This window comes from Carlito syrichta, unplaced genomic scaffold (assembly GCF_000164805.1).
Source record: "Carlito syrichta isolate Samal-C Ts95f unplaced genomic scaffold, Tarsius_syrichta-2.0.1 Scaffold305213, whole genome shotgun sequence".
Taxonomy (NCBI): domain Eukaryota; kingdom Metazoa; phylum Chordata; class Mammalia; order Primates; family Tarsiidae; genus Carlito; species Carlito syrichta.
Genome location: NW_007249309.1, coordinates 141,166 through 197,972, shown reverse-complemented (window position 1 = coordinate 197,972; position 56,807 = coordinate 141,166). Strand labels below are relative to the sequence as shown.

Below are 56,807 nucleotides of genomic sequence, written 5' to 3'. Positions count from 1 at the left end.
AAAAGAAAAACAAGAAAAAGAAAAAAAGAAATCTTTTTTTCTTTATTTTTAGTGTATGTGTGTGTGTGTGTATGTATGTATGTATGTATGTGTGAATTTACCCATAATTGACAAAATTATATATATTTATGGTGTACAACATGATGCTTTGATATATCTATACTTTGTGGAATGGCCAAACTAAGCTAAATAGCATAAAAGTTACATCACATACATATCATTTTTTCATGATGAGAATCATTTAAAATCTACTCTATTAACAATTTTCAAGTACAGATGCTCTTCAGCTTACAATATGGTTATGTCCTGATGAATCCATTGTAAACTGAAAATATTGAAAGTCAAAACTGCATTTTCAAATATCAGTATTTCCAAATTACGATGAGTATCTGGATGTAACCCCATCATAAGTCCAGAATGTACTGAATATGTGTTGCTTTCACACCTCTATAAAGTAAAAAGAATCATAAGTTGAACCATTGTAAGTTAAAGGTTATCTGTATGTAATATATTGTTATTAACTATAGTCACCATGCGGTACAATAGATTCCTTGAACTTATTCTTCCTAACTGATTTTGTATCCTTTGACTAACATCTCCCCAATCGTCATACTCCACCAGCCCTTGGTAACCACCATTCTACTCTCTGCTTCTACGACCTCGATGTTTTTGGAGTCTACATGTAAATAAGATCATGTGACACTTGTCTTTCGATACCTGGGTTATTTTATTTGACACAATATCCCCAGGTTTATCCATGTTGTCATAAATGATGGAATTTCATTCTTCTTTTTAAAGATGGATAGTAGTATTCCATTGTGTATATGTATCATATTTTCTTCATTCATTCATTGATAGACACTTAGGTTGATTCTGTATCTTGTCTGTTGTGAATAATGCTGCAATGAGCATGAGAGTGCAGTATCTATTTGACTTCCTGCTTTCATTTCCTTTGGCAATATACCCAGTAGTGGAATTGTATCATACGGTAGTTCTATTTTTAGTTTTCTGAGGAGCTTCCATATTGTTTTCCATAATGTCTGTACTAACTTGCATTTCCAACAATAGTGCGCAAAGGTTGCCTTTTCTTCACATCCCTGCCAACACTTGTTATCTTCATCTTTTTGATAATAGCCATTTTAACAAGTGTGAGGTGATATCACAATGTGATTTTAATTTGCATTTTCCTGATGATTAGTGACGTTGAATATTTTAAAATATAACTATTGGCTGTTTACTTGCCTTCTTTGAGGAAATGTCTTCAGAATCTTTGCTCATTTTTTTAATTGAGTTATTTAGGGGTTTTGCTATTGAGCTGTTTGAATTCCTTATAGAATCTGGATATTATCCCTAACTAGATAAGTGGTTTATAGATATTTTCTCCCACTCCATTGGTTGTCTCTTCATTTTGTTGATTGCTTACTTTGCTTTGGAGAAGATTTTAGTTTGGTATTATCCCATTTGTTTATTTTTTATTTTGTTTCCTGTGTTTTTGGTGTCATGTCCAGAAAATTGTTGCCAAGACCAGTGAATGCCATGGAGTTTTCACCTGTTTGCTTCTAGTAGTTAGTAGCATTTCAAATCTCACGTTTAAGTCTTTAATCCATTTTCAGTTGATTGATGTATATGGTATGAGATAAGAATCCAATTTCATTTTTCATATATATGTATATATATATATATATATATCCCGATTCCCTAATGCTATTTATTGAAGAGATTCTCATTTTATCATTGTGTGTTCTTGGCATTTTTGTCAAAAATCAATTAACTGTAAATGCATGCATTTATTGCTGAGCTTCCTATTATGTTCTGTTGGTATATATGTCTGTTTATGTGAGTGCCATGCTGTCTTGATTACTATAGCTTTGTAGTATATTTTGATATCAGGTAGTAGGATGCCTCCAACTTTGTTCTTTTTGCTTAAGAACTCTGACTATTCAAAGTCTTTTGTGATTTCATGCACACTTCAAAATTGTCTTTTTTTTCCTATTTCTATGAAAAATACCATTGAAATTTTGAAAGAAGTTAAACTAAATCTGTATATTTGGATAGTATAGACATTTTAACACATTCATCATTGGCAAATTTTTCACTTCTCTAACACTGATTGCAGATGAAAATTAAAAAAAAGAATCTGAAACTGGTTGCCGCAAGCTTCTGTCATTAAGCACAAGTGAAATGGTCCTTTCTAAATTGTCACCTTTTTCACAATGCAGCTGAAAGTTGCAGACATATCCAGTAGTTGCCTCAGACAGCAATCTGACTAGCATTCTGTACTTTGTATTTTTAGTAGGATTATAAACTGAATGTATATTATACAGAAACAGAATTTGCAAAGACATAAATTCACATCAGTGGCAATCAGGAACAGAATTTAGATGACATAATTTAATGTCAGTGACTATAGATGAGTCAACATAGTAATTTTTTTCAATCCACAGTCATGGAACTTTTTCCATTTATTTGTATTTTCTTCATTTTCTTTTATCAATGGTTTATATTTTTCAGGGTACAAATCTTTTATTCTTAAATTTATTCCTAAGTATTAGTATTGCAATCTTTGTAGCTATTGTAAGTGAGGATTGCTTTCTTATTTCTTTTTCAGATAGTTTGTTGTTAGTGTATGGAAAGTCTGCTGATTTTTTGTATGTTGATATTGTATTCTGCAACTAAATCAAATTCATTTATTAGTTCTAATAGTTTTTTGGTGGCGTCTTTAGGATTTTCTATATATATGGTCATATTGTATTCAAACATAGACAATGTAACTTCTTCGTTTGTGTTTTGAATTCCTTTTATTTATTTCTCTTGCCTAATTTCTCTGGCTAGTACTTCAAGTTCTTTATAGAAGTGGCAAGGGTAGGTATCCTTGTCTTAATCATGATCTTACGGGCAAAGCTTTCAACTTTCCATGGTTGAGTATAATGTTAGCTTTGGGTTTATGCATATGGCCTCTATTTTGTTGTGGTACATTCCTTCTAAACCTAATTTGTTGAGAGTTGTTATCATGAAAGAATGTTGAATTTTGCCAAATGATTTTTTTTTACTCTTCTGATATTGTCATATGGTTTGTGTTCTTCACTCTGTTGATGTGGTGTATCATATTTATGGATTTGCATATGTTAAACTATCTTTGCATACCAGGGATAAAATCCAATAGATCATGGAGAATGATCCTTTTAAAATGTTTTATAGTTTCATAGTTACCATAGACCTATATAAAACATAGTGTAGTTATAATAGGCTATTTTAAGATAGTAAAACTTCTATCACATAAACAAACCCTAAACTTTTATTCACCTCCACATTTTATGATTTCAGTGTCACAATTTACATGTTTACATTGTGTATCTCTTAACAATTTGTTGTAGCTATAATTATTTTTGGTAGTTTTGTTTTATTAACTTTCATACTAAAGATGTAAGTGATTTATGTACTATATTATAGTTTAGAGTACTCTGAATTTCACTATGTTTTCACTTTTACCTGTAAGTTTTATACTTTCATATAGTCTTCCTGTTACTAATTAGCATTATTTTCTTTCAGGTTAAATAATTCACTTTAGCATTCCTGCAAGGCAGATCTCGTGGTGATGAACTCCCTCAGCTTTTATTTGTCTGGGAAAATCTTTATCTCTTTTTTTTTTTTTTTAATTTCTGAGGGACAGTTGTGTCAGGTAAAATATTCTTGGTTGGCAGTTTTTTTCTTTCAGCACTTTGAAAATATCATTCTACTCTCTCTTGGTCTACCTGGAAAGATTTTGCTGAGAAATCCTCTGGTAGCCTTATTGTAATTCCTGTGTATGTAGCATGTTTATCTTTTCTTGCTAATTTCAGGATTATTTCTTTGTCTTTAATTTTTGACAGTTTGATTATAATATGTCTTAGTGTAGTCTTGTTTCAAATCGACCTGCCCACTTTTTAAATTTTTCCTGAGGATTGTTTTGGTGATTTGTGGTCATTTATGTTTCCATATGAATTCCTGTATTGTCGTTTCCAGGTCTAAGAAGAATGCTGCTGGTAATTTAATGGGTATTGGGTTAAATCTGTAGATTGCCTTAAGTAGGATGAACATCTTAACAGTGTTGATTCTTCCAATCCATGAGCGTGGAATATTTTCCCATTTGCTTATGTCATCTTTGATTTCTTTGAGCAGTGTTTTGTACTTTTCATTGTAGAGATCTTTCATGTGTTTGGTTAGGAAGATGCCAAGGTATTTTATTTTTTTGTGGATATTGTGTATGGGATTGTGCTTTTTATTCAAGTTTTTGTTTGTTTATTGTTGGTGTATAGAAATGCAACTGTCTTTTGCACATTTATTTTTCACCCTGAGACTTTGCCAAAGTCCTTTATCGGTGCAAGGAGGTTTTTGATAGATTCTCTTGGATTTTCTAGGGATAGCATCATGTTGCCTGCAAAGAGGGATAACTTGACTCCCTTTTTTCCTATTTGGACATCCCTGATCTCCTTCTCTTGTCTGATTGTTCTAGCTAGGACTTCCAAAACTATGTTGAAAAGGAGGGGTGAGAGTGGGCATGCTTGTCTTGTTCCAGTTTTCCGGGGAAATGGTTCCAGTTTCTGTCTGTTTAGTAATATGTTGGCTGTGGGTTTCTCTTAGATGGCTCTTACTATTTTGTGGCATGGTCCATCTATGCCTGGATGTTCAAGGGATTTATCAGGAAGGAGTGCTGGATTTATCAAATGCTTTTTCCACGTCTAATGATGCAGTAATGTGGTTTTGTTTTGTTTTTTACAACTATTGATGTATTTACTTACGTTTATGGTCTTATGAATGTTGAACCAGCCAGGCATCCTGGGGATGAAGCTTACTTGGTCGTGGTGGATGATTTTCGTGTTGTTGTTTCAAATCAACCTGTTGTGTTGTTGAATCCAGTTTGCTAGGATCTTGTTGAGAACTTTAGAATCTATGTTCAGCCAAGGATATTGACCCGAGTTCTCTTTCTTTGTTGGTTCTTTACCTGGGTGGTTATCTATGTGATGTTAGCTTTGTAAAATGATTTGGGGAGTTCCATCTTTCTCAATTCCCTGAAATACTTGCAGTAGAACTGATATCAATTCTTCCTTGCATGTTTTGTAGAATTCTACTGCAAAGCCATCTGGTCCAGGACTTTTTTTTTTTGTAGGTAATTTTCTTATGACATAGTCAATTTCCTGGATTGCTATTGGTCTCTTTAGGGTTTTGACTTCTTCTTGTTTCAACCTGGGGAGGTTGTGTGATGTAAGAAAGTCCTCCTTTTCCTTTTGGTTTTCAAGTTTGTTTCCATACAAGTGTACATAGTGGTCTCTGATAATCTTTTGTATTTCTTTGGGAGTCAGTTGTGACTTGATCTTTTGCACTTCTGATTATGTTTATTTGGGTTTTTTCTCTTTTTTTCTTGGTCAGTCTAGCTAGGAGACTATAAATCTTGTTTATACTTTCAAAGAGCCAGCTTTTAATTTTCTTGATTTTTTGATATTTTTTGTCTTCTTTGTCGCAAATTTGGGCTTTTATTGGTCATCTGTATTCTTCTGCTGAAGTTACAGTTTTGGTAGTCTTGCTTTTCCAGCTTCCTTAGGTGATATTTTTAGGCTAATTACTTGTGATCTTTCCATTTTCTTCATATGTATTTGTAGAAATATGAATTCCCCTTTTAGTATTGCTTTCATGGCATTCCAGAGTTTTTGGTAAGATGTTTCTTCATTTTCATTTGTTTCCAGGTATCTTTAAATCTATGTTTTGATTTCCATGTTGAGCCAGGAGTTGTTTAGCATTATGATGTTTTTGTGGAGTTTGGGGGAACTTTGTTGGTGTTGTTATTTATTTTTATGCCACTGTGGTCTGAGAAGGTGCAATCTTATGAAATTTGTTTATGCTTGATTTATGGCCGAGGATGTGGTCGGTCTTAGAGTATGTTCCATGTGAGCACCTTTTATTTAAAGTGTAACATATCCAGGACATGTGACTGACAGCTGTCTTGTCCAAGGATTCATTATATTCTTTATTTCCAGAATTGGTTTTATTGTTTTTGTTGTTTGTTTGTGTTTTGGAGACAGGGTCTCACTCTGTCACCCAAGCTGGAGAGCAGTAGTGTAATTATAGCTCACTGCAACCTCTAACTCCTAGGTTCAAGTGAAAACTCCTAGGCTCAAGTGAACCTCACCACAGCTACTTGAGTACAGGCACACACCACCAAACCTAGCTAATTTTTTCTTTTTTGTACAGTTGAGGTTTTTTCTTATGTTGCCCAAACTGGTCTTGAACTCCTGGGTCCAAGTGACCCTCCCCACTCAGCCCTCTAAAATGTTGGAATTTACTGGTGTGAGCCACTATTCCTGGCCAGAATTTTCTTGTATTAAAATGATTTCAATCTCTCTGTTAAATTTCTTATTTTGTTTGTTTCTGATTTCATGGAATTGTTTCTCTGTTTTCTCTTCAAATTTGCTGTGATTTTTTAAATAATTATTTTTAATTTTTTTTCAGGCAGTTTGTGGTACTCTACTTCTTTTGATCAGCTACTGGGAAATTATTGTGTTTTTTGTTGGTACATGTTAACTTGTTTTTTTTTATTATAAAGATGTGGGGTACAATTTAGGGTTAGGTATACAAACATTGATTATGCAGGCACCCTCGTTGATGAGGTATACCCCTCTCTACCTTAGCAGTTTCCCTCAATTGCCAATCCCACCCCCATCCCCTTACAGTTTCCCACTCCTGCCAATCCCTTTCTCATAGTATTATAATTGTTCAAGGTCCGCTAATGAATGAGAACATATGGTACTCTGTTCTTTGTTTCTGTGATAGATCATTGAGTATGATCAACTTTGTCAAAGATGAGTTGGTTGAGGAATTGAAGCTTTGCTTCTGGAATCTCTATCCTGTTCCAGTGGTCTATGTGCCTGTTCTTGTACCAATACCAGGCTGTTTGATTACTGTAGTCTTAAGTAAAGTGTGAAGTCTGGAAGTGTGATACTTCCTGCTTTGTTTCTTTTCTAAGGATTGTTTTGGCTATTCATGGTCATTTATGCTTCCATATGAATTTCTGTATTGTCATTTCCAGGTCTGAGAAGAATGATGATGGCAATGTAATGGGTATTGTGTTGAATCTTTAGATTGCCTTTAGTAGGATGGGCATTTTAACAATGTTGATTCTTCCTATCCATGAGCATGGCATATTTTTTACATTTGTTTGTGTCTTCTTGGATTTCTTTGAACAGTGTTTTGTAGTTCTCATTGTAAAGATCTTTCACTTCTCTGGTTAGGAAGATGCCAAGATATTTCTCTTTTTTTGTTGTTGTGGCTATTGTGAATGGGATTGTGCTTTTAATTTGGGTCTCTGCCTGCTTGTTGTTGGTGTAAAGAAATGTAACTGTCTTTTGCACATTTATTTTGTATCCTGAGACTTTGCCAAAGTCCTTTATCAGTGCAAGCAGGTTTTTGGCAGATTCTCTTGGGTTTTCAAGGTATAGGATCATATCATCAGCAATGAGGGATAACTTCACTTCCTCTTTTCCTAATTGGATACCCCTGATTTCCTTCTCTTCTCTATTGCCCTAGCTAGGACTTATAGCAACAATGTTGAACAAGAGAGGTGAGAGTGGACAGCCTTTTCTTGTTACAGTTTTCAGGGGAAATGTTTTCAGTTTCTGTCCATTTAGAAATATGTTAGCTGTCAGTTTATGTTAGCTGTCAGTTTATTGTAGATGCCACTTACTATTTTGAGGTATGTTTCTTCTATACCTAGGTGTTTGAGGATTTATATCAAGAAAGGATGCTGAATTTTATCAAAAGCTTTTTCTGCATCTAATGAGATAATCATGTGGTTCTTGTTTTTACATCTGTTGATGTATTTAATTACATTTATGGTCTTGCAAATGCTGAACCAGCCCTGCATCCTGGGGATGAAGCCTATTGGGTCATGGCAGATGATTTTTGAGATGTGTTTTTGGATCGGATTGACTAGAATCTTGTTGAGGATTTTGCATCTATGTTCATAAGGGATATTGGCCTATAGTTCTCTTTTTTTGTTAGATCTTTACCTGGTTTGGGTATCAGTGTGATGTTAGCTTTGTAAAGTGATTTGGGGAGAAATCCATCTTTCTCAATTGCCTGAAATACTTTCAGTAGGATTGGTATCAGCTCCTCCTTGTTCATTTTGTAGAATTCTGCTGGAAAGCCATCCAGTTCAGGGCTTATTTTTGTAGATAATTTTCTTATGACAGAGTCAATTTCCTGTGTTGTTATTGGTCTATTTAGTACTTCGGTGTCTTCTTGTTTCAGCCTAGGGAGGTTGTGTGATATCAGAAAGTCCTCCATTTCATTTAGGCTGTCAAGTTTGCTTCCATACAGGTATACATAGTAATCTCTGATAATCTTTTGTATTTCTTCAGGGTCAGTTGTGATTTGATTTTTGTATTTCTGATTGTGTTTATTTGGACTTTTTCTTGGTCATTCTGGCTAGGGGCCATCAATCTTGCTAATTCTTTCAAAGAGTCAGCTTTTTGTTTTGTTGATGTTTTCTATGATATTTTTGTCTTCTGTGTCCCATATTTGAACTCTTATTTTGGTGATTTGTATTCTTCTGCTAAAGTTTGGATTTTGGTGGTCTTCTCTTTCCTGCTCCCTTAGGTGGTTTGTTAGGCTCTCAACTTCTGGTCTTTCCATTTTCTTGATGTGTGCTCATAGAGATAAAAATTCCCCTCTTAGAAATGATTTTATGGCATCCCAGAGGTTTTGGTAAGATGTTTCTTCATTTTCTTTTTTTTTTCAGGAATCTTTTCTTCTTTTTTTTTTTGAGTTGGAGTCTCACTCAGTTGCCCAGACTGGAGTGCAGTGGCCACTCCTGGCCACCGCAGCCTCGACCTGCTGGACTCCGGCAATCCTTCCGCCTCAGCCTTCCAAGTAGCTGGAACTACAGGCGTGCGCTATCACGCCCGGCTAGTTTTTTTGATTTATTGTAGAGATGAGGTCTCGCCAAGTTGCCCAGGCGGGTCTCGAACCCACGGGCTCAGGCAATCCACTCACCTCAGCCTCCCAAAGGCACGGGATTACAGGCTGAGCCACCGAGCCCGGCTTGTGCCTAATTTATGTAGGTGAATTACTATGTTTCTAGGGGTTGGTCTTCTCATTAGATGTCTTGTGGGGTTTCTCTGTATCTCTTGTGCTTGGCTGGTTACATCTCTGGTGAGATGGGGAAAAGTTTTCATGAATTACCTCCTGAAATACTTGCTCCAAGTTGTTCTCCATTTCTCTTTCTTCTTTTGGGATACCAATCAGGTGTAGGTTCAGCCTCTTGATATAATTGCACATCTCTTGTAGGCTTTGTTCTTTCTCAGTCTTCTTTCTATGTTTTTTACAGATCAGTTTAATTCCATGTTCTGGTCTTCAAGTTCTGAGATTCTTTCTTCAGCTAGATTAATTCTGCTTTCCATGCTTGTCATCTTGCTATTTATTTCCTGGATGAAATTTTCTATTGCTAAAATCTCTGTTAGAAGTTCTTTCAGTGTTATATCTTATCTTTCTTGAGTCTTATTTACTCTTTCTATCCACTTCCTAAGCCCTGTCATGTTCTGGAGATAGTTGCTGGTGATTTCCATTGTTTGGGCACCCAGGTCTGATTTTTCATGAGTTTTGTCTTTGGTACACTTGAAATTGACTGAGGCCTTCCCTTGGTTTTTCCTCATTTGTGACAATATCTCTTGTTCTTCTCTTTAATTCTGTTTTTCAATGTCAGTGGGAAAGGCTTTCCCTTCTGATGGTTTCTCAGTCCTCTATTCTTCCCTGATCCGCCTCTGGATTCATTCTATTTTGAAATAGGATGATGGATGGGAAACTTTGCTGTCTTTTGTAGTTTTTGAAATTCGAATCAAGTAGGGGATGGGGCACTAGGAATCAGAGTCTACTTTAAATTAAAATGTTCACTTATTGTAGTATGTGTTCCCTGAGACCCACTCCCCACCACCACTCTGTATGATGATGCAAAGCAGAAACCAATGCAAAAGCGATTGAACACGTGCATACACACCCCAAAACAAACTGGAATAACAACAAAGTGAAGCAAAACAAATAACAACAACAAAAAAAAAAAAACAAGAAAACTAAACACACACACACATGCCTAGCACAAAGTAAATAGAGAGTTAAAACAGAAAGATCAGAGGAAAATTTAAAAAGGAAAAAAAGGGATTCGGGTCAAACCCTCACACATATATTGACACACACCTTAAACTATAAAAAATGAATATAAAAAAACCCCCAGAAGAACAAAAGAGCAAAAACCAACAACAACAGCAAAATCAAAAGATGAACATTCAATCATCTACATACACATATAAACAGAAAATGACAAAAGAAGAAATAGAAAAGAAAAAAATTTTTTTGGGGGGGATGCAGATCAAATCCTCACATACACATTCATGCACAAGAAAAAATATTTTAAAAATAGATGAACTAATAAACAGTCCAAAAATTTTTTTAAAAATTAAAAAAATAATTGAAAATTGAAAAAAAAAAACCTGCCCTCTTGTGGCAGGCTCTGTAATTGTTCCTCTAATCAGGTTTCTCCTGCAGAGCCACCTCTTTCACTCTCTCCTCAGTATTTGAAGCAGGGAAGGAGGAGGAGTAGTGAAGGTGGGTGGGGCTGCAGGCCTCCCCTCCCACTCTTGTATGGTCAGGGAGCTCTCCTCTGGTGAGGAGGTACGGGATTGTCTCTTCCTCAGATATGTACTCTCACCAGGGTTGCCCCAGCCAACCCTATCCTGGAATGGAGTTCTCCTATTGTGACTGACATTCAGCTTTGCCTGGGTTTGTCCCTCTCAGTCCTGGCCCAGCTGTGTGGGTCTGATGTTCAGAGGACGGGTGGGGAGGAGGGGCTTTGGGTCGGCCTGGACTCACCACTGATCTCTTTGGAGTCCTTCCTCGTCCTTTTCCAGCCATACCCTTTGTTGGGTCACACTGGATTGGGATGGGGGCGGGGTACCTGGAACTCAGCATTCATCGGGTTCCTCTGAAGTTTGTGCTTTCAGGATATTCCCCCTGGGCCACAATCAATCCCTGAGTAGTTGATTCGCCAGTCACAGAGATCACGTCTGTTGCTCCGTGGTGAGCACATTGAAGCACTTTCCTGCTCCATCTTCAAGATTGTGGTAGAGTCCCTCTCTCATTCTCTTCCATGGGAACTTGCATCTGTACTCCCTCTGCAGCCCCTGCCAGAGCCCTGCCAGGTGCTGAAGCAGTGAGGCAAAGCCAGGAGCTGGCAGTCTCTCTCCTGCTTCAATGGTGAGGGAGAGACTGGGGCAATAGTTTCTCCCCACCGCTTTTTCAAAGGAAAACTTCTGTCCATTTTTAAAAAATGGTGCTCAGCTTCTGCAACCTGGGAAGAGCTATGGACGAAGTAGAGAAGTTGCAACACCAGCTGTTGCACCAGGGACCTGGCCACCCTCTCACGAGCCCCACTTAGACAGTCTCTCCCAGCATTTTCTTCCCAGGGAGAGTTTGTTGATTAAAAAAGAAAAGAAAAAGAAAATGGTGCTTGACTTCTGCATCCCAGGAATTGCTGGGGTCCAAGCCTAGCCACTGTGGCACCAGTCGCTGCACCAGGAAAGGCCCAACCGCCAGCTCCTTAGCTCTCACTCAGTCAGCCACTCACACACCCACTCGCTCACCAGCACATACACAAAATTTTTCATAATCACTCACTCACACGGGGACTTGCATAGTCCGAATGACTGGGCTGCCATCTTCCCCCTCCCCCAACTTGTTTTTATTATGTTTCCTTTTGCTTTGTACTGATGCCTGAGCATTTGGTGGATCAGCACCAATTCCAAACTTTATGGGCTTGTTTCTGTGGGAAAATACCTTCCTGTATGGGAGCGTGCAAAGGTGCTGATGGGAGGAAGCAGCAGTTCTAACCCTGGTGAGAGCACAGCTATGTAGTCTCCATGCAGATCTGTCAGATGGCATTGATTAAGACTGCAGGGGTCCTAAGAGGCCAAAGTATGGGTGTCGACCAGGGCAATGAGGCTGTTGAGGATTTTAGTCACGATGACTGCCAAGATACTCCAGGTCTCATCTTTTCCCACCTGGGAGGTCATGACAGAAATCATCCCTCCTGGCACTGGGTCTGCTTAAAAGTTTTCTCACGGTGGTGGTGGCATCAGTGTCTGATGATGAGTGCCATGGAGTGACCACAGAACCAAGACTTGAAGCACAGGCAAGTGGAGGAACTACAGTACTGGGTTCAGGAACAGCAACGGCATCAGTGCTCAGGGAACAGGCATCCCTACTGCCACACTGGTAATAGTGTTTAAGGTGCAGATGCTTGTGAAGTAACTGAGAAACCAGGGACTGGAACATGGGCATGTGCAGAGCTGCAAAGATGCTAGAGTCCAGGGTGTGAGGTAGCTTTTCTTGGTGACTGAGCTGATGACTGGAGCATGGACAGAGAGACCTAGACTCTGGGGCCCAGGGTGTGAACTGGTTCACCATTGTGGAGGTGCTCGAGTTTGAGTTGTGGGAATGTACAAGGCAGTCTCAAAGTCAGAGTCTGGAGTGCAGGTGTGCACATTACTACAGCAGCTCCGGGATCCAGGACATGGAATATTTCTCTACAGTGGCTGGACCGGTGTCTAGAGCATGAGCCCTCACAAAGCAACCTTGGTTCAGTGTCCCTGGGTGAGAACTAACTCACAATGGCTCCAGTGTCTGAGGCATGAGTGAGTAGGGTAGCCACAGAGCCAGGGTCTAGAGTGTGAACACTCTCAGAGTAGCCATAGTTCAGGAGTTAGGGGCACGTATGGGGTCATGAGACGTGGCAACTGCAGCCCCAGTACCAGAGCAATACAATAGCAGCTGCTTCTGTGTGTGCACTCATATCTCCCTCTCTAGGGTTCTGCTGTGGGAATGGCTTTTGGTTTCCTCAGTGGCAAAAGATGTCAGTGTCTCAGCAGAGCAGACCACTGAAGGCCATAGTAGAGTAGCTCCCACCGCATGACTGACTCTGACAGCCTCTGCCTTTCTTGTTTGTTCCTAGCTGTTTCCAGGCATCTCACATATGCCAATCTCACAAGTGATCCTTTCTGTGCAATATTCTCTGTTGTTTTTTGCTCCACTGTGGTGTTCCATATTCTTAAGTAAGCCTTTAGTTGATTTTGGCTTGTGGATAACTGCCTATATTGCTTTTTCTGTGGGGCGAATGAAGGGTGGTATCTCCTATGCCACCGTCTTGCTGATGTCACCTCCCTAGGAATCTTTTTCTTCTTTCCTCATGCTCACTAAAATTTAACATCATTGAACTTAAAAATACTTCTTATCAATCAAACATACTATTTTTGAACTTGCTATCAATAAGAAGCTTTTAGTCTACATAGCACCCTCCCTCATCTTCATCTGAGATTTTTTTTTTATGGGACAATGACAAAAAGGGGGACTGGGGAGTGAAAATAAAAACAGAGGTAAGTGAGAGCAATCTTATAAAAATAGTAGCTAACATTTCTACTGCACTTATAGCATGCCAAGTATTGATCCAAACACTTTAAATGCATTTAATTGTCTTAACACTTCTATGCATTTGGTGACTGTCACCCTTAATTATTCACATAGCTGAGGAAATTGAATCATAAGGAGGCTAATAACCTGCCCAAGTCACAGCTGGTAAGTGAGGGAGCCAAGCAGCCTGGCTCTTGGGTCTGAATTCTGCCTGCCTGCATCATGCTGCCTTGAAATTCCCCATTCTTCCCTCTCCCTCAACTTCCCTTATTTCCCTGAGATCATTCCTTGATCACCAACTCCTTCACCAGCCTTGTGACTTTTACTATATAAGTAATTCCTTCCCCTTGGTCCCAAATTCCAAAATACAAATGCAACCTCATGCTCCTTAATTCGTCTTCACCTGTAGACTTCCTTCTAAATCTTTCTATTTTATTCCATTTTCAATCTATCCATGAGATTGTTTACAAGCTGTCACAATTATGAAGTGAATGGAGAATAATGCCTACTACTGTACCGCTAGTATTCTAAGAGGATACATTCCTTATGGCTTTCTGACTTGATACCAAATGACTGATGCTTAATTTTTCTGAGACCAATCTGAAAAGTAAAAATAATAGCTAACATTTAAGTGCCAACTGTGTGACAGAAATTAGTTCAAGCACCCTCCATATATTAACTTATTCGATCCTACAACAACCCTGTGAGGTAAGTTCTGATTCACAGTTGAGAAAACAGAGGTATAGAGAGTTTGAATAATTTGCCCTATCGCTAGCCAGAGGGGGAACCAGGATGAGCCTTGGGCAGGTTTGACAGCACTGCCCACATCTTTACTGCTGTGCTAACAATTTTTCAGTCCTACACACTCCATGGGAAAAGGAAAACTAACGCTTCCATTTTTACATCTTTTTGTTTCTGATATAAGAAGCAGAGTTCCTTTCAAATGACCCGAGCATGTTTTATATGTCATTTCAAAACTGTTACCAACAGTCTTCCCCAAATGCCAGAAAACGTTCAGTGTCTTTTTCCTTTTTCAGTTAACTATTATTATTTTGCTTCTATTTTTTTCTCTTTTGCCTCAAAAGGCTGCTGGAATAGTAAACATTCACTGACATTTAATAATAACTAGAAAACTTACACCAGGACATTATGATTAATACAAAGCATATTTTCCAAATTTACGACCCTAAATTGGGGCTCATGTAATACTCAAAGGAAATCTGATCCCTGGGGTGGAGGTACTGTTCCTGCATTGCTCAGCCCGGGATGCCCATGAGTGATTCACACTTGTCCCTGTCTCCAGACTGTCTCCAGTGGAAGAAGGTGACCCCCTGACCCCTTGGCAATGGCTGTATCTAAGCTGCCAACATTGCTCCTGCATTATCAGCACACTAACTTAATGGGAAGGGCTGTGGTGAACTTCTGGAAAGTGAATAGGAAGTTGTTTTTCTACACAGCCTGACACTGAGGGAAAGTGGTAAGCTATAAGAAGCCTGGTTGGGCAGAAGGCAGAAAACCCGCAGACTCACAGAGGAGATGGTGAGTTCCTTTTTTTCCTTTTTCCTTTGCATGGGAAGTGGTTGGAGTTGAAGAGGTTTGGAACTGAATCAGGCAGGTAAAGGTTCAGAATGTGAAGGAAAATAGCCGTGAAGTTTTATGTTGAGTCGCCTGTTAAGAGTTTGCAAACCTTTCTTTTTTTTAATTATAAAGATGCAGGGTACAATTCAGGGTTAGGTATACAAACGTTGATGCAAACACTTTTAAACCTGCTGGCCACTTTAACCCCTCAACATCCTTGTGTGTTGATGCTGTTATTTCTGTTTTACAAATAAAGACTTTGTGGCTTACAGATGCTAGGTGTCTTATCTATGCTGCACTGTTAAGCTACTAAATGATGTCATGGTCTGGGTCCTGTCTTGTGGCTCCACAGCTGCTGTTCTTCTTACTGGAACTTACAGAAACCTTCTAAGAGTAGATCTTGGCAAACCTGCCTCTCACTTTTTCAGGGTTGCTCTTCTCTTATCACTGTTTTATCCAACATAAAAACTAAACTAAAAAAAAAAAAAAGGCTGGACTCAGTGGTTCAGCCTGTAATCCCAGCTCTTATCCCAGTATAAATAGAAGGCTGAATGAGTGCCCGGGGACATTTCTATAATCGAACAGTTTCTCATCCCCACCCCTCCTATTTCTCTTTGTGAACCCTGTAAGTCTTCTGAGACTGATCTGGAATATTCATGAAGTCTCAATTTCTGCCCTAAGTCTCAATCTTATTAGTGGCTTAGTTTCTTCTTCTAGAAAATGAATATAATAATAGTTCTCTACCTTATAGTGTCATTGTGAGAGCTAAATAAGACTATACTGAAAAGCAGTTAGACCTGAGCCTAGTACACAGTAAGTAATTAGTAAATGTTAGCTGTTATTGTCACAAGAAAGAGAAAATTCTTGGGGTATAATGGGGTTTGGGATCCAGGGAAAATTCAAGGATAACTAACCATTTTGAACTCAGTGTTATCCTAGATAAGATGCAAAGGAGCTGGTGGCTACAGGTGGCTCAGCCTGTAACCCCGCGCCTTTGGAAGGCTGAGGTGAGTGGATTGCCTGGGCAACTTGGCGGGTTCGAGACCCGCCTGGGCAACTTGGCGAACCCTCATCTCTACAATAAAAAACTCAAAAAATGAGCCGGGCATGGCAGCGCGCTTGTAGTTCCAGCTACTTGGAAGGCTGAGGCGGAAGGATCGCCGGAGCCCAGCAGGTCGAGGCTGCGGTGGCCAGGAGCAGCCACTGCACTCCAGTCTGGGTGACAGAGTGAGATTCCAACTCAAAACAAAAAACAAAACAACAAAAAAAAGGTGCACAAGGTTATGCTACTTCTAATTTTACTCCCAAGTTTTCAAGAGTATCCTATATAGTCCTAGAATCCCAAATCTTGCAGTCGGCTAGAGAGGAGCCAGACAGGTCTCTGCATTTGGGCACCTTTCTATGAGATTCCAGGAAAAAAAAAAGCTAGTGCTTATACCTGATCCATCCCACCTCTTTGCTTTACTACAGCACACTTTTCAAATATAATGAGATTTTTGGTTTTTTTGAGTTGGAGTCTCACTCTGTCTGTTGCCCAGGTGGCACACTCACAGCCACCGCAATGTCAACCTGTTGGACTTCAGCGATCCTTCCACCTCAACCTTCCAAGTAGCCAGAACTACAGACGCACACTACCACACCCAGCAATTTTTTTTTTTTTTAATTGTAGAGATGAAGTCTCGCCAAGTTGCCTGGGCTGATCTCAAAACTGCGGGCTCAGGCAATCCACTCGCCTTGGTCTCCCAAAGAGCTGGGATTACAGGCTGAACCACTGAGTCCAGCCTTTTTTTTTTTTTTAGTTTAGTTTTTATGTTGGATAAAACAGTGATAAGAGAATGATGAAGAAAACAGGAAGGAATAGAAGGCTGAACTAAATTTGAACCACAATGACATAAGAATGTGGTTACTTTTGTCTTATCTTTTGCATGCCATGCTTCTGAATTGGTCCACTTAGTTGAATGAGCAGTTGTTTCTCTCTTCCTTCTATTCTTTTTTGGTATCCTCCTCTGTTTCAAAGATATAAATATATTGGATCATGGAGTTCTCTAAAAATCTGATGAAAGCTACACCTCCTCTTTCCCAGATGAAAATGCAAACATCCCCATAAACACCAACCTTTATAGATAACCACTGGGGGTTCCCAGATCTTCATCTGGATCCCAGGGTAAGAACCCCACTCTATCGGCTCCTAGTCTCGCTTCACCTAGCACCTCGAAACCAGGCTGGAGCTCTACAGCAAAGTGCTAAGGACTCTAGCCCCAGAATAGTTTACACTATTTCACAGGCAGGACCTCCTCCTTTTCCTCTGAACACATTTCACCCTGAAGATTCAGAAACCTCAAACTGCCTGTGTTAAGTTCAGAAGATTCAGATACCTCAAACTGCCTGTGTTAAGTTCTGCTTCAAGTTCAGAGTGGCTTCAGTTAACTTCTAGGACCTAAGAAAATGAAGTTAAGATTTGGATGGTGAGGTGTTTCCAGTCAGACAGATCTCAGAGGAAGAGTTCTTGATTGGGAACTTCACCACACTGATGTCAGCAGGCTAAGAAGCAGGTCCAGATTCTCTTCCTTGTATACCTCTTAAACACCTTAGGTCTGTGGCTTCTAGTTTTACTGTTACTTCTATTACCTATTTTTTGAAATACACCTAAAAAATTCAGACCCTCCTGGGCTGACCACCAGCTCTTAGAATGGGCGTCTTCAGAGTTCTGTAAGCTGATACTTACTAACCAAATCCTCAAAAATCAAAATGGCTTACAACTTAACAGGTGGTACTAACCTTAGCGAGTGCATACCTGGCAGTTTCATAAATGACATTCATTACATTGTGTCCTAGATGTAATCCCTCTGATTGAAAAGCAAAGCAGAAAGTTTATGAAGTCCAATACAGAGCAAATCCTTTCATTTGTAGAGATCATTCAGCTATTGTCCAATGGACTAAAGCCCTTTTAAGCATGGTACTTTACTTTTAATGTTAATATTTCACCCTAAACAATGGAAATCAGTAATCTAATTTAAATACATGCTTGGATTCTAAATGTTGATGTCCAGGCCCCTTCCTGTCTTCTGTCTTTATTTGTAACTTGCTGTTTGTCTTAGAGACGATCTCTTTTTTCCCCACTCTGTTTCCTTTTCTACCTTTAAGCTGGGGCTACTATGTGCTGCGCCACCACCACCACCATCCAGAAACTTAAGGGAATGAATATTACATCAGTGGTAATGCCGTGTGACATCTGGGCTTTGCTACCAACAAGTTGTGTAGTCCTGCATCCTCAATAATTCTCAGGTCTATCTCTCTGCTTTGCATTCCCATTGACCCCTGGCCAAGCTAGGCCCTCTTTAACTCCCACTGGGACTATTGTAATAGCCTCCTCTTTTTGTAGTTCAACCTTCCTGCTCCTGATTCATCAAAAAACAAAAAATCACTGTTAAATGTATCTTTCTATGATGCTTTCTGTGCAGAACCCTGCAAATGGTTCGAGACCCGCCTGGGCAGGCGAGACCTCATCTCCACACTAAATCAAAAAATCAGCTGGGTGTGGTAGCGCGTGCCTGTAGTTCTGGCTACTTGGAAGACTGAGGCGGAAGGATCGCCGGAGCCCAGCAGGTCGAGGCTGCGGTGGCTGGGAGCGGCCCCTGCACTCCAGTCTGGGCGACAGAGTGAGACTTCAACTCAAAAAAAAAAAAAAAATTGTACTGCATATGGAATTTGTGTTAAATGAGTAGAGTTTAGCTGTTCTTGCCCCCCACACACAAGTAGGTAACTATGTGAGATGAAGGATATGTTAATTTGCTTCACTATAGTAACCTTATTACCATATATTCCATAACATCCTATTATGTATCTTAAATACCCATTTATTTTATTTTATTTTATTTTTGAGTTGGAGTCTCATTCTGTCGCCCAGATTGGAGTGCAGTGGCCGCTCCCTGCCACCGCAGCCTCGACCTGCTGGGCTCCGGTGATCCTTCCGCCTCAGCCTTCCGAGTAGCCAGAATTACAGGCATGCGCTACCACGCCCAGTTGATTTTTTGATTTATTGTAGAGATGAGGTCTCGCTGCCCAGGCGGGTCTCGAATCCGCGGGCTCAGGCAATCCACTCACCTCAGCCTCCCAAAGGCGCGGGATTACAGGCTGAGCCACTGAGCCTGGCTGCAGCACAATTTTATTACCTATATCCCTCATGGTATACATTAAGTTTGTAGACTGGTTCATCCTACATATCTGCTACCTTGTGTGGTGGCGGGGAGGAAATGGCAAGAATATGTTTCTTCACAGCTTTCTTATGGTCTTCACAGCATAATACACTTTTACTTAGATTCTGCTGCTGGTGTAGTAACTATGATATACTTAGTTATACTTATCATGTATCTGTCCAACACTTTCTTGTTAAGCACATTTCTCTCTAATTTTGAGTCTGTCCTCTGCCATTATTCATTTGTTCATTTATCTTCAAAATATTTGTTCAGCATTAAGCACCTGCTCTCCCGTGGCTGGGGATTCAGACCTGAGTAGTCCTTGCCCTTGAGCAGCCTGTCAGTAGCTCCCTCCAGCTATATGCTCACACGTTTGCTTTGCATTTACATTGTGGACCTCTGGCTCAGGAGAAAAGTTAGAAATGGAGAAACTGATTAGAGGCCACTGGCACACAGATGAGAAGGAAGCCCCAAGAAGGAGAAGCGAATAGGGTCATGAAGGCAGGAACCCAAAGAAACCCTCACCTCTGCAGGGAAGGCAGAGGGTTGAGGTAGATTCAGAGGGAGACTCAGAAAAATTGCTCAGAACATTAGAGAAGGTTCAAGAGAAGAGCCAAGGGAAGCATTTTAAGCAAAAGGAAGTAGTTAACGGTATTTATTGCTACAGAGAGGTCAAGGACAGGCGATAAGGGTGGAAAGTCTTCATTTGGTTTGGCTATTAGAATGTCCGTGGCTAAGTCAGCAGGAGCAGCTTGGTGGGATGGTGGGGAGTGGGCTGGATTGTAAAAGACAGGAAAGGAAGTGAAGAAAGCCTAGCAACAGATGAAGGGGAGAGGTCAGGCAGTATCTGGGCAGAAGGGCAAAGGGTCAAGGCGGGGACATTGTGCCTTTCTAGAAATGCAGAGCTGTGGTCTACAACATAGCAGGAGAACAGGAACTCCTTTCTGTGGCACTGTTCCTGCCAACTTGGTAAACCATGGGGGATGCTGGCCACCCACGGGACTCCTACTGGCGCCTGCCACCTCTCTCTATGAAAAGCAAGGTCCAGGGGAAACGCTTGCGCCTTCCACTTTCTCTGCTTCTCTCTTCACCCCGCAGTCACTTTTAGTTCTTTAGAAAAATAAAATCAAAGATAACCACCATGCTTAACAAAGGTTTACACAGGCGCAGGATGTTATTCTAATGACCCAGACCCGGACTCCCTCCCAGCAACTTCCAGTTGAACCAATCTGCCAGAGAATGTTAAAGATTTAGCAGAGCACGTGGCTGCTTCTCCTAGAGAGGAATTTCCTCTTGTTCCAACACTTGCTTAGTAATACAGGGCACAGTCCTTAACTCTTTAGCATCCTAGGTCCAGCACCGTCCTGAAGACTATAAGGTGGAGCAGGAGTAGGTGTGATATGGCCTGCCCACCTAAGCAAGTTTCAGAAGGAAAGTATGACTCAAGGAGGGTTTTTAATCCTCATCCATCCTCTGTATCTCCACACAAAGCCCTCATCAGTCACCGACGAGTCAAGGTGCTGCCTTACAATTAAAACAGTGATCTGAACTTGGGGTCCATTAAACATGCAGATGCAGTAGGTCCATGAAACACCTGAAATGGTCTAAAAAGTTTCAAGTGTGCATTTTTTGAAGTCTGACTATGGCTTCTGTCAAAGTTCATGAACCCTGAAAAAATAAGAATCTCCATGTTAACCAGATGTGCATTCAAGTGAACAAGCTTGAGCACATCACTTAAACTCATCGAGTCTCAGGGATGGGGAGTGGTGGTCGCCTATCCTTGAGTACTCATGGTCCAAGGGACCTGCTGCCAAATGCCAGAGAAATGCTGAATTGATTTAGCAGTCATCTTTATGGTCTCCTACAGCTCTGAAATAATCTGTAAGAGGCGACTCTTGGTATTTGGTGATTAAAAGAAACAGAAAAGTATGGTCAGGGTAAGCAGAAGATGTGCATTGGCTTGCATTTTCCTTTCTCAGATCGTGTCTTAATCAAAAGCCCCTACCAGTCTAAAACCTTAACATATTTGCAACTTCCTCTCCCCCCCACCCTGTCTCCCTCTTGGTGTGTTTTGTCTGGTGTGGTAGAGAGTTTGCTGAGAAATTTTTGCTTAAACCATATCTTATTTAAAAATTTAAACAAACAAGTTAAAATGGGAAACAGCTCTGTTTGGAAATTTTGTCAGAACCAAATCTTATTTAAAAGTTTAAACAAACAAACAAGTCGAAACGGGAAACAGTGGGTAGAGCCGGGCACTGTGATGGGGATCAGGAGCCTCCCCTGCTCACCCCCACACCCTCCTGAGCTGGCCCCAAAGCCAGAGAAACCCCTGAAACACTCTGTTCACGGAGCAAACCACTTCTCAGGGGCACAGGAAGAGCACTACTAAATGTAAAATGACAGCCTTCCTCCCCCAGCCTGCCTGAGTAGAAGGCCAGCACAGGCTCAGAAGTGAGCAGTGGTGTCCCTTCATGAAGGCTGCATTGCTGTACACTTCAGAAGCCGTAGCTTTGTTTCTGTTTCTCCAAAAGTATCCTAGAACACTATGTAACCTCTCATATCTTTTTAAGTGGTGATCGCAAATCTTTCATCATAAATTTTAAGAGAAAAGATTGGATTTCCAAGGTTGTAACTGTATTATAAAGGTTGGCCTTTTAAAAAGCTATTACATCATTTCTTAAAGCTTATCCAATGGAATTGAGTGCTAACTGGTGTGATCTGATCATCTTTAGGACTTAAAAAAAAAAGTTCTCAGTAAGAAATTTTACAATAATCATTGTCTCCTTTTTAATACTTTTTTCTGTTCTACTTTCCCTAAGAATTTTAACCTCATACACAACATTGTAGGCTTAAAGTATGTTTTAATTGTCTTTTCATACTTCTTTGCAAAAATAAATATAATACATCAAAATTTGAAAGATTTTAATGTTCTGAAACTGTAAGTCTCTGTGTTAAAATATTTTTTTGAGTTAACATGACAATTGTTTTCAGTACGCAAATAATCTATCATAAATATACTACAAGTTTTGATAAGTAACTTAAACATTTATATTTTTATTTTATTTTATTTTATTTTATTTGAGTTGGAGTCTCACTCTGTCGCCCAGACTGGAGTGCAGTGGCCGCTCCCGGCCACCGCAGCCTCAACCTGCTGGGCTCCAGCAATCCTTCCGCCTCAGCCTTTTGAATAGCCAGAATTACAGGCGCGCTACCACGCCCGGCTAATTTTTTGATTTATTGTAGAGATGAGGTCTCACCTGCCCAGGCGGGTCTTGAAGCCGCAGGCTCAGGCAACCCACTCACCTCAGCCTCCCAAAGGCGCGGGATTACAGGTTGAGCCACCGAGCCTGGCTAAACATTTAAATTTAAAATGCTATTGAAGAAACATCTCTAAATGCAATGAGGGGCTTTTCACCATTCATTTATATATCTATGAATGAATATTATTTATCAACAAAATTAGACAATTTCAACTTCAATCTTATTCCTATACTTTATTTTTTAAGTATTTAAACATTGAGAAACTTCATTCACATGAATAAGTAAATGAAAATACAAATTTCATTACAGCAATGTCTCTCAATTCTTTGAACTCCTTCCAAGTCATATGCCCCAAATTATATAGTGATTTATCATCAACATTTAGTCAAAGCTGACAACTTAGCTGACTCCTCCCTCAAAGTTCATGAAAGGACAGAAATGGAAACCACTAGAATTGAACAAGGATTTGCTACACTATTGAATTATGCTAAAGATGATTCAAAATATTGGTATAGTTATTCAGAATTCAAATTAAGGGGGAAGGCTCCATAGCAAATAAGAGTTAGATGAGTAAAAGTATGATTTTCTCTTGTATCGAGGGAGAAGGGTGTGTTTTTAGGCAGATTGGTTTTAGAAAAGTATACCTGTGAAAGTTGAGAACCTGAATATAGATGTAATTAACACTTTCCTTGCTGATAGAACCCTCAGAAAGCCAGGCTCATCCTGGTTTGAAGACTTCTGCTCCAGCCTTGGAATGGCACTTTTTGGGTATTGTGTAGAAATACAGTAGTAATAATATCTGGAGATACAACACAATGCAGAGAAAATGGTAGGATTATGTCCAAAATAAGGGATTGTCACCCTACTTCATGTGCAAAAAACAACACCATAAATCATAACATTATAATACTCTCAGTATTTAAGCATAGGTCCTGCAGAGGTCAGCTGATGAGTGTCATAGCTTACAAGAACATGAAATGTGCCTCCTTATCAAAGTCAATATTCAGAAGGTCCTAAGTAGAAGGGTGCTGGACTTCTTATACAAAGGTAACCTCCCTCTCTGGGAGACGTGCACTGGTTGAGTTGTGTCCTTCCTGGTATGTGGTCAGTAGAGTATACACACACACACACACACACACACACACACACACACACACTCACTCACTCCATACGGCAGCCTTCATCATCCATCACTGGGTAGCGACCTATGGCAATTCAGAATTTCTATAGAGGAGGAATTTTAGATAGTAATCTGTCTGAAAGAGTGGTAAAGCTACAACTGTATAGAAAATGCACTACTTGTATGTTGGTGGTCATGAAGGGGTGGCTTTGGAGGGGACCTGATGCAGCAGCTAGGCTTGGTCATGTTGCACATTCTATCATTCAGAACAGCAACACAGCGAGGATTGGGAAGCTTGGGGGTTTATAAAAGTAAAAAAGTAGAGTGGAAAGAGTGCTTATTCAAAGTCAGACTCTGCTTCTGTCACTTTGAATATGTTATTCAGATGTTCGAAGCTTTAGTATTTTCATGTGCAACATGAGGAAGTTGGACAAGGCTAGTATCACCAGAACTTAGTTACCTAAAAACATATTTTAAATGTTCATAGATTTAATGAAATCCCAGCAGAGGAAGCTCATGAGAAATACTAGTTGCCATAGACCCAAGGGAAATACGTCTGCTACATATGTTATGAAATAGTAAATATACACACACATATATATATTAAATATTGAATACAACTACAGAGATATGCTGAAATGAAAAAAGCAGAAATATTAACATAAAATAGACATTATTTGTGTGGTTCAAAGAATTCTCATGTGACTTTCTATTGTTCTTGGCTGTGATATGCCAGTTCTTAAAATGAGATAATTGCATAATAATAATGACAGCCATATTCACGTGTTCTGTATTTTTTTAGCATACATATTAAAATGTATCTTAAAATATTGCTGACACAAAGCACTCAATAAAGATTTATTGAATAAGAGAAGAAATGAACTCTGTCTTCAGCTTTGCTACATTGTCCATCTAGGGCAGGACTCAAGCAGGGCAATGAGAAGCAAGGATGAAGCAGAGGGCTGGAATTACCTTCCCAATGGAAATAGGCAGAATTATAACTCAACATAATGATTACTAACAAAATTTTTTGGACCATGTTGGTGGTATATGAATACTAAAAGGAAGTTTTCTTTTTTTGTTTTAGGCCAGCTGCCTAAAAGCCATCTGGAACCAGAGATTCCAGAGAGTGGTATTTGGAACTGCCCAACTCCTTTGCTTCAGTGCCCTGATCTCTGGTAAACTTTATACTAACCCTTCATTTAGCCCTGAGTAATTTGGGAAGAACCCAGAGTCCACTGGGAGAAGTTAAGGATTGTAACCAGTTGTTAGAAGGCATGGGAGAACTGACCAAGCCCAGACTGCTAAAGAAAAAGGGTACCTAACACCGTCATAGTAGTGGAAAAGGCTCCAGAAAGAACCAAGCCTGGAGCCTGCTTGTTGGCTCCACCTCACCGCCCGCCATGTTTGCTTTTGCTTCTGTAATATATATCTAGGACTCATGTATTCATTAGGCACAGGCTCACAATACTGTTAGGGACCCACAAAAATGTTTGAATTTCTTTAAAAATTATTTTCTTTGAGGTCTAAAAAGTTTTAATATATAGTAATACATTCATCTTTCTATCAGTGCAGTTGCAAAATACAATTTTTAGTATATTTTTATGGAGGAAGGAGCCTACAAAGGCAAACTTTCTAGAGTCTGTGAAAGTCTTAACGTAGCCCTGGCTGTATCAGAGTAAAGTCTTAAGGCAAAACTACCCTGAAAATGTCAGAGAGGGAGGTACAAACATGACCAACCTTCATGCAGGCAGCAGAGAAGAGGGTTGACTAGAAACAAGTCTTTATAAACAGGAAAGGAGCCGTTTCCAGGCCTGATTGCTAGCTTTGTACACCTCTTCATGTGGGAACTGGCCTCCTGCCCCAGGCGAGCTCCCACAGGCTATGATAACAATACTTTGCATCATAGAACCTTTATACTTTTGAAGGACACATTCTTTATTTCATTTGATATCACAAACACTTGTAAAGAAGGGCTATTTTGAGCTCTATCTTAATAAATGAGTAAGCAGATGGGGAGGAAGTAATTAATCAAAAAGAAACAACTAAGAGAAATGGAATGAGTATAGATTGCAAAGCAGAAGATCTGATTTCCAACCCTGGCTCTGCCACAAACTTGCTGTATTTCACCCATGCCACAAGTATTTGCTGTAGGCCAGTTAGTGCCAAACTCTATGCTTGGTGCTTAGGATCCAGAGCTCAAAAGAAATCACTATCAGAGATGTGCAGTCTAGCTGATTGGACCCTATTGTAGAAACAGACACTACAATACATTGCAATTAGGGCAATGCAGGCAGGACAGGACAAAGTGCAGGGGGAGCCTACCCCGGCAAGGCATGCAAAGTAGGAGGAACACAGATTGCCAGGCATAAGAGGGGAGGCGGACCAGATAGGAGGAGGAACACGTGCAAAGGCACAGAAGCGAAAGTAAACATGGCGGGCGATGAGGTGGGGCCAACAGGCAGGCTCCAGATCTCCAGGAATCTTATTTTCCACGTGAAGAGGTAGACAACATTTGATGTATCATTTAATTTTGGCTTGGACAAATTACTTACTATGTCTCCTTTTATAGAGGAAATGACCTCTAATCTCCCTTCCAACCCGATATTTTATGATTCCGAATCTTTTACATCCAGAAGCCTCAGAAGAGGACATTTTCCTATTCTGACTTCATGTACACTTTCAAGTGAAAGGTGGGAATCACTCTTTTTTTCTTCAAACAAACTACATTAGACATAAAATAGTCACGTTTGGGGTATTCACCTTTTTGTCATAAATTCATCTGGCTATGCGAAAGCACACTTAGGATCACAGCCTCCTTCTGGTGAGGGATGCTAACCTGGCACTTAATCTCCTTTACTCTAGAATTAACAAACCAGAAAGAAGTGGCAGCGTGGACCTATCATTACAGCACAAAAGCTTACACATGGAATTATTCCCGGGCTTTCTGCCAGAGACACTACACAGATTTAGTGGCCATCCAGAATAAAAATGAAATTGCTTACCTCAATGACGTCATACCCTACTACAGCTCTTATTACTGGATCGGGATCCGAAAGATCAATAATACGTGGACCTGGGTGGGAACCAAAAAGGCTCTCACCCCGGAAGCCGAGAACTGGGCTGAGAATGAGCCCAACAACAAGAGGAACAACCAGGACTGTGTGGAGATCTACGTCAAGAGTCCGCAGTCCCCCGGCAAGTGGAACGACGAGCCCTGCTTGAAAAGAAAGCGGGCACTGTGCTATACAGGTAGGACCTTCTCGATTTGAAACTTGACTGCTCAGCAAAACATAAAAAACACCTTCCTTTGTTGGCCAGTGTAACCTCTGAGTCGATAACATGGAGGCACAAAGACAGGGACATGAAATCAAGGAGTAAACTCAAGCAGCATTATTGAGCACCTGGAAGAATATGATACCAGAATTAGAGAGAATTGATTGTTTGAAACTACAGAGGTATTTTAATATCTCCTGGCCCATTTCTCATCTTATAACTGATAAAATGGACACTCAAGAAGTTTTAGTTTCTCATGGCCATAGAGCAGGACAGAAGTAAAGTTAGGACTAGAAACCAGTCTCCTAAATTTTAGGTCTAGGGCTTTTTATCACCACTACATCCTAGTATAACAGAGAGTATAAATTGAGAGGGAAGTTAACCCAGCCTCTAGAAGACACAGCTATAACTAGTATCTATTGAATGCCAGTATGTTCCAGGCATTGTATTGCTAGTTCATTTCGTTCACATGTCATTTGTTCATTTAGTATTAGTTGCATTCAGTCCTCATGACAACATCAATCAGGTTTTTCTATCACCCTTATATTGCTGAAGAGGGAAAGGCCTTCAGAGCTACTAAGTAATCTGCCCAAGGTTCTCGGCTAGTTGATGATGGAGCCAGTTTCAAACTCATGTTGACTCTAGAGTTGGTGTTTCTAGCCATGTATGCTCCACATTTTCATGAGACAATAGGAGGACATGACCAAGGATCACAAATGCTTTACAGATTATCTTCAACAGCAACATAACTTCAGGTTCATTGCACTTTGGTAGGAGAGTGGAGAACCAGGAAAGGAAAGAAGTAACTGAAAGTGAGATACTGTGAGTATATTTGATTCTCAGCTCTACCAGTCCCAGAGTAAGCAGACATGCATGAAAGTTTCCTGCAGTCATGAGCCCTGTGTCAGAGCCGACTTCTTCTTTCTGATGCTGCTTCCTGTCTAGCAGGGCCCCCTCTTGCCCTTCGTAGCACATGAAGATTGTGGCTAGGGACGGTAGGCCTTCCCCTAAGCAAGAAGGCCTTACGTACTCTGAAGTCTCTGAGAAATCATCTTACAGATGCCACACTCTGCTATACATATTCTGAAGTCTTTAGATTTTGACACCTCTCCTTCAGAAACCCTCAACAGTGCATGCATGGAACTAAGTACACAGCATAAAGTATTTCTTCTACAGTTTCTCTCTTCTCACTCAAGCCTCCTAACTGAGGAAAGCATATCCATGAATGCACTGTCAATGCAGTCAGATCTAGTTTACAAATAATGTATTTATATACAAACAAATAAACAGATTAATGACCATTTGCTCATGGACCAGGATGGATATAATGTAAATATTATCTCATACTACTGCTACCCTTTCTGAACTATGCCTCCCTAGAGCTTTTCCTTATCAGATTATCTTGACTACCTTTCCCTTATCAGACTACCACTGGCTGGTTCCATATGTCCCAGCTTCCCCTCCTCACCTAACCTTCAACATCCATTTCTGAAAGACAGTTTTTCCCACCTTACAAAAAAATTACAGGATAGAGAAGAGATTGAAAATTACTGGCATAAATGATGCCACTCCTCTAACCCGCAGCAGTAGCAGACATCACTAATTGGTGCAATATTACCTGAATACAGATGGGTTTTATCTTCACCAACATAATGCTCTAGGCAGCCACCATCATTGACTGGCATTTTGCCAACCAAGATGTAAATGATGTAGGGAAAAATCAATTCTCTATGGGATGTGAGAAATAGATATGTTTACTATAACAAATAATTAAGTTTCTATTGGTGGAACAATTCTCAGCAGGAGAATGTGAGACCTCAGAATGGGCTATCAAAAAAACATTTATTAATTGAATCATAATTATTCTTCTCCCTGGAGGTCCAAAGGAACAGTCAAGTTGCTAACCTGCCTGGAAACCCTGAAATGCAGTAGAATACAGAACATAGCCTGTTTTTCTATTCCTAGAGTTCTGAGGTCCTGAAGTGATCCTGAGGAAGCTGTAATCAGGGCAAAATTTGTATGCTGCAAGAGCATATGGCAGGCAGGTGTTACTGTGGTAAGGCTCTGGTGGGGGCAAGGGCAAGGTGAATAGGCTGGAAGATGTGGACAAACTTACATCTATGAGCTGCTGTTGCCCACTACATCTTCTCATTATATGAACCCTTCCCAGTGCCTCAGTGCAGCGTCACCCAATTCACTGGCTGCCATAGGGCTTTCTCCTATAGGACCCTGCATGGTTTATAGAATGACAGCATCTCACAGTTGGGAGGAAACATAGAAACCATCTAGCAGAACACTTTATGTGACATATGGACTCCCGTCTGTAATGTACTCCAAAGTGAACCAACAAGGGGCCAGGGGTCAGTGCAGAGGAAGTGGCTACCAGGGAACACTCTTGGCATAGAACTTGCCCCAAATATGACTCCATTAGTAAAACCATCAATTGAAATATTCTCAGTGCCTTTACAGTATCAATTCTAGCACTGCTCCTCCACCAAGTACATATACCCTCAGAGACTTTCTTGCAGAAAAAAAATTCTGGTCTTTCTCTTTTCTGTCACCCAAGTGGCACAGGCTTGGCGAGGAGGACCTGGCAGGTCAGTCATGGTCTGCGCCCCCTAAGGTGCTGTGTTTAGATTGGCAAAACATCCTCTCAGAGGACCATTTGTCCTTTACCGTGAGTGGGTCTTAAACATCACTTTGGCTCCTCTGCTCCTCCAACATATGGTATTGGAAATAGATATGAAGCAAACAGAAGGAGAAAGGGTTAGGGCCCTAACACTGGGCAAACTGGGCTCAGAGAAGAAACTTGCCCGAGGTCACATGGTGAGCAAGCAGCAGAGCCAGGATTCAGATCACATGTGTGTGACGCCACACCCCACATCTGGCTCCTAACCTCCATGAGCCACGTGTAGATAGGGGCTTTCATAATAATACAACTCTCTACATACAACTCTTGGTTGGAAAACCACAACCCATTTTGTACCGTGTGTGCTCCCTGTCCACACAATTGCCAGTAGCTCCATTTGTCCCTCTGTGTTCACACATAGCAATGCCCCCCTCCTTAGGAAATGCTAAACAACTATGTGCGAATCCAGTAGACTCCTACAATGCCTTTTGCAGGGAGCAAGTCTACTCTCCAGACATTGTGGCTCTCTGTTGTCTGGCTAGCTCAGTCCTACCTGAGAGCAGCTGAGTCTGTGGCTCAGAAGGAGAATTCAGCTTTTCTTCTCATCTCCTGTGAAAGTCCATACTTCTGACTCTCATGTATCTATGCAGCCTCCTGCCAGGACATGCCCTGCAGCCAGCAAGGGGAGTGCATTGAAACCATTGGAAACTACACCTGCTCCTGCTACCCTGGATTTTATGGGCCAGAATGTGAATATGGTGAGACTTCTAATTAGTTAATGTCATTTTGGTTATTGGTCTGATTCTAGAGATGATGCCATGAAATAAATCGTGCTGGATACTCTCCAGTGAGAACAGGCCCTCTCTATCATCTGTCTGTCTGTTCCACTCAAATTGTTCCTAGACACGCACTCTGAGTAAAAACACTTTATTCTCGGACAGACCATTTGCTCGTTAAATTTCAAAAAAAGAAAAGGGAAATATAAAGGAAGCAAAACAGAACCCTTTCAGGCAAATTTTACTTACTGGAATAAAAACCAATGAAAGAATGATTATTTTCCAAGATGCATCCAATACAAAGGGACCAAGTAAAGACAGATAGCTTGAGTTAGAAGATAAGAAAGTTAGGGTTAAGAGAGTTGCACACATAGTTCTGGCTCTCAGTAAATCTGACATTGTGGTTAAGTCTGCAATGAGAAAAAAACAACATTTTGTCTCCTGCAGTCAGGGAATGTGAAGAACTTGACCTCCCACAGCACGTGCTTATGAACTGCAGCCACCCTCTGGGACACTTCTCTTTCAACTCGCAGTGCAGTTTCCGCTGCCCTGAAGGGTATCAACTGAATGGGCCCAGCAAGGTGGAATGTTTGGCCTCTGGAATCTGGACGGATAAGCCCCCACAGTGTGTAGGTGTGTAGACCTTACTCTTTCCATCCTCAATGACGGCTAGAATTTTGAGGGGGAAGGGAGGAGGAATGAGCTTTCTCCATTAAAAAACATGAGAAGTAATGAAGATTTATGTCAGGTGGAAAATTCTGGTTATCACTGTCACTGGTCCACCAGACTAACACTAATCTTGATTATCATGGTATTTTGCATCTGTAGAATAATTCTGTTTAATTCTCAATTCTATGGCAAATATATTACAAAGGGACCCCTTTCCCTTTGTTAACTGCAAAGTGGACAGAATACTGTGATAAGGACTTAGGGATTGAGTGTTATTAACCTGATAACTTTACCTTGCTGCTCTAAGTGAAAAAACAAGGAAAAATCCAAACAGCTATTGAAAACTCTCTTGAACCAACCTAGTGCATCACCCAGCCTACCATGTTAGGAATGTATAGCTGCTGCAGAATCCTAAGGTTTCCAGGGTAGCTGGACATAATTTGCCCAAAGACTCACATCATTATTCTGTTGTTGTTTTTAGTTGCCCAGTGCCCATCCCTGAATACTCCTGAACAAGGAAGCATGACCTGTCTTCATCCTGAAAAAGCATTCCAGTACCAGTCTAGCTGTAGCTTTAGTTGTGAAGAGGGGTTTGCACTAGTTGGACCAGAAGTGGTGCAATGCTCAGCCTCAGGGGTGTGGACAGCCCCAACCCCGGTGTGTAAAGGTGAGTTTCAGGCAGTTGGGATGTGTAATGTGCACTGTACCAAGTCCTTGCTGAACATATCGATGAAACTGACCAGCTTATGGAAAAGCTGGCCTGAATTGCCGGAACTTAACTCATTCCACCTGCCACTCAGCTAGATTGGGTACATATGGGATGGGAAAAGAGCGGCCCTAGCAAAGCAAGAGGTTGATTTTACTACAAAATTTAAAAGTCCTCCTTTTCCCAAAATGCACAACCCATCTAAGGTTTCAGAATGGCCTCATTCATAAGCTTCACATAAGATGGGAAAGGGTGGCATTTCCATTTGTAAGGAGGCACTAGAAGACCTACTTGGACAAATTTATAGAGATACAGAGAAGAGAGGACATGAAGAACAAAGCTTGAAGGAATCTGTGTTTTTTAAGAGATTCAGGTCACCCTAAGGACTGGTGCCCCAAGACTGAACAAACATCATTAGAGTTTCCTGACCCTTAAATCTGCCTTGTTCCCCTTCCATTTCCAGAGACAGTTCCACCATTGCTGTCTATGGGCAGTTTTTCTCCTTCCTCAGTACCCTTCTCTTTCTTCATCCTTGGCTATTCTATCCAGCCGTGCAGTGTCAGCGCCTGGAAGCCCCTGGAAAAGGAACCATGGACTGTGTTCATCCCCTGGCTGCCTTTGCATATGGTTCCAGCTGCACATTTGAGTGCCAACCCGGCCATCGAGTTAGGGGCTCGGACACACTCCGCTGCATTGGCTCTGGACAATGGACTGCACCTTTGCCAACCTGTGAGGGTAGGATTTGCCTTTCGCCCCCAGTCTTTCTGAGGAGTCATGGCACAGAAGAAAGACCAAAAGTGCTTAATGTCAGGGTGACTTCCTCTGGGCTCTGACACTGGAACAAGTTGTTCAACCTCTGGGAACCACACTTTTGTCAACTGTGAAATGGAGTTAAGAATGGATCAAGGTGTTTTTGTGAGGGTTAAGTATGTAAAAAGTATACAATTAAATAGCATGCATGAAATCCCTAGCATAGAGTTGGGCACCTGATCAGCTTTAGTTTCTGCTTCTTTCCAAGCTGTGGGACAATGCCCTATACCTCAGAGGGAATCAGAGCAGAGGCTGGCATGGCTACAGAGAGATTTCCCACGTCGTCTTTTGGAGGTAGCCTTCAACAAAGGAGCAAAGGAGCACTTCATTGAGAAAGAACATATGATGTAATTTCAGTAACATATAAAACCATGAGACTGAATTCTGTGCAATGCCTCACACCCTCAGTTTATGAGGCAGAAGGGGTTAATGGGAGAATAGGAAATAAAGGTGAATTACTGAAGTCCCAGACCTAGATTACAAGCCCAGCTCTGCTACTATCTAACTGTGAGACTTTAGGGGAGTCACTTAACGTTCCTGAACCTCACCTTTCTTGTCTGTAATGTAAGAGAAAAACACTAGAGGATCTTTGCATCTTTCGTTCTTGAAGCCCCGATTCTGTAAAAACCAGAGGTCAAAACCCAGGATGAAAGGATGGCTGTTATACTCTGAAAAAACCCAGAAACAGCCTGGTGATGAATACTTTATCAAGGAAGAGCACCAGTTTGTAGAGCAGAGGTCACCGAGGGCTTAATTGTATTCAGGAACTCTCTTTGGGCTGCACTCACTTGACAACTGAAACTTGATTAGGATGACATCCTGTGTTCAGAGACAAAGTCCATTTGGATCACTTTATAGGGCTAGGTAACAGTGTCAACAATAAGCATGCTAGTCCAGCTTTTTCCCTATGAGTCCAGACTTTTCCTGCATCTACTCTTTCCAAATTCATTTCCACAGATTATGTCAGTAACTATTTAATGAGCGTCTTTGATGCACGAAACACTGTGCTGGGCTCTGGATACAAAGATGAAGGACTGAGTCCAGCCTCAAGGAGACTGGTGTGACGGGGAAGAATTACAATTATATCTGGACAGCACAAGAACAGGGGCTGCTGGGGGAGGGAGGAGGGCTTCCTAAGGAAAGTGAAGTCTAAGCAGAGACCTGAGGACAGGTGAGAGTGGACCAGGTCAAGAGGGGCATGGGAAGGTGACCCAGATAGTTTTCCTTTTGGAAAATAAGGGATTTAGGGTTCTAACCACACTGATAATGTGGGTAGGAAAAATGTCGCATCCCTGGGTGGTTTTGCTGAGAAAGAACTGGGCCCTTCCATTACTCGGTTATAGGAGATAACTTTTTCCACTCAGCCATTTCGTGTGAACCACTGGAGAGTCCTGTCCACGGAAGCATGAATTGCTCCCCATCCTCAAGGACATTTCAGCACAACACCACCTGTAGCTTCCATTGTGCTGAGGGATTCATGCTGAGAGGGACTGACACAGTTCGGTGCACTGATTTGGGACAGTGGACAATGCCAGCGCCAGACTGTCAAGGTACTGTGTCCATCCTAATGTTTTCCTGTGTGTATCAGCTTGGTGCACTGAGCACCATTCTGCATTTATTCATCAGACACTCACTAAAAACATGCTATCTGCATGCCTGCTGTGCCTGGCACTAAGGGTGAAATGGCAAGCAAAGCCAGTCTTAGGCATAACATCTCCATTATATATAGCATAGTCAAGATGAGGGTACCATGGACTGGCAGGTATGGGGTTCATTGGTATGAAGGAGATGAGACTTGAGGAAGAAATGATGCATGAGGAATAGCATGGGACAGGGAAGAGAGTGGACGAGGCATTTAGTCAGGTCTAAGCTTTCAGATTCTCTGAGGCTCAGTGTCTTCTGTAAAATGGGGGTACTATTACCTGCCTTACCTTCCTGCCTTACCAGCAGTTGCGAATTAATGTGTATAAAAGGAACTTTAAAACTTGTATGTGCTTTATAGGGATGATGATAATGATGATAATAATATTACCTTACAAATCATATGTCTATGGGCAGATTTGACAAAAATGACTCCTCTTTCAATATTTCAGGTCTTCAATATTTTCCTCATACACAACTGAGGCATGGTAGGGGGGGATCACTAGTATTTTTTTTTTAATAAGAGGTACGTTACACGGAGGGCACATTCCAGAAGTGCAGTATTGGCATTTTGTGTTGTCACTTACTGAGACACATGGGCAATTTATATGGCTACCCTGGGTCTAAGTTTAACCTCATTTTAAAATGAGACAGTGGTTGGACAGCAGGATCTTGAAGAGATATTTGTACACCCATGTTCATGGCAGCATTATTCACAAGAGTTAAAATGTGGAAGCAACCCAGTGTGTGCTAATGGATGAATCGATAAGCTAACTGTGGCATATACTTGCAGTGGAAGGAAATTCTAACATATGCTACAAACATGGATGAACCTCGAGGAAATCATGCCAAGTAAACAAGCCAGTCACAAAAAGACATACTGGAGGATTCCCCTCAAATGAGGTCCTTATAGTAGTCAGAACCATGGAGAGAGAAAGTAGAATGGTGGCCTCCAGGACTGTGGGGAGAGGGGAATAAGAAGTTATGGTTTAATGGATCTCGAGTTTCAGTCTGAGATGATGAAGAGGGCTTGGAGATGAATAGTGGTGATAGTTGCCCCACAACATGAATGCACTTAATACCATTGAACACTACATTTAATCTTCATTATGTGGTACTTGGTAAATTGTATGCTATACTCATTTTATCATAATAAAAAATTGAAATGCAAACAATAAAAATAAGGCAATGGAGGAACAGATGTTCACGTGCCATGATGGTGAGACCTAGTGAGGTAATGGGATGTTCTGTGGACATGTCATCTGGGAGGCACAAAGAGCCCTCTGACATACTTAAAGGAATTGTGAGGGAGCACTCGTCCCATTCTTGTCTCCAGGCGGGTAAATGTCTAACACAAAACCATTGGACAGTCCTTGAAGCATCCAGGGATGTGGTCTCAGCACCTCCCTTCATAGGCCTTCTGAGTGTTTCCCACTCCAACCTTCGAGGTCTGCATCTGATGAGTGGTCTTACTATGACTACTGTCCACCATAATTTATCTTCAGTCGCACATTAGCAGCATTTATATTTGTTTTCAATATTTTGCTCTTACAAATAATGTCTTGATTACAGTCTCTGAATTGATTTTCTGGTCTGCATCTCGGTTACATACACTCTCAGGTCCAAAATTATGATAGTTTAAACATTATTGATACACATTGCCAAAATGCTCAGTAATGGTTTAGTGTTTTCCTAATAATAAAATCCTTCATGGGCCATTGTGATGAAATGACACTTTTCTCATCTTCCAAGTTAAACAAGCCCAATTCAGAAATCCCGTTTCTTTGCACTAAAAAGGGTTAACAGTCAAGACTAACACATACATGTGTACTGCTATCTCTTTACTCCTCACCTCCTCACCCCCTAGCTTTGCAATGCCAGAATCTTCCAGCTCCAATGACGGCCCAGGTGAACTGCTCCCACCCCTTTGGTGCCTTTAGATACCAGTCAGTCTGCAGCTTTACCTGTGAGGATGACCTGCTTTTGGTGGGAGCGGATGTTCTGCAGTGCTTGCCTACAGGAAACTGGAGTGCCACTCCTCCAGAATGCCAAGGTAAGAGCACACTCTTTCTGGGATCTTAGAAATGAACTCTGGGCAGTGCTTGAAAAGGCTAGATTTCAGAGGTGGTCACTGTGTAGGGCCCACCTTGAAATAGAAAATTAATAAATACTCTCCCTCATCCTTTCATTCTGCAACCCAAGGATCCCAAATGCAAATGTCCTTGGGGACTAGGCAGGTCACACAAGTGTCAGGATGTTTGGCAGTAGGCAGTAGGGGATGGCCCTATTATCTGGGTCTTTACCAGGTCCCAAAGGCTACTGCCATGAACCATGTAAACGGCTCTCACCTGGCTAAAAATAGTGTCTGGAAAGACCAGAAGAACAAAGATAACTTTGGGGTGGATGTCCCAAGACTAGCCTGGTACTTTACTCCTAAGAACCATGGAGTGAGTGGGCAGAATCTACAGGTAACAACCTAGTTGCAAACATACTCCAAGATCTGTATAGTACTGGAGAGATGTGCAGAGGATAAAGTGGAGAGTGATGGGAAAAGGAAAAAAACTTTATGAACTGGAGGTTACAGGGTTCTCAGAAGAGAGGAATGCACAAAGCAGTACAAGCACTTATAGTTGCATTGTACTTGCTATGAAAAAGTCAGTGCATCCTGTCAATATTGTCATACACTATTGCATGAAACAGAACTGGTTCTATTTGTCTGTGTTTGTGAATTGAAGGATAGATGTATGCTTTTCATGTTCTCTATTCTTTTTTCCCCTCAACAAAACCAACTCTTTAGATAAATTTATAGCAAATACTGCTTTTTAAAATAAGATTTTCATTTATAAAATCTGCAGAAAAATAAGAAAATAGAGAAATGAAAAAAATATCCTCATAAACACTCCTATCCTAAAACAGATACTTTGCATTCTGGTATGAATTCTTCCAGTATTTTCCCATCCCTTCCAGTAGGTTCCCTCTATGCAGTCAGTATACATCAGTATGATGTATGCACAATTTTAGTAATGGAGTTAAACGAATAAAATATGAGACATGTCTACATTATTTGCCATGCTTTTCACATTGTGCAGACTTTCAACAGCTGAGTGAAAACAGGCAGAGACATATTTTTTATGAAGAGGAAACCACTTGCTATTTGGGTCACAGGCAATCCACACATGCGTATCTACACACATACCTCACACTATCGAGCAAGATCAACAACAGTAAATGAATGAACGAACTCTGCAGAATTGGATGCCCTTCATCCCCAGGCACCAGAGAGCATGGCAGGCCTGTGGGGTCAGGGTTGGGTGCACCTTCAGAGCTGGGTCTGGAGAGAACAGGGTGACCGTGACCATGTCCCCTCAGGGCCTATCTGGGCTACATTGAAGCCTGGATATATTACAAAGTCCACACAGCTTTGGAGAAGAACTTGGAGTCCCTGAGGAGGGTGACCACCATGATCAGAACTCTTCCAGGAAATCTGGGTCATACAGGGCACAGATTACAGTTCATTGCCCCATACCGTCCTGCCTGTGGGCGTTTCATGGCAAGGAGGTTGCCACTCACCACGGCTTCCTGTGACCTTCCAGTTCCCTTCTGCTTTTAGTTTTTTGTTTACTCTGACTGAACTTTCTCCTTTTCTTGCTGGGTGGCATCAAGTGAAATACCCACATGTGGCTGGGCAGGAGGTACCAAGAGGCTTGCAATTCACTAGCTGTTGTAATACTTCTGAGAGAGTGTTATCAGACAATTTCCCTTTTCTTTTTTTCTTTCTTTCTTTCTTTTTTTTTTTTTTGAGTTGGAGTCTCACTCTGTTGCCCAGGCTGGAGCGCAGTGGCCACTCCTGGCCACTGCAGCCTCGACCCACTGGTATCTAGCGATCCTTCCACCTCAGCCTTCCAAGTAGCTGGAACTACAGGCCTGGCTAATTTTTGATTTATTGTAGAGAGGGGGGTCTTGCCAAATTGCCCGGGCTGGTCTCAAACCCGTGGGCTCAGGCAATCCACTCGCCTCAGTCTCCCAAAGTGCTGGGATTACAGGCTGAGTCACCAAGCCCAGCCTCAATTTCCCTTTCCAATGCTCCCAGCCCTGCACACCCACCTCTGCTGTCAGACACCAAAGCCATAGAAGAGCTGGAAATTAGCTTCATGGCGTTAAGTTCCCTATTCACAACCCTTCCCCTTGTCTTATAGACTTCTTGAGTTGTCTCCTACCCCTGCCCCCCATACACACTCATTAAAGAGAGACTATTCAAGTGGCAGAAGATAACCAGGCCTTTGCACAAGTTGATCCGATTGAAGGGAATGTAGCCAGAGAGGGAAGGCATGAAGGGAAGAGAAAGGTATAGAAAATGCCCTCAAAACCTCATGCCATTTAAGTCAGTAGCTGAAAAATGACCCCTGGATAGCCATGCCCTCCACTGGTCTAGCCCAAGTCATAACTGCTCAACCAGGTCAGACCACAAAGAAGCAATACCCTAAACCATGTGCTTACTTAGTCTTTACTTTTTAGTGTCAACATGTTAAATCTGGGTTTTACTGCTTCATTAGTTGGCGGGGAAACATCTTGCAGCTATTAACATTTGCATACCGAGTGTTTTCACTCTTGATCCTAGTAAAAATTCTGGGAGCTGTGTAATGTTATCTCCCCATTTAAAGGTAAAGATATTGAGGCTCAGAGAGGTTAAATGACTGGCCAAAAGCCACAGAGCATGATCTCCAACCCAAGCAAGTCCCTTAGCACCCCAAATTCTATGTGCATAAACTGTGGCAAAAACCACGAGACCTAATTTAGCTTTATTTTGGCAAGTGAACAAGTAGAGTCATTTGTGGCTGGCCATGGTAGGATGGGACCTTCGGGAAGGGGTGGACGTTAGCATCCACAGGAGAGCCAGTTACATTCTGCACACTGTGTTTTGTTACATTTTATATTTGATTTAACTAACTGAATTTATGACATAGCTAAGGATCCCTGCAAGGCAAGGATTATACTTTTTCCCACTTCAAAGATGAAGCCACCGAGGCTTAGAAAGGTTATTGTTCAGGGATACATTGCTAGTAAGTCACTGAGCCAGAATTTGGGTCCAGATTCTTTCCACCACCCAGATGTGGAAAGGGGAAGAAATATTTTACTCCATTTTTTCTGTTTCCAGTCCCTTGTCATTGTTTCCTGGTAAGGTCATTAGGTCTGTTTCAGAAAAAGGTATCTAGGGGGCAAGCCCTTGCACCCCTGCTCAGGACAACCAGAATGAGCTGCACCTCTTCTTTCCAAACAGGGCCCCAGCCTCCTAAAATTACCTCTAAGTACCTTGCAGGTTAGAGTCTCAGGATATCAGGCACTGTAAGCTGTGGCTATCTTATACCTCCACAGTTGCTCCCTGGTGAGAAAGTGCCAGGAAATTAAACCACCATTTTAGCCCAACACTGCCCTTGTGCATGAAGAGAGACTCCACACGACCCCTGATGTCAAGTTGCCGAGTTCTGAAATGATCTCTCCTCTCCACCGTGCCACAGCCAGGCCCTGCACACCCTTGTTAAACCCTCGGGATGGAACTGTCACCTGTGTCCAGCCGCTTGGAGATTCCAGTTATAAATCCACATGTCAATTCACCTGTGAAGAGGGATTTTCTCTATCTGGACTGGAAAGATTGGATTGTACTCCATCCGGACACTGGACAGGTCCCCCGCCAACATGTGAAGGTAGGCGCGTGACATTATAGAGTGGAAAATCACCAGGGATTCATATAGAAGTGTCCCTGAGTAAAACAAACACCACACTCTACACAGAACATGGTAATTTGATCAAAACTTTTGCTGTCCTAATATGTTAATAACTTTTAGTTAAACATTGCACAGTTTTATGAAGGGCTTTCATGTAATTATAGCATTTGATATTTACCACCAATCCTGAAATAATGAGGAAAGGTAGTGTCATTTCCGTTTCATCAAAGAGGAAGAAACACAGGCTCAGAGCTGAGCAAGTGATGAAGCTCAGCTATGTCACTGAAAGTTTTACTTCCTTACAGTTAATAACTTTTAGTTAAACATTGCACAGTTTTATGAAGAACTTCAATTCAATTTTCGTGATTTTGAAGCTGGTTATTTATCAGTAAAATTGACTCAAGCACATACTGGAGTAACTTAGCAGAATCCTCAAAGGCAGGGGCTGGATCTTATCTGTCTTTAACTCCCTGAAACATCTGGCTGGCATTGTACGTAGCACATTGTATGTTCTAAAATACAAGTGCGCTGGATTCATTAATTCACAGCTCTTCTTTTGTTTCAAAAGGCACCATTGTTTCAAATGATTGTTCAGTGTTGTCGGAGTTAGTAACTCTGAGACCAGCAATCATTGTTAATAGTTATTGTTTAGCTAGTGTCAGTCATTTCATATGTGTGATCATACCCAATCCACACAGACAACCCTTGAGATGGTTGTTTTTACCTCCATTTTGAATGTGAAGAAACTGAGGCTTTGAGAGGATGAGTAACTGGTAAAGGTCACATAGCTAGGAAGTATGGAGTCAGAATTCAAACCCAGGCCTCGTCTGATTACAAGGCTTGTTATTCTTACCACTGCGTTCCACTGCCATCCAGTGGCAGTCTTCGCAATGCCGGGTCGGTCACCACATTGCACAGGTTGCAGCTCTAACTGCTGAAAGGAACTTTAGAAATGAGAGAAAATGTGGGTGGAAATCTATTAGTGTCACGTGAGAAGCAGCTAAAATATTATGTATTTCTTTTTATGGAATGAGCACTAGATTAATACTCAAAGACTTACGTTGCTCCTCCCCAATGTCATGTGACATTGGGAAAGTCTTGTCACATCCTTGGGCTTCAGTTTTCTCTATTCCAAAAGGACAGGCGTCGACAGGATCACCTCCCAGGTCTCTTCTTTGGCCAAGAATTCAGTAGGTCAAAGACAAAAAAGATGCATGGCAAGCCCCCTGAGGAAGCCAGAACAGTTGTGGGGGAGGGCATTCAGGCTTGCTTGTTTCATCACTCATTTATTTCTCACTCTCTCATTCATTTATTTCACTGACATTTATCGTGAGCTCTGTTTTCCCACATTTTGTTTTAAGACCAAAGAATTTAAAATCCCTTTAAAAATTTGCTTAAGTTTTAAACCACAGATACAAACAACATGGTTGTTGCATCTGCAATCTCTGAAGCCCCTGCCTTTCTTCACTCCTTCTAGCCCTCTTTTCTCCACAGGGGGAGGTGTCTGCCCCCAACCCTGTAGACCCAGGCCCCACCCAATGTCCAAACCCAACCCTGACCAGAACAGCAGCTTTCAGCCAACGTGGCCCTCAGGATGACCGACCTTTGTCAGATCCTGCTCTCAAGCCCTGGTTTTTGTACTTGTGTTTCTACCTCATTCTCCAAACGTATGCTCTAAACTTAGGCAAATAGTGCCTCTTCATTTCCCATATGCCTGAATTCAAAGCTTTTTTTTTTTAAGAGAGAAAAGTACTTTATAACTGTTTTAAGTTGTATCATTTTGATTAGCAGTGGCAGTGAATATTTTCCCATGTATATGTTTTCTGCCTTCTGACTTCCTTGTTCTTGAGTTTTGTCCATCTCTCTGAATTTGTGCATTGGCATTTGTTTCTTAGCAATATGTAGCAATTATTTTTTTCCTCTGGTGTGGAGACCATATCACACTTATTTTTGCACCGCCAAAACTATAACTTGCTCAGGTTAGGGCTCCTTTCATACACTTGTTTTCAGTTCAGTGATTTTTAGTACTGAATTCGTGGATTTTTTTTTTTTTTTTTTTGAGTTGTCGTTTCACTCTGTCGCCCAGGCTGGAGTGCAGTGACACACTCACGGCTACCCTAGCATCGATCTGTTGGGTTCCAGTGATCCTTCCACCTCAGCCTTCCAAGTAGCCGGAACTACAAATGCGTACTATCACACCCGGCTAATTTTTGATTTATTATAGAGACAAGGTCTCGTCAAGTCGCCCAGGCTGCTCTCAAACCCGTGGGCTCAGGCAATCCCCTCGCCTCAGCCTCCCAAAGAGCTGGGATTACAGGCTGAGCCACTGAGCCTGGCCAAATTCATGAGTTTTTAACCTTCAGCACTGCCCCTAGATCCCTGATCTTCACATAGCAACCTAGGGTACACCAGAGGGGCTCCAGGGCCACCAAGTACCCGGGGTAGTGTAGCAGCTAGAGCTCTTGGGCTCTCTTCAGAGTGCAAGGGGAGGTTTCCTTTTTGGGGGTGATTCCACAGATATTTTCATTTCAGTTAAAACACCAGTTCCCTGAGCCCACTGGGACTGGGGCTCTGCCTATACAAACATCCCTTGGTATCTGCAGGGGATTGGTTCCAGGACACCCCTGGGCCCCAGAATCCATGGGTGCCCAAGTTCCTTATATTAAATGGTGTAGTATTTGCATATGACCTACACACATGCCCCTGCTCACTTTCAATCATCTCTAGCTTACTTATAATACCTAGTGCCACACCTACCGGTCACTTCATTCATGTGAATTCAACATACTCGGCACACGGCAAATTCGAGTTTTGTTTTTTTGGAATCTTGTAGACTTTTCTCTCCAATATTTACTATCTGCAGTGGGTTGATTCCATGAACGCAGAACCCATGGATACAGAGGGCTGGTTATTTTCCAGTCTTGTCCCTGCCTCTGTCCATCAGGACCTGAACTCTTTTCTGTGGGCCTAAGCAGTGCATGAGGCTCTTCTCTCAACTCTCCTGATGCCATCTGTGTGCTAGATTGCCCTGTCCCCACCTGTTGGGCCACTTTCCGATAAGGACCCCTGCACATGACAGACAGACCTGGCACCTCTGGGGACAGACCTGGCACATGACAGACCTGGCACCTCTGGGGACCCTGTTTGGCTCTGGCTCCAACTTCTCTGGCCCCAACTTCTGATGTTCATCCTCATCATAGTGGGGGGTGGTCCTGGTTCCAAGTCCCAACCCCAACTCTACCCTCTGCCTTGTTCCTGGTTATCCATGTCCTAAAACTTGGCAAACGGGTGCCCTCCAAGCTCTGGCCATCCGATGTCTCTATGTTTTTCTTCACTCTCCCAACATTTATCTGATTCCATGGGGAATTCTAGTTTTTATTTATTTATTTGAGACATAGTCTCACTCTGACACCCAGGCTGGAGTGCAGTGTCACACTTACAGCCACCACAGCCTTGACCTACTGGGCTCAGGTGATCTTTCTTCCCCCTCAGCCTTCCAAGTAGCTGGAACTACAGGCGAGTGCTACCATGCCCAGCTTATTTCTTGATTTATTGTAGAGATGAGGTCTCACCAAGTTGCCCAGACTGGTCTCAAACCCCTGAGCTCAGACAATCCTCTTGCCTCGACCTCCCATAGTGCTGGGGCTTAGAATAGTCAACTCAGTTACTTTTATTATTTATACTGTATCTTCTTTCCAGAAAATTCTTGAAGAAACTATATCCAACTCAAGTAAAATGAGAAACCCAGAATCAACTAAACCTATTTAAAATAATATGTCAATACGTTTATGAATTCACATGTAATTATGCATACCTACTTAATGGGTTACAGGAAAACGCCAGTGAAGACCCCTCTGTGACAGCACTGCTTTGAGTCAGTGAAAATAAAGCCCTAAGTATGTAAAAAAAAAAAGAAAGAAAGAAAGAAAAAGAAAAAGCAGCTCTTTTCTATTTCTTACTCTTCTTATAATTATTCAGCTTTTTTCCAAAGTTTTAGCATAGGTTCAAGAATATGACCATTTTTGAAAGTTATGCACAGAGGTCATTCCCTGGTATAAATTTTTTTCTCAACATCCACACTAAGCTCTACATTCCAATGACATCCTTAAAACTCCACAAATCTAACTCATCCCATGTTTACTGAAAACCCATCAGATGCCAGATCTAGGTTAGGTTTCCAGGTACCACACCAAGGCTGCCCCTCAGACAGAACACCTGCTTCCTTACACTATCCACAGCCAAATTCTTAAAGTTATTTAAAGGCCTTTTGTTGGACAAGATTCATTTTTACCTGAAAGAGTTCAGAGGTTTTCATAAATACCAAACACTGGATACATAACCCTGGCTGAGCCAGACTGACAAAACTGAAGCCAAAGCAATTATTTCCTAAGTGGTTTTCTTGCTGTAGTAACTCTCATTTTATACTAGGGGTCTTTCCAGTGAATTTTTAACAATAATTCCTCTGTTTCTTTTCAACCCAGGTAAAAATATTTATTAGAATGCATCTAAATTAAATTGTCTTAATTAACTTGTTTACTCATTTAATAAATATTTTCAGAATTCCTACTATGTGTCAGGCCCTGCTCCCTGGGACACAATGTTGAAAGAGCTGATGACACGCAGTTGACTTTATGCATACCTGTAGGTGTAATCCTTGGAAAATCTGAAAAAGTTATTTTAGTCAAAATGTTCATGGATGATTTCGTGTCGAGGATTTACACCAGTAGACATATTTAGTAGATGTTTGGTAAATGGAATTGATTTGACAGTTGTGAAGCTATTAGTTACTCAACAATTTGAGAGTTCTAAACAGGAATTCACTCTCACTTTGGGTATTTAAATGGATTCAAGTAATAAGAATCCATATCCTTCTATGAATATCTTGTCACTGAAAAACATATGCGCCGGTATATAAAAGGCAAATACTATACATCACTCTTCCAATAGGCAGCTCATAGGAACTGGAGACGTTTTTTAAAAATCAAAATAACTAAGCAAAATGAGCCTTACCTGACCAAGGTATCATTTTCAGAATAGCCTTAGATTTAAATAAAGAATAGTCACTCCATTTGACAATAACCCAATATTTGTTGATAAATAATATTCTTATGTCAGAAAATCTAATAGGGAGAAATACATAATACACAGATAAATATGTAACTGCAATAATTTGTAAAAATAATGTTGGGGGAAATTGTGGTTAGTAAATTAAAAATTTACTTGTTCATTGCACTTGGCAAGTAGTTTTTGAGCACCACCTCTTGAGATCCTTGTTGGTAATTATAGGTTTCTAAAACAAAGATTCTTGGGTTTTAGAAGCCTTCTGTCCAGTAGAAGAGGAAAGATATAACATGATATGACAGCACAGGAGTTCAAACAAAAAGTTGGTGCATTTAGAGAAGAGTGCAGGCTGTGGTGATCAGCAGAGGCTTCTGCGAGGCTATGCTGAGTTGGATCCTAGAGAATTAGTGGAATTTTAACTAGTGGAAATGGGAAAAAAAAAAAAAAAAACTCAGGGACGTGTGAACCAAGAACCAGAAACAAGAATACAGGAGGTCAGTTCAGGGAATTCCCAGGAACTAGTCTATCTTGACCAGGAGGTTTTGAGCTTTCTTGTGCTATGTAACTGTGGAATTAAAAAAAAAAAAAAAAGCCTGGGGATTCAAATGGAGGAAATAGCTTGTGACAGAAGGCAGTCATTGCAGTCTAGATAATTCTGTATTTGAGGAGATGGCAGGCTATCTAAGGGGAAGTAGTCTTAGGGCAGGAGGAAAGGCAGCTGTGAAATTCTGGACTACACCCATTCAGATAAGACATTGGGTGGGGGAGGCTATGAGGGCTCTGTAGCAGAGGGTGTAGAAGAAAGAGAATGAGGTCATGAATTCTTCAGTGTGGCTGCCTAAGTCCTCGACTTCCTTATCTTTGTGACTGCCACCTATACTTCTCTCTGAGAGCTCACCATCCCTCCCACTGCCCACTGCCCTGTTACTAAGTACAACGCCTGGAGCACAGGTGCTCAGTAGATATTTGTTGCTTATATAAGTGAACACAGAACTTCTGAATAAACTTGGAGGTTGTGACACTTGGCCTGATATTCTAGCTGTCAAGTGCCCAGAACTCTTCACCCCAGAGCAAGGCAGCCTGGATTGTTCTGGCCCTCATGGAGAATTCAGCGTTGGTTCCGTCTGCCATTTCTCTTGCAACAAGGGTGTTGAGCTGAGGGGGACTGACGAAGTGGAATGCATAACTTCTGGAAGGTGGTCAGCACCTCCACCAACCTGCAAAGGTAATACTATACATATATGCTGGGACAATTCTACTTTTGGAAATTTATTTTAAAATAATAATAAACATTTTCATAACTCTGATACTTAACGAATACACATTACTATTATTTGGATCTAGCAAACAGCCTAAGGATTAAGAATTTGCTAAGGAGTGACAGAATGTTTTTATGTTTGTGAATAAAAGATGTGTCGATTGTTAAGCAGATATTTTGTTTCATATTTTTGGCCTCTTTTTCTCAGAGTACTTTGTTGAGCTTACAGAATGGTCTTCATTACTTTACTGCCAAGGCAGGATATAAGGGGTGGGGTCACTGGTCTAATTTTTCAAATCTAGCAACTGAGGTGCAGAGAGGTCAATCATCATCTTTCTGACCCACAGCAAGCTAATGACAAAGCCAGAGGCATCACTCACATTTCAACTTTAATGTTGACCTATGGCCAGAGAACAATACCACCTCCCCATAAAGCAGAGGTGAGCAGGCAGTTGGTCCATGTATAAGCGGGGACCTCCCAAAAAAAGCAGAATTTTTTTTTTTTTTTTTGAGGGCAGGCTTCTTATAGTACAGGCTTTCACTGCTAAGTAAGTGTTCTAGGAACCCACTGGCATCAGTGTACTAGCTAGCGTTTTTGTGAGAGGCAGTATTTAACCTGAGTGAATCATTTTTTGGAGATTCTTTCAACATGTTTGCCCATTTCATGATGGGTGATTTACACGAATAACCTGCTCACGCTGTACTGAGTATCCAGTAGTTTTTGACCCAAAACAGCATGTCCCCATGCCCCTCCCTCCCTATTCACCTGATCTCGTCCCAAGCGACATTTTATTTTTGTTTCCCCAAATGAAAAGAGTTTTCAAAGGGAAACGTTTTGCTGATGTAGAAGAGATGAAACAAAAAACAGAAGTATTAAAAGGCATCAAAATTGATATATTCAAAATTTGTTTTCTGCAGTGGAAAAAGCATCTTGATAGGTGTATTGCATCAGAGAGTACTTTAAAGGTGACTGAAGTTTAAACATGTAAGAAAAATTACACATTTTTAAATAAATAAATTCCAGGTTTTTGGGGTCCCCCTCATATATTTGGTTTTCTTCTGATTTCTTACACTTTTGCACCAATTTGTCTTTTATATATACCTAACATTGACCAGTCCTCTCAGTTTCTTCTTCTGCTCAGGAGAATCATCTGTTCAAGGACCCCTTAAAATAATTTTCCTCATCTGGTTGTCTATATATGAGATTGATAGTTTTTCTAAACTTCCTTAAATAGATATTGCTAGAGCCTCCCTTGTTAGGGAAGGAGTGAAAGGCAGCAGTCTTGATTCTGTGATAGTCCTCTCGGTTGAAAGCTCTCTCAATTGAAACATTTTCCCACAACAGGCCTAGCATCAGTTCGTACCCCAGATGTGCGATGCCCAGCCCTCCTCACCCCGGGGCAGGGAACCATGTCCTGTCGGCATCGTCTAGGAACCTTCGGTTTGAATACCACTTGTTACTTTGGATGCAAAGCTGGATTCACACTCATGGGAGACAGCACTCTCAGATGCAGCCTTTCAGGACAATGGACAGCAACAACTCCAGTGTGCAGAGGTAAGGTGGAAAGGAGCAGACAGTTTTGATGCTGTCGGTGTACACGTACTCAAGCCATGATTCCTGCCTGTCGAAATCCCATCCAACCACAACAGCTGCTGCAAGGGTCAGCCCCTCCATGAGATCCACACCAATCCCAACCTGAAGTAACGTGAAGTATAGCGGGCACATCACCTCTGCCCTTTCCCTTGTCATAAACCAATGGCCTGGTACTCAAAGACCTGAAGGAGAAAACATTGAGGATGTCCAAAATGCAAAATGTGTTAAAACAATAAGCACGCTGAATGTGAAGTCAGCTATGTGACTTGGTAAATGCAAACTGCATTTCTATTAAGTACATGAGCGTTTAAACACTCCATATTTTCATGATTAGAACCTAAATAAAAAGTTAAGCCATACAGGATACCCCTCAAAGAACTGTGATCCTGTAACTAAAGCATGTCTCTTTCATCTTTATGTACCTCACAAGGCATAACACAGTTCTTTGCAAATGTCACTATTGTTCAATAACTTTTATTTGAATTAAATTAAATTTCCCAAACTTTACTTTCCTGTCCATAAATCAGACAATAATCTGAAGTTCCCTAAAAAATACTTTTAAAAAGATGAATGTTTCTACTTCTTTCAAACACGGAGTGTCCAGATAGGCTGAACAGTTATTCTTTTCATAAACACATGCCAGTTGGCCACAAATGTAGTGATAGTGACATCTAGAACGATAGCATTTTTGAGAAGACAAATTCTGTAAATAGCATTTTTGGAGGCAAGATTGATCAATCCATGAGCAGGTATTTATTGGATGCTACTGTGTGTCCATCCTAATTCTTGGCTGTGACTTCTTTGAGTGGGTACTTCAGTATGTGTGATGTTAGAAAAACTGGTGTGAATATTAACAGTGGCTGATATCCTTTCTGACCTTTCATATTCTGCCTCACCCAGTGGCAATGCTGGTCAGGTTATACGTGAAACTATAATCTCTTTTACCTTCATACTCTGTGTGGGTTTCTCCTGTATTCCTTCTTTCTGCAGCTGTCAAATGCTCAGAACTGCATGTGAATACCCCAATGGTGATGAACTGCTCCAACCTCTGGGGAAATTTCAGCTATGGCTCAACCTGCACCTTCCACTGTCCAGAGGGCCAGTTGCTTAATGGTTCAGCAAGAACAGAATGTCAACAGAGGGGCCACTGGTCAGCTGCCATGCCGACCTGCCAAGGTACACTTTTCATGTGGTTTAGGAAGTCACTTGGATATGGAAAATAACAAAATCAGTGTTTCTTCTCTGCATAATTCTCATAGTGCTTTCTATCACTGGGTTTCCCCTTTACGTAGTAAATGTTTAACAATGAATTGGGCAGAGTCACCTTGCCTTACACAGAGGGATAGGAACTGAATTCAGTGGCTCTATGTGTATAATCACCACAACTTTTCAGTACTTGGATCTGTGAAATGAATCCTCTCACTTCCTTGTAATCGCTGTTTAACACACCTTGAAGTTTCACACTGTTTTCAACTGAGGTTCCTTATTTAGTATCTCAGAAGACCTTTGTTTACCACCTACCTCTAAAAAAAAAAATCATACATCTCCCTTAATTAGGTTCCATATGTTTGTAAGGTATAGTTTATTCCTCTTTCGCCCCCTCCCATTTTTTCCTAGCAGCTTGTTGCAACTACTTTTTGTTACATGATTGAATCTTTGATTGTCAAACAACATTACCCATGGTTTACTTTATTTGCCCAAACTTCCATGTGCCAGCTTGTTGTTGTCTACAATTTGATTCCTTTTACTGGATCTTCACCCTGATTTCTTTGAAAATTAGAGTTGACATTTAAGCCTTAGGAATAAAATCGGGCCCACTTCCCATCCTGTTGCAGTGGATTTTTGATTTCCAGAATTCTCATGCTGGCTTGTCAGCATTGCTAGGGCCTCTGATGATCCTGTTTGGTCTCACATCACAGAGGTCTTGGGAGCTTTCTGGGAGAGAAAGACTGTTTTTCTGCATAATACACTTCTTATGTCGTGTGTGTGTGTGTGTGTGTGTGTGTGTGTGTGTGTGTGTGTGTGTGTTACAGCAAGGCCACTGACCATCCAGGAAGCCCTGACTTATTTCGGTGGAGCAGTGGCCTCAGCAACAGGCCTGGCCATGGGCGGGACACTCCTGGCTCTGCTAAGAAGGCGCTTCAGACAAAAAGGTAACTAGGAAAGAGTCTTCTGCTTGCTTGCTTCATTCACATGATTTGGGGTGAGGTGGTGAAACCACAACTTCAGTAGTTCATGTCGGAAAACACTTGCATTACAAGAAAACAAGACCAAGAAAAGTGATCTTGGAATGGACTGGTCACCAGAATCATCTGGGGAACTTCATAAAAATGCAAATCCTCCCACAGGGAGACCTGAGGGTGGTCCTGGAAATAAATCTGAAACTTTCAAAATCCTTTCCCAAAATTCTGATGAGGACAGTTTGCAGTTTGGCATCTGGGGGCCTCTGGTTTAAGTCCTCTAAGGTATCACTAAAACTAGTCAGAAAAGTGTCATGCTTCCTCCCCTCACCCACAACTTTATGTAACAAACATTTATTGACAAACTCTGTTATAGGCAATAGGACCCATAGCAATGGTTCCTGTTATTAAAGAAGGTAAGAACGATAGACAAGTGAGATCACTGCTAATACTGAAGTGTGGTATGAGTGTTAGACACAAATACAACCTGGGTACAAGAATATGGAATAGAGGTGCCTAAACCAGACTGGTAGGGCAGGAAGGGATTTAGCCAAGGGGGAAAAATGGAAAAGAGTTTCCACAGAAAGAATGGCATGTAGAAAGACATGAATGGGTGAAATCACTGGGAAAATGGTGTGTTTAGCAGTTCAGTAGATCTGAATCTAAGGGGGAGTGTGAAGGGGGTAGGAGATGAAGCCACGGGTGGAAGAGGCTGCCACCATATTGGTGAACTGGTGTGATAAGCTAAGAGATTTGCATTTTTTCCTGAAAACTTATGGAGCTGATGTAGGATTTAAGCATGGAAGTAACCAAGTGGATGAAGACTCTATAAGGGAAACTGAGTTCATCAGACAAAGAACTTTGGAATAAAAGAAGGGACCAGCCCATCTCTTCCCAATCTGCTCTGCACACTTAGGCTGTGCACAAATCCATAAAATTTTGTTTATAAGCTAGTGGGACTCTCTTCACTACTCCTCATAAGAAGCCACTAGGGGTAACAGAGGAACCATTAGTGCTCAAATCCAGGTGACTGAAAGTGGCTGTGTTAAAACTGAAAGCGACAGAGTTCTCATTGAATTTCTCTATTGTTGAAATAGGTTTCAACATCTATTTTTAACTGCTCATAGGCAAAACTGTGTGTTCTCCACTCTTACTCTCTCACCATTCACAAAACTACCATTACACTGAGGCTGTTTCCCCAAAGCTCCTTCATACACTCTCCTGCAAGTGGATAACTAAGACAGTAGGCACAGGGCAATACTCTGTTTTAAGATCAAAGGGATATACCACGAACTACAACCAATACAGAATTTGGGCTTGCTTAACCAAACACAGAAAGTGGAGGCAAGAGCTCCTAAGACCTAGACTTTAATCTCCGTGATCATGCAGGAATCACACTATTTCTACTTTCCCTCCCAAGTTCTTTCTTTAGTTTTGAGACATTTCCAGGGAACCCTCTGAACAGTGGAAAAGAACCAGTCCCCACTGATTCTCCAGTGTCTTTAATAATAAATACGGGCCGGGCTCGGTGGCTCAGCCTGTAATCCCGTACTTTAGGAGGCTGAAGTGAGTGGATTGCCTGAGCCCACGGGTTCAAGACCCGCTGGGCAACTTGGTGAGACCTCATCTCTACCATTAAAAAAAAATCAAAAAATTAGCCAGGTGTGGTAGCACGCGCCTGTAGTTCCAGCTACTTGGAAGGCTGAGGCGGAAAGATCGCCGGAGCCCAACGGGTCAAAGCTGCGGTGGCCGGGAGCGGCCACTGCACTCCAGTCCGGGCAACAGAGTGAGGCTCCAACTCAAAAATTAAATAAATAAACAAAATAAATTAATACGAGCAGGACCCCCCCAAAAACCCAGAATTTGTTTATTAAAAATTGTGTACTTATTCTTACATGTTTAAACTTCAGTCACCTTCAAAGGACTCTCCATTTGATGTAACACACCTATCGAGACACTTTTTCCACTGCTCAAAAAGGCTTTTGAACTCATCATCTTGATAGCTTTTAGTGCTTCTGTCAATTTTTTTTTGTTTCACCTCTTCCACATTAGCAAAATGTTTCTCTTCGAAGACTTTTTTCATTGGGGAAACAAACAAACAAAAAAAGTTGCTCGGGGCGAGATTGGGTGAATAGGGAAAGTGGGGCATGGAAGTCATGCTGTTTTTGGTCAAAAACTGCTGAATACTCAGTGTACTGTGAGCAGGTTGTTCATGTAAACCACCCATAGTGAAATGGGCAAACAGATTGAAAGAATCTCCAAAAAGTATTAGTAATTCACTGAAGCTGAATGCAGCTTCTTATAACAACACTAGCTGGTACACCGACGCCGATGGGTTCCTAGAGCACTTATCTAGCAGGGGAAGCCTGAACTATAAGGGACCTGCTCTCCAAAAGCTAATCCCATTTTTGGGGTCCCCTTTTGTAAACTCATTTGTTGGGGATAAGGGATTTTTCCTCGGCTTGTCGCAATTTAATTCCAGACTTCCCAGTATGTTTGAAGAGTCTGTTGTTTGGATTGAGACAGGAGGTGCCTGATCATGTATGCTACCAGGGAGGGAAAACACTCACTGATATGTTGGTATGGGTTTGTCTATGTGATTAGCTTTCCCAGTTGAGGGCTTAGGGAGTGTGTCTTGGGATACAATAACAGGGGCCCTCAAGTACTGAAGAAATGTATTGCAAGAACCAAAAATCTGAACAACAAAACAAACTACACACAGATTCTCTCTCTTTCTCACACACACACACACACACACACACACACACACTATATATATATATATATATGTATATGTATGTATTATCCCAGAGGCTGAAGGTAAGGACCAGCGATATGAGAATAATTTTTTTTTTAACTGAAGAGGAAGGAGGAAAAAATGAGGAGACTCTGGAATTAAATCTTGTCATATGTTTAAGTTAGCCTAAAACAAGTCTTACCTTTCAGGGAGAGTGTTCCCAATAATCTCCTTATAATGAGTCTATCTGAAAATCAGTATGCTGACTTTCCCCAATAATTTCTATCATTAATATACTCTCCTTCATCTTGTTTATTTTAAACCAATCATTCATGTCTTTTCACTTATTTCAGATGATGGGAAATGCCCCTTGAACCCTCAAAGGTAAGATGTAAATGTGTTACGATTGAGTAGATTTTGCTAGTTTGACATTCTTATTTATTTAAGTATGTCAGAATGATCATGTACAATATCTGCTTCAATTGTTTAAATCAAAATCTTACTTTGTTGCCCAGACTACAGTGCACTGGAACTATCATAGCTCACTACAGCCTCAAGCTCCTGGGTTAAGCAATCCTTCTGTCTCAACCTCCCAAGTAGCTGGGACTGTAGGTGTGTGCCACTACACCCAGATAATTTATTTTTATTTATATATTTTGTAGAGATGAGGTCTTGTTATGTTGCCCAGGCTTGTTTTGAACTTCTGGCCTCAAGTGATCCTCCTGCCTCAGGCCTTCCAGTGTGCTGGGATGACAGGCATGAGCTACCGTGCCCAGTCCCCTTTTTACAATGTCTTTTGCAGGGTCCTCTCTTCTATTCTGAATTAATATACACAGATAGTATATCCTGACTAAGCATAATGTTTTTAAAATCAACAAATGCCCTAGTTATAATATAAAATAGAAATAAAAAGGAAAGTGATTTATAATAAAACCAAAATGTTAAAGCTTAGGCGCTCCACGAGCAGACCCTGTGTGGTCATCAGAAGCTTGCACCTTCTGGTAAAATCACTGTGAAGGCAACAGCCATTCAGGAGACTATCAGGGGAGTATTATATTAGTGACTCAAACAGCATCAGAAGGGTTGCCAGCACCAGCCTAAATAACTCTGGTAAAGAGTTGTGAAACCTATTATAATCTCTCCTTAATTCATATGGCAACTGCATTCTAAAAGATGCAAAAAATGCTTAACATTCATATGAAAAGTAGTTGAGTTCTAGGCTCAAAACCTTTTAACCTATATGAATAATGAGTACATATTCCAGAGTTATGTAGGATATAGAACAATTCTTTTGTGTCCTGGGCCTACTTGGACATCCAGCACCCCTGACCCCTGCCCACTGTCAGTAGAACTCTTGATTATTATTAAAAAATTTAAATGCCCCCAGGGACTTATAGCCCCCTTTGAAAACTATTGCTGGATTATCAAGTATCAAGGTTGAGAATTTTGTCACTATTTCTTCTCACCAAGAAGAGGCTGCAGCCCCCTAGCGGGCATTAACAGGCATTCAGTACACAAAGCGTTAACTATAAGTTAGTGTGGATGTAAAATGCAATACAAGTTATCCAGAAATGTTAAGTAGGATCTTTAATATATCTTTGGCATTTTTGTTTCCTTTTGAAAGCAGAATGCTAGGGGTGGGCTGGTAACCGCGGTTTCTGGAGATGCTCTATGTTGGACTGTGTTGCTGAGGACTAAGCACAGGTCATCCTTGTGTTTCTGTTCTTTAGCCACCTGGGAACATATGGAGTTTTCACGAATGCTGCATTTGACCCGAGCCCTTAAGGTGAGTTCCCTATGAGGATATTTTTAAAGGAAATGCAACAGTAAGGAAAAAAGGAAGACAATAAAGCTTGACTTTTCTTTCTATAATCGTGTATTTAATTTTAAGTACACATTAAATTTTCAGGCTATGAAGGAAAATATGTTGGCAGTAGAAGCCAGGTATGGCAATGGAGTGGCAATAGAGAGTGAGTTCAAAGAAGGACTTCCATTTCCTGAAGGACAGAAGTCTGTGTTCTCACAAGACAGAACTTATTTCAGGATGGGTGACATTTCTGTTACCAGCTTCTAAGTGGTATTGACACTGTGGACTTGCCTGAGAAGTGAAAGTCAGGGAAATTTTTACTAACTTTTATGGAATCAATCCCCCATGCTACCTGCTGGAAAGACTAAAATAATCAGACACCATTCCTCTCCCAGAAGTTCAGTGGGTGTTTGGGTTTCCTACTAAAAGCTTGGATGGTAGAATATTTGAAATCTAGAAACAATCAATTATACTGAGCCTTGAGGGATAGATATTATAAACAACTTTATTTTATTCTTTTAAGAAAAGCTAATTATTTACATTTATTTTATCGCATTTTCAGAGAACTGCCCTTCTCCTAGTCACCTCATTCAACCTCCACAGGGTCCCGTTTGCGAAGAACATCAAGCTTCGTCCTAGACTTGACTTAACTCTACCACATTTGCTACAGTTTTCAATAAACACTCATGAATAGAGGACATGGAGTTTCCTTAGATTAGCTCTGGACCAGAGCGGAATTGTACCACCATCTGAGACTCTCCACACACCACCCCTTCCTGCCCCACTTCTCCTCCTCTGTCAACACAAGCCACAGAAGCCACGAGCCTGGAGCAAATGTTTCTGCAGTGGTCTCAGTGCTTTGGCTTGGCTGTCACATGAAATAGCAGCTAGCCAAAGAAACTGGAGCATCTGACTCACAAGAAGGCCAGACTGTGGAGAAATAAAAATACCTCTTGATTTGTGGATTAAAGGTGGACTTTCTCTGCTTTGTTGGAAGTCAGGTGGCATCTCTAACCTGAGGGAATTTCTGCAGGATCTTCTGAGGTCTCCAGTGGCGACCATGTATAAGACCTCGGACCTCTGCTGCTGACGCTTCCAGAGAGGCCTCTGGCTGGCACCGGAGGCTGCAGTGGACCAAGGATCAAGCCAGGAGGCCACATGTCACTGTAGACCTTCCTGCCACTAGTCACTCCCCCTTCAAGAGACCCAAAGACCCATATTCAAATGTATAATTAAAAAGATTCCCCCCAGATGCCATGTTCCTCTGTTCGATGGTTTGTTCAATAGTTGACCATCAATGTAATAATGCACAATTACATTTATTCCAATTTCAGCTCGATCCTCCAATCATTCAGCAAACATGTATCACACACACACACACCCCCCAGCCAAGAGAAAATCAGAGAAGCAGAATTGTCATCCCCTTAATGTTCTACAGGGAAAAACAAGGGTTTTATAAGTTCTTTAAATTCCATGTTTAGTGACTAGATGATTGAAATTTACACAGTGCTTACTTGTGACTGATACAGGAAATAGAGAGCCCCAAAATATAGTGATCTTGTCTCCATGAAATGCAGTGCAATGACTATGCCATGTAGACTATAAACACATAAACATGCTGATAAAAAAGCAATCTAACTAGAGGTTCCGGTAATTTTGCAAGAATTTTTGTAGTAACCTTGGGATGAGGGATACTTTGCTTCTATTTTATTTTTTATTTTTACTTTTTGAGTTGGAGTCTCACTCTGTCACCCAGGCTGGAGTGCAGTGGCACACACACGATCACCCCAGTGTTTGACCCACTGGGCCAGCAATCCTTCCTCCTCAGCCTTCCAAGTAGCCTGAAGTGCAGGTATGTGCTACCAAGCCTGGTTAATTTTTTATTTATTGTAGAGATGAGGTCTCGCCAAGTTACCTGGGCTGGTCTCAAACCCATGAGCTCAGACAATCCACTCGCCTCGTCCTCCCAAAGTGCTGGGATTACAGGCTGAGCCACTGAGCCCAGTCATACCTTGCTTTTAAAAAATTCCCCTGATACCCTGCCAATAGCTTCTCTACTTGTTATATGTCGGTTGGTATTACAGGACTATGGCCCTAAATCCTATCACCTGAGCCAGAGTCTGGATTCTGTAAAAGCTCTCCAGAGAATTCTGGTGATCTACTAACTTTGGGAACCACTAATATTGTATATAAAGAAGTGTAAGGCATTGTTTCTGTTCTTTTTTTTTTTGGAGTCTCACTCTGTCACCCAGGCTGGAGTGCAGTGGCCACTCCCGGCCACCACAGCCTCGACCTGCTGG

General features: G+C 41.3%; 1 protein-coding gene across 1 annotated transcript; it reads left to right on the top strand.

Moving 5' to 3' along the window:
* The first annotated feature begins 14,931 nt into the window (after positions 1-14,931).
* SELP (selectin P) lies at positions 14,932-55,454 on the top strand. The gene is made up of 17 exons (XM_008061350.2): positions 14,932-15,024; positions 24,728-24,818; positions 26,506-26,892; positions 30,196-30,303; positions 30,769-30,954; positions 31,472-31,657; positions 32,246-32,431; positions 33,871-34,056; positions 36,015-36,200; positions 39,664-39,849; positions 45,971-46,156; positions 47,535-47,744; positions 48,774-48,959; positions 49,817-49,936; positions 53,054-53,084; positions 54,431-54,486; positions 55,178-55,454. Exons 1-16 carry the CDS (start codon positions 15,022-15,024, stop codon positions 54,483-54,485), a joined length of 2,493 nt encoding a protein of 830 aa, XP_008059541.1. The 5' UTR covers positions 14,932-15,021; the 3' UTR covers position 54,486; positions 55,178-55,454.
* The last annotated feature ends 1,353 nt before the right edge of the window (positions 55,455-56,807 follow it).

Bases quoted from the DNA above. Each gene is read 5' to 3' on its own strand.
- SELP (XM_008061350.2), top strand. The intron at 26,893-30,195 runs GTAGGACCTTCT...GTATCTATGCAG, and splicing joins GCGGGCACTGTGCTATACAG to CCTCCTGCCAGGACATGCCC. The intron at 30,304-30,768 runs GTGAGACTTCTA...TGTCTCCTGCAG, and splicing joins TGGGCCAGAATGTGAATATG to TCAGGGAATGTGAAGAACTT.